The sequence below is a fragment of the Solea senegalensis genome, linkage group LG10, assembly GCF_019176455.1.
Source record: "Solea senegalensis isolate Sse05_10M linkage group LG10, IFAPA_SoseM_1, whole genome shotgun sequence".
Lineage (NCBI taxonomy): Eukaryota > Metazoa > Chordata > Actinopteri > Pleuronectiformes > Soleidae > Solea > Solea senegalensis.
In genome coordinates, this window is record NC_058030.1 from 3,337,390 (window position 1) to 3,398,337 (window position 60,948).

The 60,948-nt window shown below is 39.9% G+C and overlaps 2 protein-coding genes and 1 long non-coding RNA gene across 4 annotated transcripts; all 3 read left to right on the forward strand.

Annotated features, from left to right (window-relative positions):
• Nucleotides 1-24,645: 24,645 nt before the first annotated feature.
• On the forward strand, nt 24,646-36,146 carry det1 (DET1 partner of COP1 E3 ubiquitin ligase). 2 transcript variants are annotated; one of them, XM_044037107.1, is made up of 9 exons: nt 24,646-24,980; nt 26,169-26,500; nt 26,635-26,901; nt 27,005-27,217; nt 28,542-28,765; nt 30,746-30,875; nt 31,785-31,975; nt 33,983-34,174; nt 35,353-36,146. In XM_044037107.1, the coding sequence occupies exons 2-9, from the start codon at nt 26,252-26,254 to the stop codon at nt 35,540-35,542; spliced, it is 1,656 nt and encodes a 551-aa protein (XP_043893042.1). In that variant the 5' UTR covers nt 24,646-24,980; nt 26,169-26,251; the 3' UTR covers nt 35,543-36,146. The 2 variants fall into 2 exon arrangements, with proteins under 2 accessions (XP_043893042.1, XP_043893043.1); XM_044037108.1 differs by having other exon boundaries at nt 24,646-24,881.
• An 11,386-nt stretch (nt 36,147-47,532) lies between these two features.
• map1lc3b (microtubule-associated protein 1 light chain 3 beta) lies at nt 47,533-56,051 on the forward strand. Its single transcript, XM_044036850.1, has 4 exons — nt 47,533-47,838; nt 50,938-50,993; nt 53,643-53,749; nt 54,548-56,051. Exons 1-4 carry the CDS (start codon nt 47,799-47,801, stop codon nt 54,723-54,725), a joined length of 381 nt encoding a protein of 126 aa, XP_043892785.1. The 5' UTR covers nt 47,533-47,798; the 3' UTR covers nt 54,726-56,051.
• On the forward strand, nt 49,398-50,745 carry LOC122776358. Its single transcript, XR_006361209.1, has 2 exons — nt 49,398-49,816; nt 49,931-50,745. It is a non-coding gene; the product is annotated as an uncharacterized LOC122776358 (long non-coding RNA).
• Nucleotides 56,052-60,948: the final 4,897 nt, after the last annotated feature.

Consider the following 60,948-nt stretch of genomic DNA (forward strand, 5'->3'; position numbering starts at 1 on the left):
AGTCCTTTGTTAGCGCTGTTGGAATAAATGATTTGGTATCATTGTGCCGGGAGAGCGGGCCGAGCCTGACAGCTCAGATGTTACGGACTGTCTGTCAGCAATCACACAGACAGTCACATCTTTTATTATTCCAGCAGCCAATAATGACTCACAACCTGCATGTTCTCCCCGAGCAAAAAAACCATGCTCGAGCTAAACGGCGTCGCTGTTTTCTTTTCTTCTTTTTTTTTGCCTTTCATAGCACACATTTTCTGAGGATGGAGTGTGACTCCGACCATCAATCAGTCAGTCAACACCAATATTCACTTTACTGTGCTCTTGTAGAGTTACAGTAAATGTGTCAGATCTATCGATCGGTCTATCGATCGGTCTATCTATCTATCTATCTATCTATCTGTCAATCATCAATCTACGACTGTCTCACTCCGAACAGACGACGGATGATGAGTTTCCAGTCCAGTGTTGAAAGCTGTTGTTTTGTTCCTTTTATACCTGTCATAATTAGGATGGTCTACCATCTGTCAGTGTTTTTTTTTTTCCTTCTCCCAAATATCTTCTTCACCTTACAGTTGAGTTCAGTTAAAAACTTTTTTTCTCTTTTGTAAAGTCAGATCCTTGCCAAGAAAATATTTTCTACCTAACAATCTGTCGATTTTGCCGTGTAATGACTCAAAAAAAAAAGAGAAGACATTTCCACTTATTTGTAAGGCTAAAATTCACAGTGGAGAACAAAATTGCAGCGTTTTAAAGGATAATCAATGGCGCTAACCTCTGTTTTCTTCTCCCAGTCGCTGAAACAATACTGTGACAAGATAATGATTCATCCTGTCAACACTTCATTAAAGTGTCTACATTTGTGTCTCAGAGCAGCTGGCCTGGCAGTGTTTTAAGGCCTTTCTTTATGCTTAAGTTGTTTAGGTTACACTTGCATACGAGAATCGTTCCCTTCGAATGAGGCGGTGTCACTATATGAGAACTTTACAAACACCAGCAGCACAAACGCTGGCTAAATCTAATCGTGTTTGAGCTGAAACGGTACACTGTTCAAAGCTGTTACAAAGCTGGTGGTGTTTTTGTCAGTCAGAGTTTACTCAATGTAATTAGACATCATTTCACCATAGTTACATTCAGAACATTTGCTATGAAGTAGGTCAAACACTAGCCTTAAAAAGCAAAAGTAGTCCATTTAGTTTTAGCAGGTAGCCTAAAAGACTAAGCAAAAGTAGAGTGTATTTAGGTTTAGGAGCTAGTTTAAATGACAAAGCAAAAGTAGAGTGTATTTAGCTTTACAAGCTAGCTTGAATGACTAAGTAAAACTAGAGTCTATTTAGGTTTAGGAGCTAGTTTAAATGACAAAGCAAAAGTAGAGTGTATTTAGCTTTACAAGCTAGCTTAAATGACTAAGTAAACTAGAGTCTATTTAGGTTTAGGAGCTAGTTTAAATGAGAAAGCTAAAGTAGAGTGTATTTAACGAGCTAGCTTAAATGACTAGGTAAAACTAAAGTCTATTTAGGTTTAGGAGCTAGTTTAAATGACAAAACAAAAGTAGAGTGTATTTAGCTTTAGGAGCTAGCTTAAATGACTAAGTAAAAGTAGAGTCTATTTAGGTTTAGGAGCTAGTTTAAATGACAAAGCAAAAGTAGAGTGTATTTAGCTTTACGAGCTAGTTTAAATGACTAAGTAAAACTAGAGTCTATTTAGGTTTAGGAGCTAGTTTAAATGACAAAGCAAAATTAGAGTCTATTTAGCTTTACAAGCTAGCTTAAATGACTAAGTAAAAGTAGAGTCTATTTAGGTTTAGGCGCTATCTTAAATGACAAAGCAAAAGTAGAGTGTATTTAGCTTTAGAAGCTAGTTTAAATGACTAAGTAAAAGTAGAGTCTATTAAGGTTTAGGAGCTAGTTTAAATGACAAAGCAAAAGTAGAGTGTATTTAGCTTTACAAGCTCGCTTAAATGACTAAGCAAAAGTAGAGTCTATTTAGCTTTACAAGCTAGCTTAAATGACTGAGTTAAAGTAGAGTCTATTTAGGTTTAGGAGCTAGCTTAAATGACAAAGCAAAAGTAGAGTGTATTTAGCTTTACGAGCTAGTTTAAATGACTAAGTAAAACTAGAGTCTATTTAGGTTTAGGAGCTAGTTTAAATGACAAAACAAAAGTAGAGTGTATTTAGCTTTAGGAGCTAGCTTAAATGACTTAGTAAAACTAGAGTCTATTTAGGTTTAGGCGCTAGCTTAAATGAGAAAGCAAAAGCAGAGTGTATTTAGCTTTAGGAGCTAGTTTAAATGACTAAGCTCAAACATTACACAGTTGTAAATGGTGCTCTTTCTGAGTTAAGACCCCACTGATGATGTTTTTGTCAGTCCGCTCAACAAAGTTAGACACCATTTCACCATAGTTGCATTCACAACTTTTGCTATGAAGTTGGACAAACACTGCTCTGGTAGCATTAAGAGCAATGTGAGCAATGCTGTGGTTTGATTCGAGGCACGTTGTCAAAAGCTGCAGCGGACATACGGATCAATCTTTCATCTGCAACACCAATGAGTAATATTCCCCGTTAATGGGACGCCTTACATTCAGTACTCTTACATTCTATCACCACGAAATCCGCGTTTCAGATCGAGCACAATAAAAATAACGCTCCCAAGAGCTGAGGTGAATCTAATTATTATTATTTTTATTTTTTCATTTTCTATACACTCTGATTAAAATTCCTGAAGCTCCACTCACCTCACATACCCTAGCATATACAATAGAACTGACTTTCTACCACCAGAGGAAGCTTGCATACCACTGATGGTACACGTACCACAGTTTGAGAACCATGGCTCTACTGTGTTGCTTAATCTGTTGGTTATTATATTCACATTGTTTTACAATCTTAGACTCATAGCAATACTTGAGTATGAAAAGAATTGGCCATTAATATAGAAATCAATTAATCACGACAGACCTATTGTGGTCTAAGGGGAAAATAAACCTTAAATCTTCAAAAAACAAGAGAAAATCTGACTTTCTGTGTAAATGATGTACATTCTATTTGATATTTAAGTCCTTGTTCGGTGTGAACTGTGACGGCGATGCCAGTGAAAACGACAGTGGAAGAAAATGGCCCCAAAATACTGTGTCAGTGAATCACCACAAACCTTAACAAGCCTGTTGCTCTCACTTCACCCTCCAACCCCCAGTAATTTTTCTCTTTTCTCTGTCATCCTCAAGTGACCCCCTCCACCTCCACCACCTCCACCTCTCCATTCTTTCCCCCCGCCTCGCCTCTCCACTCCACTCCTCTCCACTTCTGTGCCTTCCTCCATTGAATGAAAAAGGCCACATCAAACAATGGATTAAGCCTGCTGCCCCCTAAGTACAGGGGAAAGGAAACAACAGAGGCGGAGACAGAAAAATGAAGCCGGCATGCAAGAGTGTGGAGGTTAAAGGTGAGGGATGGAGGACAAGAACCTTTTTGTTAATGCTTGATTATTTGCACTATTGTCCATAGTCACAGTGTGTGATATGATAAATGCTTCACATTGTGTGCTTTTGTATTTCAGTTGTTCCACTTTGGTCTATTTTGTTGTTGTTGTTGTTGTTGTTGTTGTTGTTTTTTAGCTCAAACCAAGAGATTTACCCTCAAAGAAGCACCGAAATTGAATCGCATTGTGTGTCACTGTCATCATCAGGTGAAGCAGCAGTCGCTCAGAGTAATGTTTTTTTCAGCCTGTGTTGGAGAAGATCTACACAAGGCCACCGTGGAGGAACAAGGACACACTGGTTTCAGCGCTTTACAAAGAACCTTTTCTCTTCTCTTTTTATTTCTTCTTTTTTTTTGAAGTTGCCTTAAAAGAGATCAGAGGCTATAAAAACAAACTGCCTTATGCAACGCCAGGGATGATGTGAAGAAGTATTATAGTGTAGCATGCTTTAATATATATTTAAATTAGCCCAAAAACATTACCCATCAGAAATGACCATGGAATTTGGAAAATGTCACAAAATACATGAATCAATATGTGCGCGCATCCATGAGATCATTTTGTGCAGTTACGGATATTTCCACAATAGACACAGAAGTAACTAATATCACGATAAAAGCTACAGAATTATGTTTTGTTGCAACGTCTTTGTTTTGTGACAAAAACAAACAAACAATCCTTTTGTAACAGTTTTCGGTAACATCGGGACTGTTTTGTCTTTGTGCACGTGTCCTGAAAGCTGACCGAAAAATGTTACAACAAATGTGCTGTTATGTCACAATAACGTTGTGTTTTTGTTGCGTTATGGCGTCACAAGACATTGTTTCGTTACACAAACATTAAGAACATGCGCACTAATGTGCACTAATATTACAAAAAAAACATTTTGGATGTTCCCAAAAAAAAAAGATACAAAATGTTGTTTTGTTGCAAAGTCATTGTTCTGTTCAACATCTGTAATGTTCTTTCAAGAGAAACAAGACAAACTAATGTTGCCAAAAACATTACGGATGTTACCAAAAATGATGTCTCTGAGTATATTGTTTGCTGAAAACCCCGAATCTTCAGAATAAATCACATGGACTGTACGCTGGCAAACAAAACAACAGTCTCCAGTCACTCGCACTAAAAAACAAAAAAGTGTATTTTTACACGCACGATTATCACAAACATGGAAACTGGGAGCGCTTTTTATCGCGATGCGCAATAATGTTGTGCATTGTCACGTCGACGAGAGCAGGAGGCAGACAGGAAGTGTGGGAGGAAGGGTCGAGGGAGGAGGAGGAGAAGGAGGAGGAGGAGGAGGAGAGGCAGAAAGTGCAAGGCGGAGAGTGGGGGAGCAAAAAGCAGCGCTGTCACAACCACACACTCAGCTGCTGTCGCCACTGATTGTGATTGCTGTTCAAACAAGGCCGACAGCTGCCACAAACATCTCCTGCTTAATATGACACACATGAACGCTCACCTATGGACACACACACACACACACACACACAGACAGACACACACAGACAGACAGATATTGCTCAGATGTCACTCTTTGCTGTCCTGTTTTATGGCACCCTGTTATCTTTCCTTCTCGTTGTTGCTCTGTGATAAGAGTGCGGCCGCTGTGATTGCCCTCTGCTCCCTGTAAAGTCTGACAGCTCAGTCACTCATCACGCCGAGATGTCTCCTTCTCGCGGGGCTGATGGAAAAAGACGGAGCCCTTTCCTCCTCTTTTTAATTTTTTTTTTTTTCTTCTCGCGGAATGACATAATCAAAGCCTCCTTCTCGAGCCACGAGGCCAGCGAAGCTTCTCAGAGATGTGACAATTTGAGCTTACAATCAAGAAAATATAGTGTTTTACCCCCCCTACACGCAAATGACTGTCATCCAGAATATGAAAAAAAATGATGTGGTGTGAAAACACGTGTTTAAATTTGTCTCCATATGAAAAAGTGTATGTTTAAATGTTTAATGATGCCACTTTGCGTTATAAGCGCTGTTCCGTTTTAAAGGTTTGAGCACATGTTTGATGCCAGAATGTAAATACGTCGACTTTAATTCTACAAAAAACAACAACATTTACTGCTTTGTATAATGAAAACTAAAAAAAAAGGAGAAGACATTGTTGCATTTTAATCATTTCAATGGATTTTTTTTAAAGAAATCACCTCCAATAAAAACCCCCCAATCCTAATAATTGAAAGAAACTTTACATTCAAGTGCCTCTACACGCACAACACACACAGCCAGTGATAGTGAAATCAGTCTACTGTACCCAGGGATTCAAACACCTGCAAAAAAAAAAAAACGCCTTCAGTTTGCAGACAATCTGCTAAAGCTGATAATGACTCGGGGCAAAAATAAAAAAGAAGAAGGGGGGGATTAGTTATGCATTCATAGCGCGTTCACTCAATGGTATCTAATTCATATTTCTTGCTTGTTTTCATTCTCCACAGATAGCAACGAACACGACACCATTTCTGTCCCTCTGTCTCTCTGTCTCTCTGTCTGTGTGTCTCCCTGTCTCTTCCACACACACACACACACAGCAGCAGTTGTACATTATGGAGTGGTAACCAGGCAGCATCTAATTGCAATAATTGGAAGGACGTACCGAGCGGCCTGTTTGAACACCTGTTAGCACTGAATTTCTCTCATGGCTACAGATTGTATGTGCTGTGTAACACCATTTGCTCTGTGCGTGTAAATGTGGGTGTATGTATCCCGTGTAAGCCTCAGATTGTGAAGGGGTGAGGTGGTGGTGGTGGTGGTGTGGGGGGGGGAGGGTTTATGTAAATAGTGAATCCTGGCTGCGCTCCAGTTTCTCATTTTGACACCTCAGACCGTGCCAGAAGGAGGCTGCCTGTCACCGACACGTCCCAGGGCAATTCACCCGGAATAATTTGGGAATTTTGACAAAAATGAATCATATGCATGATGAGTCTTGGCTGTCACATTCCTCATGCTGTCATCACTGCTCTCCTCTTTTCCCTTTTTTTTTTTTTTGAGTCTTTAATCTTTAAACTGAAGTATTTTTTTTTATCTGAGGCTGAGTTTGTTTGAGAGAATTCGAAATAAAAATGTGTTAAATATCCAATTCGCCTCAAGATCCTGTGAGCTTTGTGAGGTGAGAGCAGAGCTATAATTGTGTCCCTTTTTTTTTTTTTTCCATTTTAGATTCAGAGCTGGTGGGCGGCATCAGGCCAGATGTGTGGAGCTGTCCACGGCTCTGGTGCTGAAATCATCGCCCCTGCCTCAGTTTAGAACACACACACACACACACACACACTTTCACACTCATAATAAAGCTATGATTGCACCACAGCGTTTTAGTAGAGAAATGTGTCTGCACACAGGAAATGACTGAGTGTACAGGAACTTTTCAGACCCGGTGTCTTTAAGCAGAGGACCCACTCATCGATTCAGTCAAAGGGCTCTAACATTGAGCTGTTGTTATTTGACCCCAGGAGGCGCAGGTGGATTCTTTATCTACTTTCTTTTTTGCCATTTGTTCTGTGATTAAATCATTCTGATTATACTGAGCAGAAATAATTGTGATTCTTAATATAATTGTGATAAGTGTGGAAATGGACTTCTCTTTCAAACATATAAGCTTACAGACGCAGGGGAATCAGGTGACATGAAAAGAAACATGATAAGATATGAAATTATCTTAAAAATGACTTATGTTGCCTCACTGTGTTGTAAAAGTTAATTTTTCACAATTTTCAATTGGTGAACACATGAGTTGAATGATATGAATTTTTTTCCTCCTCAATAACGGAAATCCACCATTTAAACATTTTTTTTTTATCGCGATGTGCGATGACATCCTACACCTGTTACCGATAATGACACGGTCTTCACATCGACACAAGGCTGTTAACGGTGGAATGTGGCGCGAGACTCTCACTTTCTTTGAAGTCATGCAGGTCAACTGTCAGTGTTGAACAGAGACAGGTGGGTTCACATACCTGTTGATTTGGAGCGGGTCGGGTGGCACCGTGGATGCTGCTGCTGCTGCTGCTGCTGCTGCGTCTTGACGTCTGAACCACGAAGGAGGGAAAAAAAGGAGGGAAAAATGAGTTTAATTCATTTAATACATTCAAAGTTACCTAACGTGACTGTTTTCCTCTCTCCTTTCTTCTTCTTCTTCTCCTCTGCGTATTTTTATCCAAAGCGCACGGACAGTGCGCTCCTTTCCTACAGCCTTCACTCTATTTCTAGTTCTGTTTCTTTTCTTTTCTTTTCTTTTCTTTTCCTAACACGCAACACGCTCTCAGGTCTCACCTGGATGCTGCTCCGCGCGCTGCCGTCGCTTCAGGACGGAGAGATGGAGACAGAGATGGAGAAAGATGGAGGGCGGCTGCTGCTGCGCGTCATGGAGAGAGGGAACGAGTCTCCGATGAGCCGCTGTCTCCTCGTTTAAAAAGCCTCCACTCGTCCAATAGGAGGTCTGTACGCCTGATGAGACCTGACGTCACCCACCATCCCCCCACCCCCTCCCTCCCACCCTCCATTTGAACTATAGGAGAAATTATATCAGCGTTATTTCCTCGACGAGAGACGCGGATGGCGTTTAGTCTCCGTGCTGCCTCGCTCTCCACTCAACACTGTTCACTTTTCTATTTCTCATCTGCATCTGCTATAAAACTGTATTTTTTATATATTTGATGAACACAAAGTTGTGAGCTGTGTGATTTTATATTTTATTGCATTTACACACATTATTAGGTTGAAGCAACAATGAGACACGGGAGACGAAGAGAAACAGGTCAGTGCCAAATTCAGCAGACTGTGCAACAGGCGTCAGCTATCTATCTATCTATCTATCCATCTATCCATCTATCTATCTATCTATCTATCTATCTATCTATCTATCTATCTATCTATCCATCTATCCATCTATCTATCTATCTATCTATCTATCCATCTATCCATCTATCTCTCTATCTATCTATCTATCTATCTCTCTTTTTTCTTTTTTTGTGCCACTTTCCTGTTTCCTGTGTCATTTTGCTTCAAATTAATTTAAGGAAATATACATATATCTGTGGAATGATTGTGTTTTACTCCATTACAAACACCTATAGTCATTATTGCTACACAGAATAGTGAAACATGATGTGATATTAATGACAGACACATGCACAGATTTGACTCCATGTAAAAAAAAGGGCAAAAATGCTGCAGTTCATGTCACATCAGCAGCATAATAATACATAATGTGCTGTATACGATGGATGAGGCACCTTTAATTGTATATACATATTTTTTTGCACATTTGATGCTAAAATGTAAAATGTTAATATAGCTTTTTTCTGTACAGTGGTGTAAAAAACAACAGCCCCATTGACTTCAACGAGACAAAGATCTACAGTTGTATTTTTTTATCCTTTTAATCATATTTTATATTTCTGTCCTGCAGGTCACGTCAATGCAATGGTCAACATACGCTCTATAACCACATCGCGTGATTTGCGAGCACTTTTTTAGTATGAAGGAAAAACCTGAGGGGGAAAAAAACAGAACGTTTGCTTGTTGTCCAGGCCTGCGTCCTGTGTCCTGCATCCTCCGTCCTTGTGTCCTGCGTCCTGTGTCCTGCAGTCTTACTCACTGGAGCTGAAGCTGATAAAAAGCCTGCGCACTCTGCAAAGCTATTCGACCCGTGAGTGAATGATGATTCTCAGTGGTGAAAGAATAATTAAAACCTGGGGTTTCAACAAGTTCTTTGAACACTGGGAATGAGCGATAAGTGTATGAACTTAAAAAGAAGAACTTTTTGGGGTTTGTAGTCTTCAATAGGTACAGCACTTTAGGCGACAGTTGGCTTTACAGACGCTGCCATGCTGCAATGTTTTTACAGAATTCCAAACAAAAAAAACAGTGTGTGTGTTTTGAAGTGGATCTGGTCTCACAAATCAGGTCCACTGGAACTTTCCATGAAAATGGAAAGGTGAGCGGCAGAGTCTTCGTTCTGATTTTACTTATCATAATTGCTTTTTTATTATAATTGAATATTTAAAGCTCCGGTGTGTAATTTGTGTCGCCAAAAACACTAGTGTCACAGAACGCGTAGAGCAGGCAATTAAAGCGACACGTTTCTCATCTGAGAGCGTCGTATACGGCCGTGCTCTGTCCAAACGGCATGAGTAAAATTCCACTTTTGGCTGGACTCGTTCACGCCAATGTCAAGACACACGATCATGCAAATTCTAATGATTCACTTACACTGAAAACAACTGCTTTACAAGTCACTAGTCACTCGTTCGTGTGTGTGTGTGTGTGTGCCGTGTGTAAAAACAAAGTCCCGGCAGTTTCAAGTGATGACTCCACCCCCGTTGAGTAGGTACTATTTTTGTTGTGGAAAACCAACCTAAAATGTGCCGAGTTGAGTTGGGACCATCGTCTTTATACCTGGACAAAACAAAAAGGACAGAGTGTGGCGACTGGTGAATTGCACAGCGGGAGTCAAAACGTGTGTTTGGTGTAAACGCGGCGCTACAGACGCACAAGGTGTCCTTCCACGTCAGAAAGAGACGCAAGTTTCAAATGACTCCAATATAAAAATCCACCGGCTGTGCATTTAGATGCTCGGAGCAGAGAAGGGGGTTAAATAAAAGTCAGAGATTAAGGTTCAGGGCCAGGATAAAACTGGGGTTCGGGTTACGATGAGTGAATGAGTGAAAAATAGCCAACTAGTCACTTACTCACTGTTTTATTATGTCACTATTTTACTTTTCTTTTTTTTTTAATTGATTTTATGTTGTATACCTTTTATGTTGCTGTGCCTTTAACTCTGTAAAGCAACCTGTCTGGGACAGTGACTCTCAGAATGAGAATGGGCTGATCAAAGACACTTTTTCTCATAGTTTCTTCATGTCATGATCTAACAAAACAAGCTGCTGGAAGTTAGAAAAAGAGACATGAAGTGTTGGAAGACACGTCGTCTTCTCTTGTTCCAGCTCTGTGAGAAGCTGAGGCAAAGGCGGAGGCGGGACTAAGGAAGCGGGCGGTGACATCAGGCTTTCTCCGCCCCTCTACAGGGAAGTATGTAGAACTCTCAGAAAGGATGATTCTACATCCATGTTCCGACTGCGGTGAGGGAATGTCTCCACGGACATGGAAACAAAACACTGCTTTAACACCATTATCACCATTTAAATACAGTGGCAATTTCTCTCTCTCATCATCCTCCTCTTCTTCACATATACTTAATTCATATTTTTTGGTTATTTGCTTCATTTTCTACACACACCTCGATCACATATACACAGTAGAGCTCGCGTACCACCGGTGGTACACGTACCACAGTTTGAGAACCATGTTGTATAGCTATATATACAAAACTGAAGTGGGTTTATCCGACATTGTTATGTTCCCACTGATGATTTTACCAAAAAAAAAAATCAAATTTTCAGAATTCTCTATTTCTGGTTTAATAAGCAAAGATGCAATAGCTAATCAGAGTGAAATTGTGTGAATCAGACTAAGTTTAAGTTCAACCCTTTAACACCGACGACACATTTGCGCACTTTACATCACTGTAATTACGTGACGGTTTCTGAAAGCTGAGAAGGTGTGGTTATTACGGTAATTTCACTCGCGCTGTTTCAGGAAGCCAGAGGAGAGAGTTGGAAAAACTGCCTGTAAATAGTTTAAAAAAAAATTGGCCCTGTTTTTGGACATTGAGACAAAAAAGACTTGAATATGTTTTTTACTGTTCAAATATCAAAATTAACACGCAAAATATGGTGTTCATGTATAACTACAGTGGTTTTCCTTATTTTAAATTGTTAATACACTATTTTAACGTGCAGTAAATTGTAAATAACTGCCAAATATTGAAAGTTATTTTGGAAAAATGGGCAAAAGCGCTTACTCACGGGATCATTTTCCGGTAACTCCTTTAAACCAGCTGATTCTGCACAAATCAGCTCTGTTTTTGCACATATTGTACTAAAACTGCACGTTTTCTCAGCACTGAGATGTATTTGTATGAAGCTCGCAGAAATATAAACTTGTCTCCTGCTCTCCGGCTTCAAACAGCAGCCTCTAAAGTGAGTAAAAGAAGAAGAAGAAGAAGGGGAAAAAAAAGATGTCACATTTCACATGAGCTCTACTCGCTCGACAGATGACAGCTATATGCACAGTCTGTCAGCGCGTGTCTCCCTGGTGAAGGAGAGGAGTATTTTCAGACACAAATGAGTGATTTGTAAGGCCATTGTGAGCGGTGTGCAACATTGTACTTTCTAATTTCACAGACTCAGAAACCATTGTGGCGAAACGCTATTATGTTGTCGAGTGCTTGTTTTTGTGTGTGCGCTTCCCCCCCCCCGTTGGGTTTTGTATTTGCGTGTATTTTGAAATGGGTCTGCACTCACACACACATTTACACAGACGTTTGTGAGTAGTTGTGGTTTTTGTTATTCAGTTTTTTCCTTTCACATACATCCAGGTCAAGTCTGAACCCTTTTCAGTTTGGATTGTAGTAGTTTAACCAGCGAGGGCAGAGAACAGCGAGGTTCACGGCAGATGGCGTGCTATATGTTGACAGTGAGGTAATAAAACGAGGCAGAGGATGACAAAGCAAACACGTGTGCGCATTGAAATAGTAAAAAAGTAAAGAAAGCTCAGTTTGAATACGCAAAACACTTACAGACGTTACGGAAAAGTGGTAAAAATGATGTAGTGCAGGCCTCTCAGAGTATCTCGTCTGGCCAGTAGGGGGCCGGTCATGTGATGAAAACATCGAACTTTTTAGGCAAAAGCAACTGTTCAGTAGTGTTAATCGAAATCGCAATATAGCCTACTGCAATTTTCAAATCACAGGAGGTGCAAAATGTCAAAAAATATCATTTTAGATGAATTATTGTCTCGATCTGTACACTACTACTATCTTTTTCTACAGTCTGAAGAGAACGTGTTTGTTTCTCACAGATCTGCACAAATATCACACAATAATCATTTTGAACACATTTTTTTCTAATGAAAATGAGAAGAATCATGTGAAAATGACCATTCCCTCTGATATCGCCAATCATATCACAATCGGAATTAGATATTTATTCAAAATTGTGGTGTGTTTTTTTCAAAATATTAAGATTAATGATTAGTTTTTTACTGAAAACAAAACATCTTATTAAGCAGTGGGCCGCATATGGCCCTGGAGCCACGAGTTTGACACCTCTCGTGTAGTGCATCACACAGTGTTATTGTATCTATTACAATGACATCCAGTGCTGCAGAGAAGAGAAGACAGGAACATTAAAAGTGTGCAAAGTGTTTTCAGTGATGTGGACGCAGAGTTGGTTCAAGGCATAATATGAGAACCAAGTTCCCCCAGTAGTATGTGGAGAACATATTAAAGAAGTCTAGATGTCTTTAGACAGAGTTTATTAAGATATCTAAGTGTTGAGCTTACTCACATTATTTGGTTTACAGTTTGCTCATTCAGTGCACATTTATTTTTTTAAAGTTTTAAAAACCAAAGCCATTAAACTTCAAATAAATACTTGGACACTGGCGTGACAGTGGTTTTGTGTAAAAAAAAACAAAGATCTAATTAATGCAATTTAAAGTTTGTGTCAATAAGAGTCAAGCACCGGCTACAATGAGGTGGTGGGAGGGCCCCCGTAGAGGCTTGGAGCAGCCCTGTGTGGAGGAAATGTTGTTTTTGGCTTGTGAATGAATCCTATGAGTTTACTTTAGTAATGTCAATTTTAGTTTCATAAACCTGCTTCATACTCATGACAGTGCAGTTTATCCATCCATCCATTTCCTACCACTTTATCCTCGGGATGCTGTGCCAACTCAGCTGACTTAGGGCGATACACCCTGACAGTTTGCCAGTCCACCACATAGAGACAATCAACCACCACAAACACTCTCACATTCACACCTACGGTCACTTTAGAGTGTCCAATTTACATAATCCCCATATTGCATGTTTTTGGACTGTGGGAGGAACCGGAGAACCTGGAGAAAACCCACGCACACACATGCAAAAACGCCCTTGTTCCAACCGCGGCCTCAAACCTGGGTCTTTTTGCTGCAGAGGCAAAAGTGAGAGTGCTAACCGCTACACCAACCGTGTGGCCCACAGTGCAGATTATATGAAGTAAATCCAGACAGCACTGCAGAGAGAGAGAGAGAGAGAAACCTTCCAAATCTATAACTCTGTCTCTACCATTTATAGAGCGGGACCTGTAAGCATAGCAACCACTTCAAATATCTCACACACACACACACACACATTCACATACCAGACCATCAGGTGCATATTGTACACCTACGCTCGCAGGCGCACACACACACAGACTTCACCCACACACATGCAAAATACAACTTTGTGAAATCCTTCAGGAGATAACAGAAACTAAACTGAGAAACAATAAGCTATCGTTTACAATAGGATCCTAATTAACCGTTTACAGGCATCATTTTCAATGCTTTACTGCACTTTTTCTTTCTTTTAAAAACAAAAACGAAGCGTTGTTATGAGTCGGTGTCACATGCGACACCGACTCATAACAACGCACCCCTGTTTAACTCGCTGTGTGCCCCTCCCCCCCACACACACACTCTCTCACCTGTCTCTCCAAACACAAAGGCAAAAAAACAGAAAAGAATTCATCCTGAAAACATGTTTATTTTTATCGAATAGTGTTCTAAAACACCATATGAATTTGTAATTCTTTCTCATTATTATTAACGTCTTAATTCTACTACAGACTTTGTTGAGACTGATTTTGATTTAAAAGAAAATTTAACAGTGAATGGTTTAGGCCAAGTATATGACTCACTATGAACCATCCAGACCACTTCTGTCCCCAGAACCAGGACTAAACATGGGTAAGGTACTTTCAGTTTTTCATCGTAATTCTCGCCTGAAAACCCACCTGTTTGCCACCACATTTGAACAAAAATAGAAATATTATCACTTTTTCTTTATTTTTTACAGTCAGTGTTAATTTCCATGTTGATCCTGCGCCTGCGTGTGAGGGCACATTTGAGGATCCTCGTTCTGGTCAGCCCGTTTTGTGCTTATCGTTGTCGTTAAAGACTTTTTACTCGCCACGTCCTGCATCTGGGTCCAGTTCAGTGCTCTACACTGCTGCTGCTGCTTTGTTTCTCTTTCTTGTGATTACAGAGCACTTTTGAAATGCCTTGTTGTGAAAATGTGCGATATAAATAAACTTGCCTAGACCCTTTTATTTTAGGCAACAGGAAAAATGGCCAGACAAAACTGCAGATTTTACCTCACCGGACTCAGGAGTTGCTGGTTTACTGCAGTGGCCTCGATCAGTCTAAAGCCTTTGTTTACATTTACCTCAGTGACACAGGCAACACCAAACCAGGAGCTCCCTTTTCCTGTGAACTAAAATTGCAGGGTTTTTTTGCCTCTCAAATCTTGGAATCTATTTTTTTTGCTGTTGTTTCACTGAGGTCGCACATGTCCGCCCACTGTCATCTCTATGTAAAACACTTACTATGTGTCAGCATCTCTTACAATGCCACTTCAGTGTTGGAGCTTGGTTAAACGAGTTAAAACATTACATTGTTGGTGCATAACTCTTACGGTCAGATGGTTCGTGCTGTGGTCCTGTAACTTTCATACCTGCTATACTTATTAATCGTGATACAAATTAGATGGCACATGATTCTTGTGGTTGCTGTGTCAGCGCCAGCGCTGCCACAGTTTATCTATCGTCTTCTTATTTCTGGGTCAAAGACCTCCGAGGACATGTTGGTGAATGCACAGAACACCAAGTCCGACTCCAGTCCGACTAAGCGTGTACATGCAGGAGTAATCATACTATGAATTACATTATCCAGTTATGTTAGTCCGACTAAGCGTATACATGCAGGAGTAATCATACTATGAATTACATTATCCAGGTATGTTAGTCCGACTAAGCGTGTACATGCAGGGTAATCAGACTATGAATTACATTATCCAGGTATGTTAGTCCGACTAAGCGTATACATGCAGGAGTAATCATACTATGAATTACATTATCCAGGTATGTTAGTCCACTAAGCACATGCAGGGTAATCAGACTATGAATTACATTATCCAGGTATGTTAGTCCACTAAGCGATACATGCAGGAGTAATCATACTATGAATTACATTATCCAGTTATGTTAGTCCGACTAAGTGTATACATGCAGGGTAATCAGATTATGAATTACATTATCCAGGTATGTTAGTCCGACTAAGCGTATACATGCAGGAGTAATCATACTATGAATTACATTATCCAGTTATGTTAGTCCGACTAAGTGTATACATGCAGGGTAATCAGACTATGAATTACATTATCCAGGTATGTTAGTCTGACTAAGTGTATACATGCAGGAGTAATCATACTATGAATTACATTATCCAGGTATGTTAGTCCGACTAAGCGTATACATGCAGGAGTAATCATACTATGAATTACATTATCCAGGTATGTTAGTCCGACTAAGTGTATACATGCATGGTAATCAGACTATGAATTACATTATCCAGGTATGTTAGTCCGACTAAGCGTATACATGCAGGGTAATCAGACTATGAATTACATTATCCAGGTATGTTAGTCCGACTAAGACTCAATTCTAGTCAGACAAACGTCATTAAGAAATTTCATCTTATTACAATTAATTATCAATTATCTAAAATTTGACTTTTAACATGCATGTAATGACTTATATTGTTGGACTGTGGCTGAAAGCAGCCATGAAACATTTTCAAAGGTGGATTTGACTGCTAAAGATAAATCTGGACGTTTAGAAGAACGCATTTACAATCACAATCCCGATTTTGGCTTCTCGGATCTTGTTTTCCTACATATGTTTTCTCATCCGTTCTTTCTTCTTCTTTATACAAAGAACAAACTCAGATAAATAATCACAAAACAGACATAATCAAAGAGCTGAGAGCTGTGAACAACTTACAATACAATAATTCACACACACACACATACACAGACACACAAACCCCTCACATTTTTATTGTCTTCTTTCTTCATAAACAGGCATGGAGGTTCTACACACCTGCACACACACCTGAACAAATCCACACAGACAATTGTAGAAGTTCTGATGTTTTTAATCAGCAGTGTGGGCCCCACCCCCACCTGGCAGATAAGCGTCTGGTTACGTGTCTGTAAAGAGCAGCGAGGAAGCCACAGTCTCTTTGGCAGATGGTCCTATCAGTGTTGGGTAAACCAGCAGCCACAGCGGCCGTGTTTGGCTTAACGACCTTTAAGTAATTCATTGTGTTCACTGAGAAGCAGCATCTGTCGACCCCTCGGCCCTGGAGACACACACACACACACAGAGTTAGACACATAGATAAACATACTTACATGAACATTTAGTCACATGCACAAATGCAGGTATCACACACACACACACACATGCTCGCAGCTATTCTTCTTAGGACTCTGCATTGACTTTGATTCATTTGGAAGTCACTAGTCAATGTCTAACCCTAACTTTAACCATAACCACAACCACAATTATTCAAATTTTAGGCTTAAACTTGGGTTCTGCTACATTAGAACCAGGTTTTTTGGTCTCCATGAGGACAACTGGTCCTAACAAGGGCAGTGTTAATGCCAGAAACAGTCCTAAAGAGGGCCAACACATACACACACACGTCACACATCCACTCTCCAGAGACTAATCATACACACTTCCTGCCTAATCCTCATCCCAATCTCACCTAAACCTAACCATAAACTTCACCTCGAAACGTCATACATTACTTAAAGGTACTTAAAAAAAGGTAATTGTCCTAATAAAGAGGTAAAGAGGTGAGTCTCCACATGATGAACACATGAATCACACACACACACTCATGTGCTCATGTACTCAGAGGTCTCTGGGTCTCTGTAGTGGTCAGTGCAGGTGGCTGCAGGAACAGGAGAGGTCTTTGTTCCATGTGACCTGCTCTGATTAGATAGCCAACGCTGATCTTAGTTAATACTCACCAGAACTCGTTTACCTGCAAATGTGAAACCAGAAGTGAGAGATGATATGAAGAGGAGGAGGAGGAGGAGGAAGAAGGCAGGTGGAGCCATGCAGCTGAAGCTCAACAGGAGGTACCACACTCATAATGACAACATCCAAATGACACACTGTATATTTTTACACCTCATCACCAGAGGTGGCAAAAGTACCTATAGATTCCACATGAGTAATTATATACACCCATGGTTCTCAAGATGTGGTACGTGTACCACCAGTGGTACGCAAGCTTCCTCTGGTGGAAAATCAGAAATGCTGTTCTACTCTGTATAACCTTCCATTTAATCTATCTATCTATCTATCTATCTATCTATCTTCCTGACTGCCCATCCATCCACCGTGTGTGTGTACTTTCATGTGGCTCGTGGCTCCAAATTATAGTTGAATATCAGTGAGTTTCAGTCTTTTCATGAAATGCAGTGAATTTCAAAAATAAAATTCAATATACAAGTGCCTCCACATTCAGAGACAAGACACCACAAAAGTTAATTATGGCATGAATTATAGAGAAATGCAGTGTGGAGTCCTGCTGTCATTTATTCTCAAATGTTTGTTTTGGCTAATACTGAAAACATGTTTGACAAATTACTTTCATATACTCCCACCGCTAGCACAAAATGTAATGTGACAAAAAATTGGATGGGGGTGTGTTTGGATTCGATTTTATTCACTATGTCTTAGTGCTGCGTGGTTGTTTCAGCAACAGACAAACTGGCCAGTGTTTTGGTCTCAAAGTGTATTAAAACCTGAAATTATGCTGTGGTGCTACAACAACATACGCTGCCGTATAACGCTGCTGTATAATCCGCTGTAACGTGCAACTGCAAATGCTTTTCAAACTTAACAATACGACATGGGAGAGTTACTTTTTTACAAATACCATTTCCAAATACTCCCAGCGACTGATGGACATGTTCTTAAAACGTGGTTGTTTCCTTCAGCCAGCACTCCGCCAAAGGAATAATCACAGAAAAGTGCCCATCACTCTGCTTTTCAGCTCACACACTCAAATGGCAGAAATTACAGGCCCAGCTGTTGAGACTTGTCTGTAATGTGTACAGCCGCTCAAACCCCCACCAAGGCCACTCGCCTCCGACTGAATCAAGAGCATGAGAGGGTAGTGAGGCAAGTTCAGGTGACCTCTTTTTTTTTGGGGGATATAATTGTCTCCCTGTCTTTTTTTTTTCTCTTGTGCTTCTGACCCAAGAGAGGGGAGTGTTTGTCCCTGTGGAGTGAATTGACCAGGTCCAGCTCATCATGATCAATACTGTTACACACACACACACAAATACGCTCACTAATTTTCCATCACATTAAAGGTACAGTGTGTACAATTTGGCAGCCTTTATCGGTAAAGTTCCATGTACCTCACCCTTTCCTTCCACGTGTTTTTGGAGAATCTATGTAGCCTTCAGTTAGCATTAATTGTGTTTTTGTGGTTGGGGGGGGGGTGTCTCAAGACATTCTCAGGCCACCCAAAATATAATCTCCCCAGCGTTTCCAGGGTCGGCCCTGAGGTCTCCTACCAGAAGAATATGCCCGAAACTCCTCTCCAGCCATTGCTCCTTCGAGGGAATCCAAAGGTGGTCCCAGGCCACTGAGAGAATCCCTCCATTGTGTCCTGGGTCGTCCCCGAGGTCTCAGCTGGCTCCTCCCGACGTGGCGGAGCAGCGGTTCTACTCTGAGCCCCTCCAGGATGTCCGAGCTCCTCGCCTTATCTTGGATAAGGATGAGCCCGGCGATTTGTGATCTTGTTCTTTCGATCATTACCCAAAACCCATGACCATTGGTGATAGTTGGAATGTAGATTGACCTGTATATCGAGGGCTTTGCCTTCCCGTTATATCCGTCCCTCACTCGGGAATAAAAGATTTTATGACTCAAACTTTATTGATTTTTAATTCTTAAGGGTACGGGCACTAAAATCAAACAATAAGGAAATTAATTATAAAATAGAATTATAAGGAGAAGGAAAAACTATATATGTATATATATACATATAAACACACATTATAGATCTCATTATATAATCTCATGAACCCTTTTCCAAAATGTATGAATCTTTGGGTATGACCATAACCATCTGCGAGGGTATCCAGCTCCCCTTCACACCTCCAACAGTCTGGTGTATCCTTTATACCTAGCCTGAATAGCCTACTTGGGTACCAATAGGAACGATGAAGGATTTTAAATTCAATCCTATTTTGATATCCCTAGAGACTTGCTCAGTGACCCCAACAATAACATCCCAATCGTTTTCTTCAATTGTTATGTTCAGGTCCCTCTCCCATAGGGTTTTCAGAGCTGTGTTGGATGGGTAATCAGTATGGTTCATTACTCATAAGCATAGAGTAATAATGGGAAGACCAATGTCCAATCTCTGAGATCCACAGTCCATGCCCTGAGGTGGTGTGTGAGTAGAGTCCAACGTAGTAATAAGGAAGTGTCTCAGCTGAAGATGTCTCCAGAATTGATTGTTGGGTAGCTTGAATTGTCCAACCAAATTGTCAAATGACTTGAGGACACCATCTTTAAAGATCACCCAGAGTATGAACCCCCTTAATTACCCACTCCCTCCATATAGGTGGTAATTTATTAATAGGGAGTTTGGGGTTGTCCCATAAACCAGAGGATAAACTTAGAAAGGGGTTGATTTTAAATATACGAGACAGTTTTTTTCCATAGTCCCTGAAAGATGAGAGACAACAGGGTGGGATCGAACAATAGATTTGGGAGTCCCTGGCCACCTTTCGCTACCGGATTTTGCAATTTACACAGATGAATTCTTGGTCTTTTACCATTTCAAAAAAACTTGTTACAGAGTGAATCAAATTCTTTGAAGTATTTTACGGGGATATTCAGTGGGAGAGACTGAGCTAGATAATTGACTCTGGCAGAACAGTTCATTTTTATAATATTAACTTTTCCCCATAATGAGAGGTAAAGTGGAGACCATCTTTCCAGATCTGTGCTCACTTGAGGAACATTGAAATAAAAAAAAATGGGACATTTAGCCGGAGGGTTCCCTACCAATTACACTGAAGAACCCCTGAATCTACGTCTTCCCCGAGGCTGAGGAACCATTTTCGTCTGAAGTAAACAAGAGGAGGCTGGAGAAAAGGACAGAGAAGTTAAGTTTTTGCCCGTCTGTCCATTTGTCTGTCTGTTTGTGAGCAGCATAACTAAAGAAATGGCACTTTTCCACAGTTTAAAGCACGACTCGGCTCTGCATAGTTCGTCCTCGGCATGGGCGGGGTCGCAATAGCACGGCTGCGCGAAACTGCCGTGACGTTGTTTTATACGCGACACAGACACACAAACTAGTGATGGACAAAGCAGTTGTTTTTGGTGTAACTGAATCATTAGAATCAGTTCATTAAAAATACTCACTGAATTGTTCAATACTTCCTGCATGACCGGAATCACTGAACTGAAAATACAACTGAACGGGTCGTGAATCAGCTCACAATCGGCAGCTTTCACCAGACTCCTCTGCTACATATAGAGATTTTAGACATTTCCTTTGCTAAATGTTGGAGATTAACACAAGTTTTCAGGATTTTTAAGTCTTTTTTAACCGATCTACACTTCGGCATTGTTCTCTTTGATTCTTGTGTCGGACGTCACACTCATGACTCTTCCAGTGACGACACGCTCTGACCAATCAGTGGCCGGCAGTCTGTTGATGTCACATTTTAGTATCAGTGTCAAGGAAGCCCCAGGTATCAGGTACTATCCTTCATGGAGAAGAGTCAAGCCGAGTAGTGCTAGCACTGTATCGTGGAAAAGTGCCAAAAGTGAAGGACCGGAGGTTTTGACCAAGTTGTCCAACCAGTCTTTGGTCTCCTGTTTTAAAACCTCCACAATCGTGACATTTTTCCCTTGCCATAGTGACGTCCTGGAAACACTTTGCTGATGATACCAGCTCTCAGTCACAATTGACAACATTTTTTAAAGAAGAGGTACATTTTAATACTTGAACATGTGACGTTTCCGAGCAGAGCATACTTTCGGTGTATTTATCTTCAGATTTTTTGTCATTGGTTTTGTAACTTCCTTATTTATGTCGAATTCCAGGATTAAATTCACATGTTTCCTCTGCACATAAAACACAAGTTCAAAATAGAAAGACAACTGTGGGATCTCCTGATCCCCCGCTGGTCCATCATTAATCCGTCCGTGCAGGAGAAAAGACAAAGCTGCAACTTCCACTCAAGCCATTTCTTCCCCTCGTCTTTCTCTCCTCTTTCTCCACACTTCACAGTCCGCGGTGCAGCACTGGTCTACAATAATGCACCTGTGATCACTGTAATTTCCCTGAATAATAGAGGGTGGGGGGGGGGAATTCCAAATCATTCACTGTGACAAAACACAAGAGAAGTTCAGGTGCATAAGGACGGCAAAGTTACAGTGTTAAAACATCCTGTTGTGCTCTGAAATTAGGCCGCATAGAAAACTTAAAAAGCTTTTTATTAAATGCCAAACACAAATGTCTGTGCAGGGGAAGAAATAAGATGGAGGAAATGTTAAAAACAATGTATTTCTATTCACTCTCCACTCTTTGAATAACCTTTTTCTAAGTGGCTTTTACATAGGAGTTATATCGTGTCAGTGAATTTGCTTTATGCTTTTCATCCATGACGTCCCTTAATGCAAATGCTCTTTTAGAACATTCTGTTCATTATAATGACGATAATAACTGCAATTGCAGACTTTGTACTCAGTTCAGCTCCGTTTGTTTCGGAGACTGGAGGTTTTCTTCTTTCTTTTCTCTTAAACCACCCTTTTCACTCCTGGATGTTAAAAGTAGGAGACACTGAAGATATAATTTTGTAGCAGAAAAAAAATAAAACTTAAAGTCAAGATGGTAAATGTCTCCACTGTTTCACTCGGACACAAGTTGATGTGAAGTAGAGGAGGAAGAATAGAAACTGTCCACTTTGGGCTGCAAAAAGCCCAAAAAGGATGAGAAGGAAGAAAAAGAGAGATTCGTAAATAAACACTGTGTAAAAACACTCAGATGGACACTCCATCACTCCTCTACTTCATGGGCTGATGCTAAAAGCTGAGGCGAGGGTCCTGTGCACTGAGCGCTTTATTAGTGGGGAAAATAACAGAACAGCCAGAAGATAGTTAGAGTTTCTGTTCCGAATTACTCCTGTGTGGGTTTATTGTTGTTGTACACAAGCACGTCGACACAAAAAACACACAATTCTGGAGGCACAAGATGGCAGCCAGCGCTGGAACATGTGCAGTCATACACACACATACACTCACACACACATGTCATGAGGCACAGGTTTAATCAGACATAGTTGAAAAGGAAAATGCCATTAGATTTTTAAGTGGATAATTTCACATCCTTCCTTCCATTCATTTCTTCTTTTCAAACTGGCCTTTTATGCCCACTACATGTGCTTTTATGGAAAATTACAACATTTGAATGAGACTCTTTGGTCAGGGATAATTGCACAAAGAGCCATTAGCAGTCTTCCAAAACCAATGTACTGCGAGCGTTATTGTTTTTTCTTTTCTTTTTTCCCCTCTTTTCTTTTTATAATGCCATTGTCAATCTATAAGAACATGTCTCCTAAGAAAGAGGATAATCATAATTTAATTATCCGTCATTAGTGGGAGCAAAGAGCCAGTCACCTAGGGTTCGGAGATTTTTTTTCAAGCACGCCGTCATAAACAAATCAATTAGCCGAAATTGGCTAAACAAACAATACAGCCAAATACACTGTGGGTAAAGTGGTGGCCAAAAGGTCTCTGGGATATTTTTTCCCCTCTGCCAATTGAGTGAAAGCAATTATAATCATGTTCAAAGTTTGCCGCAGCACCTGCAAACCCACCTACTGATCAGTAAATTGGCACTTGACTGAGATCAGCAGGTGGACTTTTGTTTAATGTGTGGCCACCAAGCAAGTTTCCTCCGTCCATGGCAATTATCCAAAAAACTGTATCCAGTAAATTGGCACATGGGGTACACAGAACTGTATTTATAGTGCAGTGGGGTCCTTGTGACATTATTCCTCTCTCTCTCTCCAGAAAATGTAAAATGTGAACTTCAATCTGGGATAGCAACTTCCAAGAATACAACTTCACATGGAATGATTTGTTTCTGTTGCGTTTTATGTTTTTTTTTTTTGTTTTTTTTTACTGATTCAAAATGCAGTTTAAACTCATTCATCTTTGACCAGTGCTCTCAATGTTCAGTCGGAGTGAAAGATAACAAAATTCATGACAATATTCCACACAATTTCACAATAAGAGTGTTTGATTTAGTTGGGAACTGCATATACGGTTTTCTCCCACAATCTAAAAACATGCAATATAAAAAAAAAATCTTGATTCTTGATATGGGGATTAGGTAAATTGGACACTCTAAATTGACCATACGTGGAAGAGTTTGAAAGGTCGTTCTTTTCCACTAATGTTGTCTCTTTGTCGAGCTCCGGGCACTGTCATGTGACACGGCTCATTCACTCCACCATGTTGGCAGGAAAAGCTTCTGCAAAATAATGAATGGCAGCAGTTCTTGTTTCAAGTTGTCAGAGGAAATCCACGGAGATGGAGCTTGACAAATGTTTTAAATCCAGATCTTTATTCATCCTTTCTTTTTCTTCTGCTACTTTGTAAGGTTGTGCTGTCAAGTCCGATTGATGGATTCATGGCACTCTATATAAAGATGCTAATCACGGTAACTACAATACCTTCCATCCGTCTCCTACTGCTTTATCCTCCACATGAGGGTTGCAGGTGCACTGGTGCCAGTGTCAGCTGGCAGGTAATAGGCTTTGAAAGGCGGGGTACATCCAGCACAGGTCACACAGGAGAACACAGAGAGATGTTGCTGAACACAGGTCTTCTTGCAGCAAAGGTAAGAGTGATAATTACAACTGTGCGTCCCATCCCCAGAAATTTGAAAACAAAATGTGTCCTTTAATTTTTGATATAATGCTGCTGACAGACAGTTCTTACTTTTGATTTATTTTCATGTATTTATTGTTTTATTTGATTTAATTGATAACAATGATGTAGAAGGGTGACTGTATGTAAGTCTTTTCCACTTCCTTTCATTTTCAGGTGTTGTAAGATGCAGTACCGCTTTTCACCTGAGGAAGCTGTGGTGGCGCTGTTTAAAAACATACGCCCTCTGTGCTTTACTTCCCGCCGCTGTCTTCTTCTTCTTCTCCGTCTTCTTCGTTTTCTCCATGACCGGCTGCCGCTGACAAAAACAAACTGCTGCTGCCTGTGTCGAGGAACGAGGTTTAGAGAAATGCGACAGGTCACAGTGAATGTCGCACTCTACGAAACAGGACAAGCAGCGGGACGTGTAACGGCAGCTGCTAAGTGCTAGCTGCTAACAGACGAGCTCCTCACACAAACTTAAAGGTCTGTCGCTGCTAACGCGAGAATCTGAGCGTGGAGGGACGAGACTCATACTGTTGTTGTGGGACAGTTCTGTGTCTGACAAACACACACAGCGAGAGTGTGAGTTTCAGCTTGTTGTGTTATAAATGTTGTACAAATGTGACTGTTTTCGCGTGTGTAAAAGTCTATGGTCCAAACACCACAGCCTCAGTTTAGACGTTAGGTTCAATCAGACTCTTGTGAACAGAGTAAAAAGTCTCACTTTTTTGTACTTTTCATCGTGTGTATGTGTATAAACTTGTATTTGGTAGCTCTTAATGACCTTCTCTGGCTTAATTACAGACCTGGTTAGGACCAGTAGTCCCCATTGGTAACCAAAACCTGGTCCTAGTTAGTGGGCGTGATGCACCAGCGTAGTCAGACCAGCAGCCAAGAACATCCGTATGGTTATGTTACCACATTACATTATTGTAATGCCATTTTATGTCTAAACGTTGCCTGTGTTTTGAACCTAAGCTATTATAAATGCTCACACATACACTCCAATATTTAACTGTGTTCCTCCTGTTAATTTAAATATGTACTTGTTTTTCCTGTTCAACAAATCTGAGTGAGTAAACAATAACACTTATTGCAGAAGTAGTCGTAAATATATACGTTAGGGCTGCAACTAGTATTCGATTAATTGATTACTAAATTAATAGTCAACTGTTTTGATAATCGGTTTGAGTGTTTTTTTTAAAGAATTTAAACAAGCTTTGATTTATCATCTTCTTCAATGTGAATATTTTTCTTTGATTCAAAAAACAACAACATCATTAAAGCTGAATTGCTTTGGTTTGTGGACAAGACGAGACATTCATGTCCAGGTTTGGGAAAACACACATTTTCTGACATTTTCTGCACCAAATAAGTAGTTGATTAGTTTCGGAAATAATCAACAGATTAATCGGTTATGAAAATAATCGTTAGTTGCAGCCCTAATATACATCATATTAATGTTTATGATATTGCACACTGTAAGATCCGTTTACATATGAATGTTTGAAATACTTTACCTGAGTTGTGTAAAATGTTTCACTGTTTAAGTTATTTGACATTTATTTTAATAATCAACAATATGGATTGATCTGAAAATATTGATCATGTCTAATTAATTTGCCTTTAGTCAAGTAATTGATTTCATTACTAATTGTTTTGGCAAAGTGATCAATCTCATCTTTTACTTGATCTATAACATTTGCCCAGTTCCAAAGTTCTAGCAACAGAGTCTTTATTTGTTCTTCTCACTTCCCCCTGAAACCACAGGTACTGAGACTCCTCTTGTGATGTAGTCATTTCATCATACCTGCCTGACTGCCTCCTGAGGAGGTCATTCTCTGATCACAGCGATGGATGAGGACACTCCAACCCTGAAACCCAGGCGGATCCAGAATCAGAATGTGGTTCATCGTCTGGAGAGGCGGAGGATTTGCTCCGGTCAACCGGGAGCTCACTGGTACAGAGTGCGCTGCTTCCATCAGAACCTGTTCCCCAACTTCACTGTGGTCAACGTGGAGAAGCCCCCCTGCTTCCTCAGGAAGTTTTCACCCGATGGACGCTGTTTCATCGCCTTCTCCTCAGACCAGACTTCTCTGGAGGTAAGAGGAGACTAACCTCACTGCTGTGTGTCTTTGTGTCCTTTTTTACAGTTTCTCTGAAGATTTGGACAGATTTAGTCAGTTTTACCAACAAGAAAATATTGTAATATGTAATATTAATTTTCCTGTTCCAGATATATGAATACCAAGGCTGTCAGGCAGCTCAAGACTTACTCAGAGGCCAAGAGGGAGAAACTCTTCTTACAGCCAATGACCAGCGCTCTCTCAACATCCGTGGCCGTCTGTTTGAGCGCTTCTTCTCTTTGCTCCATGTTACTAATGTGGCCTCAAATGGAGAGCACCTGAACCGGGAGTGTAGCCTTTTTACAGATGACTGCAGATATGTAATTGTTGGCTCGGCTGTGTACGTCCCAGAGGAGCCGCCACCATATTTCTTTGAGGTAACAACACCGTCAGTCTGAAAGAGTCAACTCAAAAGACATTAAAACTGAGCTTTCTGGGTCAGACTGCTTCTTTCATGTCATGTTTCCTTTCTCTCATTAGGTGTATCGTAACAACGAGTCTGTGACTCCAAATCCTCGGTCCCCTCTCGAAGATTACTCACTCCACATTATTGACCTGCACACTGGCAGGCTATGTGACACCAGGTCCTTCAAGTGTGACAAGATAATTCTGTCCCACAACCAGGGCCTCTACCTCTACAGGAACATCCTGGCTGTGCTGTCAGTCCAACAGCAGACCATACACGTCTTTCAGGTGAGCAGTGTGTTGTAGTGTCTCTGCACTCTCTCTGTTTCTTAATATAGCTGTGTTCAGATCTCGTGACTTTGGATATTACCGTACTGCACACAGGAAGTGATTTCTTTTATGTCTGCACAGTCGGAGGCAACATTGCACAAATAATACAAATAATGGCCCTGTGGCTGATGATGAGTTGAGTGATTGTTTCTTCTGTGATTATATGTGATTTCATTGACTGGGTTTCTACCTGATGTTTTTGTGTTGTTTTGGAAAATCAAATAGGATTTTACTGTTTTTACTATGTGATGTCTTTATGTTGAATGTAATTCGGCATTTGGCACCTTGAAAAAGAAAAGTGGCCTCTCCTCGTTTTAAGTAAATGATGATGTCAATTATGATCAAGCGTAATGTCTTCAGACAGGTTGCAGTGTGACTGAAAACACAAAGAACTGTTCACACAAGGTTTCAGAAATTATTCCTATTCAAAAAAACAAATTGAGAGCGGATCTTTGCAAGTCTGGCCGCTTTTTCACCTTTTCACCTTTTTCCTTATAGAGCGTCGCTTACTGTTTTGGAGTACATATTTTATTAACACCACAGTAAACATGCATCCATTATCGACCACTTTATCCTCACTGTTGTAAATTCTCTCCGCTCTCCTGACCATGTGCATTTGTTTTCAATGGCAAACCCAAGCCATGCCGGTCGGCATGCATTTTGCAAGCTTCTGTGTTTTTCAATTCTCGCCAATTGAAAAAAGCCGATCCAACGTTCACTTGTGTGTGGTCTCCCGCTCAGTCAGACAGTTTCCTCTTCCTACAACAGTTTTCTCTTCTTCTTTTTTTGCATGATGAATTGAACACTGCTGACTGCTCACTGGCTGGATCTTAAAGCTGATACCTGTCTAGGGAAGCAATTTGTTTATTTCGCGAGACTTTCTAATTCCGAGGACTCCTTGCAAGACTGGTTTCCCTCTAACAGACAGTAGGGGGAGTGGGGACAGCGATTTAACCATGGCAATGACCCCGAAGCTGTTAAATTAGGGTAAAAATCCTGCATCTTTTAATATTTTCATGGGATAAATGCTTCTTGCTCCCCTACATCCCTGTGCTGCCTCTGTATACACACCTAACTCCCTCAGTTAGGTGTGATAGTACTGTTGACGGGGTGTCTTTTCAGATGAATGATGCAGAATAGAAACATTAAAAACAAAAATCACACTGTAGCTTTAACATATAAATCTGCCTTAAAAAATCTTTTGGTGTTAAATGTGAGCCGCTGCATCTCTGAATCTCTTTAAATTCAGAATTGAAATTCTTCACGCTCTGCTTTCAACCAGGTGACTCCAGAGGGAACGTTCCTGGATGTGAGGACTATCGGGCGGTTCTGTTATGAGGACGACCTCCTCACTCTCTCAGCAGTTTACACGGAGGCCCAGGCTGAGAGCCAGCCGGGCTTCCCCCGCCTGTACACAGACAAAACCATCAACTCCCTGAAGCACCGGCTGCTCGTCTACCTGTGGAGGAGAGCCGAGCAGGACGGCAGCGCCACCGCCAAGAGGAGGTATGAAAAATGACGCAAAATTACACTCCTCTTTTCAATCCTATTTATTTATTTATTTATGTATTTATTTATTTATTTATTCCTCATGTATTCAGTTATTTTCTTCTTGAATCTTCTTAGTGTAGAACAAATAGCTGATACAATAAGTTGTGGTGAAGATGACCCTAAAATGAATTAGGACCATTTTGCACTTAATTTCGACCTCTATTGAGCCACTCTATATGGGAATATGTATCTACAATATATACACTATGTGCTACATTAGAATTATAGAATGGCTTGTATAGATAATAAATCACATAATGTGTTCACACTGAAAAAAAAGTCCTCACCACTGTCCCCCTCCAACCCACTGTCTGACTGTGTTTAGTCTGAGTTTTATTGACAGCAGCCCCAAGAAAGACCTCATAAAAGGTAGCTAACGCATCAAAGTTTCAGATAAAATGAATCGGCTCCAAGGAAAAAAAGAATAATAATAAGCACATCACCGCAGTAGGAACACATTTGTCAGGAGCAGGGGCCAGACAGTAAATGTGCACTTGACCGCTGAACTCAAAATTGTCACCTAAATGATGTGGATGTTGTGTTTGGTCCGTGCCTGAGAATGACTGCAGTATTTACGCATCCCCGAACGAATCAAACTGCCGTGGAAAACAACCAGCGGCAGATTTACACCCGAGGAAATCATATCAACCTGTGTCCGTGTCTCCTTCAGGCTCATTTAATGCCGGGCTGTCAGTGCATCAGCAGAGCAGAGCTGCTTTTTTTTTTACAGTGTTATAAATGTGAGGAGACGTTTTACTGCCATGCAGAGAAAATGCATTAAGACTTCCCTTGTCCTCCGCCTGTAAAGCAGCCTTGAAAAACCCATTAACAAAGACACTGTAAAGTGAGAGAGTTTTATAAATGAGCTTGGCTGTTACCTGCTGGTGTATTGCTGCTCATTAGATCATATTCACAACTGCATTTGATTTCCATATGCCTTTTTTCTTTATAAATATATATATATTTTTATGTCGTTTCCAATTTAAATAAATAATGCAATTTCCCTAATGGTCTTTTAACTGCCACCTGCACCTCTTAATCCTTCTCTCTGCAAAACTATAGCCAATAGGTTTTTTTGGTTGGATTTAAAAATCAGAAAGGAAAAAAAAATTCTGTTAACTGACAAATCATGTTTTTTCATTTCCATTTTTTATATTTATAAACTTGTCAATATTTAATGTAGACTCTTCACATGTAGACAAACATTTTTTTTAACCTACTTGTCTAAATAATTGATTTTTGTATTTGTTTTTTTGTCTTTTTGTTTATACACTTTCCTTAGTGATTATTTTTTACAACGTTCATAAAATAGAGCATCTTATAACAGCATATGCAATATAAACCCATGTCTATGTGCATCTCTATGATCATGTCAATCAGCTGTAATAAAAAAATACTTGTTGTAATAGAGATGAATACAGAAAAATAGACGGATATGAGAACAGAGCCGAGATTTAAAAGTAGTCACATTTGGTGCTGATTTCACTTCTACTGGTAGCTTGTTCATAGAGTAACTGGACATATGTCTTTTTTTGAAGGCCTCATGTGTAAGAATTAACGACGCCTACTGGTGAGTCTGTAGAAAAGCTGGACACTCCTCTCTTTCTGCTTTGTGTCGGTGAAACTACGGTGGCCTTCACATACCAGAAAGTATGTCGTCGTCCTTTGTTTGCGTAGAAAGCTTTTCGCTTCAAAAATGCATAAGCCTCTGTCCACCTGCTTTTTTTTTTCTGTTCAGCAAAGCTGTAGAAATATGTTGGCTCAAAAAACCAGAACCTTGCTCTGAAAAGACTTGTTATTCCTCAAGCTACCAACATATGCACTACAAACATAAACTGCAGGGGTAGTAAGTTCGCGAGTACGTTCACGCACCGATGAGTTCAGTTCACACGCGTTCTTCATCTTTCGCTCGTGTTTCTCTGTGTTCTTCATCAGATTCTTCCAGTTTTTTGATCAGCTGAGGAGGCTGAGGATGTGGAAGATGCAGCTGCTGGATGAGCATCACCTCTTCATTAAATACACCAGCGAGGACGTGGTCACGCTCAGAGTCACCGACCCCTCGCAGGTAGGAACACGCACACGCACACGCACACGCACACGCCTGCGCACAAGCACACACACACCGCACACGCACACCGCACACCGCACACACACATGCACACGTGCACTGAATTCCTCCCCCTGCTCTCTTAGTTGCCTTCCCCTGCCGTCTCTCGTGTCTTTTGTCGTTCACGTTGCATGAAAGAGATTCTTTCTTCAGGTTTCCACGGACACGTCTCTTCTAAGGACTCTCTTCAGTCCTGCGTCTCATTCCCGGTGACGGGAAAATAGATCTAATTAATCCTCGTTTTATTTAGATAAGATCTTAGCTTTTTAGACGCCCTCACAAATGATGAATAATAAATACATGATATTTTTCTTATAGTTTTTTAGTTGTAATGTCTCCGGACTGACTGTGTGTGTGTGTGTGTGTGTGTGTGTTTGTTTTCATTTTTTATTTTAGAGTATCTTCGAAAAAATCGTTCAGTCCATAAAATGTCAACAAAATCTCTGTAAAATGTTGATCAGTGTTTTTCAAACCTGGGAAATGACAATGTTCTCAAATGTCTTGTTTTGTCCACAAGCTGATAATATTCACTTTTAATGATTTCTTTGTAATATGGAGCAAAGAAACCAGGACAATATTCACCTTTAAGAAGCTGAAAAATCAGAAAACTTTGTTTAATTATGGAACAAATTCTCAAATCGAGTAATCGTTTCCTCATTCATCTGCATGTTCTTTCCCTTTTTGTTTGTTTTTTAGTGTTGAATATATAAATAGATATTTTTGTGCTCATGGTTGGAGATAATTTATCTACAGGATGGAAAAAAACAAGCACCAACAAAATATTTATTCTTTGTGTCCCTCTCCACACCTCCTCCTCCTCCTCCTCCTCCTCCTCCTCCTCCTCCCTGTCCCACTTTTCTCCCTCAGCCGTCGTTCTTTGTCGTGTACAACATGGTGTCCACAGAGGTGCTGGCCGTCTTTGAGAACACCTCCGACCAGCTGCTGGAGCTGTTTGAAAACTTCTGCGACCTTTTCAGAAACGCCACGCTGCACAGCCAGGCCGTGCAGTTCCCCTGCTCGGCCTCGTCCAACAACTACGCTCGGCAGGTCCAGAGAAGGTACGGACGGGAGAGGAGAACGCACAGGAGCGTTGTGCTATAGAATCACATTATTGTTGCAGACAAAACCAACATACTGAAAACGTCCCAGTTTGACTTTAATTCTGATGACAAACCACCCAAGTCAGGTGGTTTTTTTTCTGTATGAAAGGGAGGGGAGAAAAAAAAAGCCTGATGTTGTGCAGCTAAATGTCAGGAAGGATTTGAAGTCGTCTGGTTAGAAAGGGGAAGTAGATCAGCGGTGATCGCCTGCAGGAGAAGGAAGGAGTTTAAGGACTTAATCTGGATATAGAAGTGAGATTTTGAGGTGGTCAGTGTGGCAGCAGCAGAGCTGTGATTGAATTGTGCGGACTCACCAGCGCATGTGACACTATCCTCAGCGGAAGGCGAAGAGAGAGGAGCACAGAGTATGAGGCAGTGAGCTGAGGGAGGAGGAGGAGGAGGAGGAGAAAGGTTCGACTGAGGAAAAAGAGCTCAGAATTGGATTTGAGCGTTCAAATTGATGCTGGAAGGAGGAGCTGGAGGAAGGGAAAGCCGGCAGTTACTTTGAGAAAACCATGTTTGTGTCACTTACAACTTTGCAGAGAGCGAAGCTCAGTTCCCAGGCAGGAAAGAGGCAAAGCCTTAGGACTGAAGATATTATAGCACAAAACAAGGTGAGAGGAAAACTATGGACGTATCTAGCACTGACGAGTAAAAGGAAACTTGGCTGGGTGATAAAGTTTATACATAATATCTGGATACAGCAGATATATTTGGATAAATCTCAATATAAAGACAGACACAGGCTGACTCACTGAGCTCAAGGCCACTGAAAAGACATCCTTAATACAGCAGTGTAGTCTAAAATAAAATATCCACAGTCTGTATTACGTATTTCAAATACAGTTGTTACTTTAACTTTAGGTGATATCTGGTGTGTTTCACTGTATTCAGTTTTTAACCTTTAGTTAAGGATCTTTACTTTAACATTGCCTATAAATGTGGTCACATTCTGCTTTTTAAATCATTGCTGACTAAGATTTCCTCATATAATATTTGTGTTTATTGATATTTAATTAAATATCATAAATATCTGGACTGGGCCACACGGTGGTGTAGTGGTTAGCACTCTCGCCTTGCAGCGAGAAGACCCGGGTTCGAGCCCCGGTTGGAACAAGGGCCTTTCTGCATGGAGTTTGCATGTTCTCCCCGTGTGTGCGTGGGTTCTCTCCGGGTTCTCCGGCTTCCTCCCACAGTCCAAAAAAAACATGCAATGTGGGGATTAGGCGAATTGGACACTCTAAATTGACCGTAGGAGTGAGTGTGAGAGTGAATGGTTGTTTGTCTCTAGTTGTGTGTGGCCCTGCGATGGACTGGCGAACTGTCCAGGGTGTACCCCGCCTATCGCCCGATGTAGCTGAGATTGGCACAGCACCCCCCGCGACCCTCTGGTGGAGGATAAAGCAGGTAGATGATGACTGAAATATCTGGACTACGGCAGCTTTTAAAAACCAGGAAAACCACGTCATCGATGCCACGATGTCCAACATTTACGATTATACCTTGTCCTGTGTCACAATGTTGATACCTTATTAATTTATTGCCCAGCCCAAAACAGAAAACAGAGTGTTTTGTAAATGCTAGTGCCGTGTCTGTGGGTATTGAAATACTGATATAATAACAATGTAATGACATCATTCAGTCGTTTCTGTGGGTGGAATCGGCCTTTTTAGCGATATATCTCTCTCTCTCTCTCTCATTATTTCTCGTCCAAACACAGTCAAAGTTGTCACTGCACACACGGGTGTCCTGAGTAAGTCACCTGCCATGTTTGAAGCTTATCACGTTTTAAATACGAAGCAAAAAATGTTGAATAAAAGAAGAAAATCTCCGACCTCAGTCAAACATCAGGAGCTCGAGCTTTGACTAGAGGCAAAAACCTGATGATTATCAACTTTTTTTTAATTTTACTTGATGTCCCTCCCTCCCACACCCCTCCCCCCCATCACCTGTCTGTGCCTTCAGATTTAAGGACACCATAGTGAACGCCAAATACGGCGGCCACACGGAGGCGGTGCGGCGGCTGCTGGGTCAGCTGCCCATCAGCGCGCAGTCGTACAGCAGCAGCCCTTACCTCGACCTCTCCCTCTTCAGCTACGACGACAAGTGGGTGTCAGTGATGGAGAGACCCAAGACCTGCGGAGACCACCCCATCAGGTACTAACTCATCCTGGAAATGTCTCGAATCAGGGTTCCCACTGGTCCTTGAAAGTGCTTGAGTTTTGTGCAAGGAAGAAGTTGATATTTAGGTAAATGTCTCCCTTGTTTGTTACGACGCCACCTACTGTTCCATGCCCTGCATTGCTTGCTGTACATAAACTAGGCCTACGCGGAACAAACATGGAGTTATAATTAGTGTTGTGGACACTGACCACTGTCCCTCTCTCCGCCGCTGACGTGAGATTCCGTTCAGAACAATAAGCGAGTGAAGTAAAGCAGGAGAGAGCAAATGACGACGTGATGCCTGGGAAATGAAAATCCCACGATCTCTGTCTCACCAAATAAAATGACAAACGCTGAATTTGTCCCAACATCCCAAAAAGGACAGTCACTTGTCCAGATGCAGGGCGTGCTGCAAGTCAAAAGTGGACTCCGTCATGGGGCAAAGCGGCTCTTCTTAAGTTGCCCTGCCAATTTAAGCCGTGTCGGCACATCCGGCCTATGAATTAAGGCAATATGGTCCTGGAAAGTGCTTGAATTTAACGTCAACCAATGATAACTCATGTTGTGTGTCCTCCTGGATGTCAACAATGATCCTGTCTCGTAACCACAAATAAAGGTTAGAACCCACCTGTGCGACAGATGAAAATAATCCAGGACCTGTGACGGGCTCGGTCAGAAAAATGTGGCCCAAGGAGTCGATGACAAATGCTTTTAAATGAACAAACCAAGATGTGTTGTTATTTGTTATTGACAGATGAATCAACATTATAATCTTTTGCTCACTTTAATTTGTAGATAGATTTTTAGCATCCACACTTTTGCCCCTGTTTTAAAACAAACGTTTGCAGCGATTCATCCGTTTTAAATGAATTGCCACTTTTTTTTAAAATATTTAATACAAATTTGCAGATTTTTCAGCAACATAACTGTGAGTATTTTCTGTTTTCATATGAAAACATCAGTATTTTGAGCTTTTAGCAACAGTTTTCAAATTCTTCTGACATTTTGTGGATCAAAAACAACCACTCCATTAATCCAGAAAATTACCGACAGATTAATCGATTGTACGACAGATATTTCTAAGCATTCGTAGTCTTGTTCCTGTGATTAAAAGAAGAGCAGCACAGCAGTTACTCCAAATGGAAACCAGCTCTCCCTCTCTCTTCCACCAGGTTCTACGCACGTGACTCCGGCCTCCTGAAGTTCAAGATCCAGGCGGGTTTGCTGGGCCGGCCCGTGAATCACGCCGTGCGGCGCCTGGTCGCCTTCACCTTCCACCCCTTTGAGCCCTTTGCCATCTCTGTGCAGCGCACCAACGCCGAGTACGTGGTCAACTTCCACATGAGGCATGTTTGCGCGTGAGGAGCCACTTTGTGTGAGTGTGTGTGTCTGGTTTCCATACTTCAAAAAAAAAAAAAAATCAAAATTTCACATTGTTACTGGTGACAATACAACAAACATGTCCTCCATCAGGAGGCACAAAACAGTGTTGTGGCCCCTCTTCCTCCTCCTCCATAGAAAAACAGCAGTCATTCTCTGTTTAATAGGAGCCACAGTTTCTCTTCTCTTTCCTCCTTCCATCACGCAGTGGTCACTCCGCTTCCGCCCCTCCTCCCCATCTGCAAGGAGGCAGCAATTCTGCCTTTTCCTTTCTCCTCCTCTTCCCCACTTCCTCCGCAGAACAAAGAGGGACCTGTGGGGAGGAGAAGCTGGAATAAGTGTAAATGGAGATGTAGAGAGGGTGATTGATGTGCAACGGAGGAGGGAGCTGTAGGTAGCCAGACTTCTTAGATGAAACCAAAGGTGTGTTTTTTTTCTTCCGAGCTCTGAAACTGTGCATTCATTTCAGGATTTCTTTTCCCGGAACCAAGGAACGTGTAATTTTATACTGTTGTTCTGCTTTCTTTTTTTTCTTACATTTTACTGTCTGTATATATTTTACGCCAATAAAATTGTTGAAATTGTACTCGCCAATTTTGTTTTTAATCGGCCAATAAGAACAGGGAGAATCCTGGTGTTTTCTGCCTCCCACCTCCAAATATTCAACAGTGCTTTCATGCTCACAAAAATGTGTTTTATTGTGTCTTATTTTGCACACTCAAATTTAGAAAATCAAGCTTCCATCACAGCCAACTATTGCCTCTGTGTCCACACTGGCTGTACAGACACCAGACAGCAGTCATGTGCCTTTATAATGAACTTTAAATGTGAAGGTGTCATCGTGTTTAATTTGAACGCAGCGTTACACATTTTTAACACAAAATTGTGGCAAGAGCAAATTTAAAAGAACGTTTTGGACTATTTTTTCACTGCCGTTTATGAACCAGGAAAGCATTATTACGAGGTAAAATCTCTTTTTTTTGAGCAAAACAAAGAATATAATAGAATATTAATAACATACAGAATGATTAACATATCAAAATACAAACATCTCTTTAAGATTCTGCTCTTTTTGTAAATCATTCCAAGCTGCACAGCGTTCTGTCCACACCTTTGGGACATGTAATAAAGAGATAAAGAAATAAAGAAATAAAATAAGTCCCCGTGAGTGTAGGCTATAATTTTGACCACTTTTAAAAATAAGAGCGGGAGCACAAATCATTTCGACCAGATTGTGAATAGTTCACATACAGTGTTCAAGAGATCTGGGTCTGATGAATTAATCACAGCTTCTTTTTGTGCATGTGTTATTTCATAAATCTTTTTTTTTTTGTTAATGGAGGACTCCTTTTTCCGTAACACCTAATTTAGCTTTAAATAGATTATGAATAATTCACCTATTTTCAAGAGAAGTAAGTTTGGTAAAAATAATTAGGACTTCATTGGCTGCCAGCCATTTTCAATACAGTGGCCGTATTAAGTATTGCGATAATATTGTATTGTGACTTAAATATCATGATGATATAATATCATGACTTTAATATCGTGATGATGTCGTATTGTGTCTTAAATATTGTGATAATGTCGTATAGTGACTTAAATACTGTGATGATATTGTATCATGACTTAAATATCGTGATGATATTGTATCGTGACTTAAATATCATGATGATATCGTATTGTGTCTTAAATATTGTGATAATGTTGTATAGTGACTTAAATACCGTGATGATATCGTATCATGACTTAAATATCGTGACGATATATTGTGTATTGTGATAATGTCGTATAGTGACTTAAATATCGTGATGATATTGTATTGTGACTTAAATATCGTGATGATATTGTATCGTGACTTAAATATCGTGATGATATTGTATCGTGACTAAATATTGATGATATTGTATAAACTAAATCGTGATGATATCGTATCATGACTTAAATACCGTGACGATATCGTATTGTGACTTAAATATCGTGATGATATCGTATTGTGACTTAAATATCATGATGATATCGTATTGTGACTTAAATTTCGTGATGATATCGTACTGTGACTTGAATATCGTGACGATATCGTATTGTGACTTAAATATCGTGGCGTTATCGTATTGTGACTTGAATATCGTGATGATATCGTATTGTAAATATCGTGATGATATTGTATCCGATCGTTCCGATACTGGTCTGATATTGGACAGATCAAAACGTAAAATCTGATACAATCCAAAATAATCCTTTATATCACATGCTTCACTATTCACTGCGACTGTAAAATGTAAATACAAATTTTAGCTGAGTCATGTTTCGGCTGTATGTTTCTTCTTTTTTGGGAGAACAATATTTGTTACACAGTTGGAGAATTATGTCTTTAAAAATGACTCACACACAAATGTGTTGTTAACAGCTTCATACGTTCATAAATGTTCAAAAATGACTGTATCGCAATAATATCATTATCGGTAGATACTCAAGATTTTGAAATCGGTGTCAGACACACAAAAAAATGGTATTGGTCAAGTCCAAGTTCACAAGTAATAAACCATCTTGTCCATAATCGAGCGGCTGTAGTCTTAACCCAATCTGTGGGATTAATTTGATGTCAACACCAAACACACACACATGAAGTGTCCAAATTGACCATAATCCCCCTTGCGAACTGATATAAACGCACAATTATGAATACATGAACATGTTTACATGTGTAATAAACCGATTTAAAGACACATAAAAGCACACACACACACAGGCAGCTGCAGAGAGGTCATGGAGGTATGGACGGACCGACAGACGGCAGGTGCTGAGGGATTAAGTGTCCTCCTAGCTTCTGGTTACACACCTGAGTGGACGGCGTGTGTGTGTGTTAAAGAGACAGATAAACTGGTATTTACAAATGAAAGATGAAAAAAGGAGTGGACAGTTGGTGAGAAACAGGACAGAGGGAGGTGGAGGAGGTCTTCAGGGGGATTGGACGTGTGTGTGTGTGTGTGTGTGTGTGAGACGCCGCTGCTGCTGCTCCGTCTTACATAAGCACAGTGAATACTATCTGCGAGATCGAGGCTTAAGGAGGGCCATTGTGTGTCATTGTTGTTTGTGTAAGCTGCTGAGTGACAACACGCTGTGATAATCAGCTAATTACAGGAAGGTGCACACGACAGGGGACGTACAGTCCTACATACTGTACTGGACGACGCGCCGCTGTGTCCTCATGTGCACACACAGACATACACACAGCAGTTTGTTTCATACGTCATATTCTGTGATTGTTTCGTGACATATTTTCCAGAACATGTGTTTCTTAGATCAGCTTTAGATGAAGCACGGTTCTCAAGGTGGGGGCACATGTATCACCAGTGGTACGCGGGCTTCCTCTGCTGGCACTACTTTTAAATGTCATATACTTTAAGACTTTTATATAAATAATATTATATTAAAAAAAGTGACTTCAATATAAGTTTGGTAAAAGTAATTAGGATATATATATATATATATATATATATATATATATATATATATATATATATATATATATATATATATATATATATATATATATATATATATATATATATATATACATATTTAGATACTTTATACAAGACTGCAAAACCTTACACCACATACTTGGTATAACAGGTTTGAGAACCACTGAGAGAGAGGAAGAAATGTATGTGTGCGCGCGTGTTTAAGCAGAGTAGAACAAACAATAAACAAGCAAATTATTGTGTTTCTGTCAAACCATTTTACATTTGCATCAAATATGAAGAGAAAAAAACAGTGTGAGTCGATTTACAAGTGTTAAATATTTCTATACATGAAGGTAGACATTTGGAGAAAGTTCTCTCCCCAGTACTAATATTGTGTTTGGAGATGCCAGAAATGTAGTTTTTGATTATCTCAGAGGCTACAACGTCTATTAACCTTTAGAACATAGAGAATTGAGGCTGCTTTTTTCTTCCATTACTATGTTAAAACGTGTATATATATATACAGAGGCTATATATATTATATGGGAGTGTCTTATCCCCTCAATCTTAAACAAAAAAAAGAGCTGTGCCGCAGACACACCCTTGATATATTGTCACTTTATCCATATTTTTTTTTCCAGTAGCATGCATGAGAGTCTTTTGCAGAATGGCTTTGAGACCTGGTGTTTAGACGCCATAATGATATTTTTCTTCAGGTTTTCAGTGACAGAATGAATGTTTTTAACAATTTCAAGCTTTGGAAACTGTTCAAGACTAAATCAAAAAAATCGTGTTTGGTGAAAAGATTATTTCATCAGATCGCCTATAGGTTGTGCTGGAAAAATGAATATAAGACACTCTCCATTGCACATTCTTATAGCCTATGTATATACGTTTTAACATAGTAATGGGAAAAAAAGCAGCCTAAAGCCTGTGTTCTAAAGATTAATAAAAAAAGATTATAAAACAATAAATTAAAGTAAAACAGTGGCAGGTAAAGAGAAGGAAGTTGAGAGCAATAGATTTCCACTGTCTGTCATTTAATCTTCAAATTAAATTAAATACGTTTCTCTAATATAATATGATGTTGTATTTTCTTTTCTTTCTATTCTCACATCTATTTCTATCGATTTTATTTCCTACTTCACTACATTTGCTGCAGCACTGCTCTTTTTTCAGACTCCTATGTATAAAAAAAATCCTTTTCAAAAAGCGTCTTTTTGCCCCTCGTCAATTATCAGCTCCAGAACTGAGAGAATTGGTGTAAGGTGCAGGTTGGATCGTTGTGCTGTGAATCCACAACCAGAGAATGAAAAGCAGAGAACATTCATGTGTTCATGTTCTCTTCTCCATTCAGACTGTTTACACAAGCTTAGGGTTTGTTTCTGGGGTTTTGTGGTAACTGAACTGGGACGAGAAAGACGCGGGACTCTGAATATAAGCAGTTTATATTTACATACGTGTGTGATAGAGGATTATGTTACATGTCCCTTTATGTTACATGTCTCTCTTTATACTATATGTCTCTTTATGTTACATGTCTCTCTTTATACTATATATCTCTTTATGTTACATGTCTCTTTATGTTATATGTCTCTTTATGTTATATGTGTCTCTTTATACTATATGTCTCTTTATGTTATATGTGTCTCTTTTATGTTATGTTATGTGTCTCTTTTCTATATGTCTCTTTATGGTATATGTCTCTTTATGTTATGTGTCTCATTATGTTATATGTCCCTTTTTGTTACATGTCTCTTTATGTTATGTGTCTCTTTTATACTATATGTCTCTTTATGTGTCTCTTTTATATATATCTCTTTATTATGTTATGTTATGTGTCTCTTTATGTTATATGTCTCTTTATGTTATATGTCTCTTTATGTTATATGTCTCTTTATTTATCTTTGTTATGTCTCTTTATGTTATATGTCTCTTTATGTTATGTGTCTCTTTATACTATATGTCTCTTTATGTTATGTGTCTCTTTATGTTACATGTCTCTTTATATTTACATGTCTCTTATGTGTTATTCTTTATGTTATATGTCTCTTTTATGTTATATGTCTATATTATATTTTATATTTATATTATGTTATATGTCTCTTTATGTTATATTATGTTATGTGTCTCTTTATGTTATATTATGTCATATGTCTCTTTATGTTATATTATGTCATATGTCTCTTTATGTTATATGTCTCTTTATGTTATATTATGTCATATCTTTATGTTTTTCTCTTTATGTTATATTATGTATTATGTCATATGTCTCTTTATGTATTATGTCATATGTCTTTATGTTATGTGTCTCTTTATGTTATATGTCTCTTTATGTTATATGTCTCTTTATGTTATATGTCTCTTTATGTTATATTATGTCATATGTCTCTTTATGTTATATGTCTCTTTATGTTATATTATGTCCTATGTCCCTTTATGGACATGTGTAACCTACAGAAGTGTGTAACCTAAAGAAGCAAAAGCAGTAACTGTTATGGCCTTTTCTTTTGTCTTCTTTTTGATCGGCAAACGGAAAATCACGTGGCTATGAATAGAATAAGCTATTTTAAAGTAAAACTTAATAATACAAAACATACAAATTCATTAAACATTAAAAAATACAGAAAAAAAGAAGAAGCCAGAAACAAGATTATAGAATAAAATACTGTGAAAAATATGATCTAGATAATTAGACAATGACGAGGCATGAAAGAGTAATATACAGTGACAATGAGTAGATAAAGTGTTTTGACGACGTTACAGTGTTTCCTCCACTGTAAATACATTCAACAGGAACCTGATGTCATTACAAAGTACAATAACGCACACACACACACACACACACACACACACACACAAAGAAAAAAGAAAAATGCTGCATCTGTCTTATTCCTAAGATTCGCGTCAACCTAGAGCCTTCTCCCTGACCTTGGTTGCTACGGAAACATAACCGCTCTCTGCTTGGTAACCTAGTCTTTTCTAATTGCTGTCGTCTTGGCAACAGCGCAACCAATGTAATCTAGAAAAGGCCACAGTCCTAAGTGTTTTGTGTTGCAGTGGCTCGGCTTCTGCACACACACACACACACACACACACACACACACACACACATTTAATCATGTAGGTAAAATATGAAAAAAAAAGTGGACACACGCTGAGCTTGAGGTCATTGCACTTTTTGTTGTTGGAGGACACTAATGGCAGGGTCGACACTGACATACGCAGACGTAGTAACAGCACACGTGGCCCTGCACTGTAAAAATGTTGTTTTAACATTGAAATGAAAACAACATAAAAGAACATCAGGCTTGTGTTGTTTTCTCTGTTTTCTTGTGATATTTACGGTCAAATAAAAACTGAAGAAAAGTAGAGAAAGTTGTCCCACAGAAGGGGCCCTGTGAATATTTGTCACTCATTATATGACAGACCTTTAAAGGGATAGTTAAGGGTTTTCTTTTCCATTATACATTTCTAGCACTCAAATTGGTTTATAATAATAATGATAATAACTAGGACTGCATGCAGTCATGATAGGGCCCTCGCATCCAGATACAAGTGTCCCTGAGCAAGTCGGAGGGTACAGCAGTTCCCTAATCTCACTTTTGAATCGGCAAGTTTTCGCCTCTGATGTGTGTAGCTCATTTACGTAGGTTGCAAGTGGCCGACTTCCTGAGTTGTTGAGGCCATTGAGGTTATAAAGCACTTCCTGTTTTGTGGTGAATGTTCAAAATTCGCCAAAATGCCCAGGGTTTCCGTGGCCACGCAGTTTTGAATCCGCAAAACCTTTCAACAACTTTTTACCTTCGATGTGTCGAGTACAAATTGGCACGTTTTTTTTTTATTTTGGTACAAATCGCCAAAATGGACACCAAAATTAAAAATGGCCGACTTCCTGTTGAGTTAATGCCATGGGTAGGGTCGACGTAATCGACGTATAACACTTTCCCACCAAGTTTCAGGAAATTCAGTGGAACTCAATGTATGCCGAATTTATATGGCACTTCCTGTTTCATGGCGAATGGTTGAAATTCGCTAAAACGCCAAGGGTTGCCGTGGCCACGCCTTTTTGAATCCTCAAAACCTTTCAATAACTTTTCACCTTTGAGTACAAATTGGAGTGTTTTTATGTAGGTACAACAAACATGCTCGGACGAGTTCGCTCATTTACGTAGGGTGCAAATGGCCGACTCGGTGGTTATGGTGGACTTTCTTGTTCTTCATGGTCTAGAACAGCGAGCTGTAGCATTGTTCTCTTCTTCTTTGGTAGGAATACGTCCTATTTCCCTGCGTCCAGACTTGTACCGCCCCTCGAAGTCAGATGCGACAGGACCCTGATGTGCGTTACACACTTCAGCGTGTACGGCATGTGCGCAGACGTATACCAAGGCCGTAAAGCCACGGAACAATAACTTCAATGTGTTCAGAGTTGGTTTCTTGTGTCACATGTGAAGTTTGGAGGCAGAGTTACAGACCACTTCCTTTTTTTTTCGTGGTGAATGCTTGCCAAATGGATAAAATTTTTGTCCTTGCCCTTGTTGTGTAATGTAAAGTGTTACCCTTAATGCCTTATCTTAGGAAAACCTCCCTTACTCTCATGCACCAAAGTCCATAGAGAAAATCTGTGATTTTATATCGCAGCACGCAGGAGCCGATGATCCACTGCTGCCTCCATCACAGAGTTCAAATGTGTTATCTATGTGACGATGGCATTTAAAATTTTATATTCGTTTTATCCGAGTGACTTAAACTTAACCACACGAGGCAGCAGTGAGACAGCAGCGTCTGTGTCCCTGTGAACTAAAAACGCTGATTTTTTTCTGTGGAGTTTGGTGCAGGAGAGTGAGACGGTTACAAAATTCACTTTTGTGTCCTTGAAGCATTTGTTCTGGGGTGTGAGGGGTTGATCTAAATGAAAAGATACACATAGAATAATCTTATAATCTCATTTTAATATGTATGATATGTATTTGTAAACATGGACACAGGATCTCTCTCTGTTTTTGTTTAAAATTTTAATTCTTTTTGATGAATATTGCTATTGTTTGTGAGGACAAATACTTTCATTGCAATTTCGTTCTTTTTAACCTTTTTCAGGAGCCTCAACCTCCTGATGTTTGGGATTATAAAACATATTCCCATCATGAAATTCACCGCATTTGTCGTCGGTCGTAGCGAGAAACAAAACATTCCGGATGTTCTGAGATATCTGAGGTAAATGGACTTTTGTTTTGTGCTCCTCGCAGGACTAAAACTTTCTGTCAGCTGCTGTTTGCTGATAATCCACAGACCTTTCTAATCTCACTGGGAATATACGGATTCATTATCAGGCGATAACAGTAAATTTATATAAATTAATTCCACAGATATTGATAGTAATTACATCCACAAATGCGGGGGTGGGTAAATCGGTGCTATGTTTGTGATTAGTGTGAACGTTGTATAATCAATAATTAATTTAAATGTACTGAATAAGCAGTGCACAGTGGTGTATGTGCAGGATGCATTATTTCACACACACACACACACACACACACACACACTGAGAGACTTCACCTTTGGCCCCTTCATATCCCTCACTTGTTATTGTTATCGACCGCACTTCCCGTAACATATCACACTGTAACAGTGTCAACATTTCATATCACATGGATTAGCACTCGAGGCGTCTGCACAGACACACACGCGGGCCACGTCGGCTCTCGAGGAGCCTCCCGGTGCGAGCCCAGGAATCACACCGCTGCCACCTAATGAGTGGAGGGAGCAGGCGGAGGCTCGGGGAGGAGGAACAGGAGAGAGGGGCCAAATATTGACGGCAAATATTTGATTCAGTGGGGAGGGTATACACACACACATACACACATTCTTGTGTTTTATCTGTAACTACAGTGATGATCAAACTGGAAAGAAATGAAGCTTCATACACACATACACACATAGTCCCTATGGCCTGCATCACAGTGTGTGTGTGTGTGTGTGTGTGTGTTTGGCTTTGTGAGGTCTAAAAAAACATTCAAACCTGTGAGGACTTTTTGTCTGGTCCTCACACCTTTAAAGGGCTTTTTCAGTGTTCAGGGTTAAGACCTGGTTCTAAGGTTAGGGTGAGGGTAAGGGTTACGTGTAGGCACTTAGGTGTAATGGTTAAGGTTCGGGTAAAAACGCACGTTTGCTGCCTTAAACTAACAATAATGTGGACGTTGTTTTTAATCAGCAGCTCGTTACAAAGAAACTGGTACTGTTGATATTTATTGTGCATCATTTCAATTTTAAGAATTACTGCTTCTTCTCCTTTAAGCCATAACAAGTGCAGTCCCCGAACCTGGCTGTCACCATGACAACAGCAGTGTTTTCAAACCAAACGTTTAGTTTAGGTGAACTGTCCATTCTAGCAATTTCAATCAGTTCATATTTTTTCAGAAGAAAAGCTATGAAATCAGAATAATTTAACATCAGATTTGTAAAATCATCTGCCGGGGCCATGATACTGATGTTGGCGGGCCAGTTTTGGCCCACAGGCCACCAGTTGCTGACCACTGGGGTAAGGAGTTAGGGAATGCATTATGTCAATGATGTGTCCTCACTAAGATATAAAAACAGTGTGTGTATGTGTGTATTCTTTTTTGGGTATTTTGTGAGGACATTTTGACTGGTCCTCATGTTCTGTCAGGGTTAAGACCTGGTTTTAGGGTTAGAATTGGGTTGAGGTTAGAGCTAATGTAAGGGTTAAGTTAAGTCACTTAGTTGTAATGGTTAATGTTAGGATAAGGGTTTATTACAAACTTGGAGAGCAGCACACTGACAGCAACATATGATCAAAGCACTCCACCTGCTGGACAAGAATAAGAACTGCACCCTCCATTTCTGTATTTCTGAATTAATGTACTATTTTATTCATTCATTCATTATTTTATTTATGCATTTATTTATTTGTATACATTTTTTTCATTTTGCATATGTGTATTCATTCATTCATTCATTCATTTTTTTTCCCTGTATACATTAATTAATAATTATATTTTATTTATAATCATTTATCCTCCTCCGTACAGGCTCAGATATGACAGTGTCTGCAAACGCAGACACAGATATTGTGTTGGTCACTTCCACTTATTGCCTTGTGTGAGATTGTATGTCCTTTATTTATTCTAGAGCAAAGAATAATATAAAGACAGTAAAAAGAAGGTTGGATTGGAGCATTTAAAAATAAAAGCTTGTTTAATATGCAACAATAATCAAAAAAAAATATTTATGATGCAAATGATCTATTAATTAAAGAAATTACAGAAATGGCTGATTATTATATCTTGATATATATGTGTGGCCCACGGGCCATGAGTTTGAAACCACTGAAATCTTGAAATTGCATACTTATATTGTCGTGTGGTATTGTGTGTATTTCTATCCTATCTTGTTGTTTCTTCTATGTTAAATGTAGGTCACAGTGAGAGTCACCATTGGACCTAAATCACCAATATACAGGTATACAGGTCTCTCATGTGGGTTAAATAAAGGTGAGATGAAAGAAATGTAATAATCAGGTTTATTCATTTAATTCAATTGTAGGTCAAAGTATTTTTACTTTACATTGACACTTCTCAATGTTGTATTTTAGTTTTGAATTATTTTGCACTAAAGTACTGTAACTTCTTGTCATAATCTTTAGTATTTCACTACATTTGGACTGAAAAATGCACTTTTCCTCTTAATTTCTTCTTTTTACTTTAGTTTTTCATTGATTTGGACTGAAGTAGGTATTCTTACTCAAGAGTGTAACAACTTCTTATCATAATCTTATTTAATTTAATGCTAGTATTTCAGTTAATTTGAATTGGAATGGATTTCTTCTATTATTTCCTTTCTTTTCTTTATTTTTTAATAGATTTAATAGATAATAGAAGTAGACACTTTTACTCAGATGTGCCACAACTTACCATATCATAATCTCTTATTTAATTGTAGTATTTCAGTTTATTTGGACTAAACAGTGCACGTTTCCTTATTTTTCTTCTTGATTTATTTGAGCTCTCAGCAGTAGTAGCAGTGCTCAAAGTTGTTTTGTTTCTGTTCAGATGATTTTTATCCTCATACTTTCAAAGTTGGAAAGTCTGAGGCGGCATATTTGTTTAATTGCTATATCCTCCTACATTTTCCAGTGGGGATAGTGACTTAGCAGTTCCCAACAAGTGTTTTACTTTAATAAAATAAATAAATAAATAAATAAATAAATAAATAAATAAATAAATAAATAAATAAATAAAGCCTCTGACTCACAGCCAGTCTGGTGACGTCACACGCATTATCAAAGGGCGACATCACACACAGAAAAAAAAGATGAGTCTTACATCTCTATGATACATTCTTACACTTACGGCGTCGTTTAATTTTCAGTCTTTTAATTTAAAAAAAGTCCCTCTTATTTATTTATTATTAATGTCCCTCTGTGGAGTCTTTGGTTCACAGGGTGACGTCACAGGTCAGCTGACCTGGTTTGTTTTGCTCGCTCGAGATAAAAACACAGGCAAAGGAAGGAAGCGACATTAAAACACCCGTCTCCTGACGAGCTGTCCTCGGCTTGTCTTTCGCCCTCCACGGCAACGTCTTTAACCCCGGATCTCCTCCTCTTCTTCGAATTATTTTAGCGTTTTATATAATACGTTTATTTTATTTTTAGTTTTTGTGTCCCAGCCGTCAAGAAGAAGAAGAAGAAGAACAACAACAACAACAACAGCAGCAGCAGCAGCAGCAGCAGCAGCCTCTGACTTTGACGCAGGATGCCTTCAGAGAAAAGCTTCAAACAAAGACGGACATACGGTGAGGTGTCACCTAATATCACACTCAAAAACATTTGGGTTTTTATGACAGTTGACGTCTTTCGTCACGCTGGGGGTTTATTTTTAATCGCCGAGTCACGGCTGATAGCTGCCTTTGTCCCGGAGGAGAGAAGCGATGTTAGCTCTGAGTGCTAATGCTAATTCGGTAAACATCACACTGTAGGTTGGTGTGTGTCTCTATACAGAAGACGGTCTGTGTTGACAGGCCAGAACAACACTACATAACATGACTGCACACACACTCAGATTTCAGACTAGAATGTTTGAATAGAAGTGTCCCAGACTGAGTGTGTTTATGATGTTTTTATCAGCTGTGGTAGAGAAAAAAAAAGTGTTGGTGTCGAAATGCAGGAGGTGCAGGATTGGGGGATGGGAACGAGTATCTGTGTGGACACAGCCATTAGACTCCTTTTTAAATCTAAAGTTTAAACACATTTAAAGTTAAACTCGAGTCTGTGGTTTCATAATAAATGCGCCACATGCTTCCGTAGTGTAGCACTGTTTCTGAAACGTCTACCTCGTAGTACACAGCAAGACCATAAATGTGTCACTAATTTAGTTTTGTTTATAAAGGTGTCCATTTTCTTAGCGTGACTTTCAAAAAAAAAACCCTTCCGTTTTCTCACGTTATGGGTCCGAATTTACACGAGCAGTGCACGTGAGGGCTGGAGAAACATGTGTCACGTGCGTTACGTAAGTTGCTGTAACGGACCCATGATCCATGAGGAGGTGTTTAAAAACTAAACGGTGACTGAGCGACTTCCCCTTCCACTAAATACCTCACTTAGTCAAAAATAAAACACACAATTAAAGTTGTAACTCCTAAAGACTGGATCTAGCGACCCGATCCATACCTGAAATGTGGCTACTTCCTGTCGTAACAGGCTACTTCCTGTCGAAAAATAATTTATGACAGTTGTGGAGTTTTTAAACAGAATTATGTTGTTTTCGTTTTAGCAGTTGGATAATAAATACACACAATGGGTTGGGTTTAGATTTAGGGCTGTAACCTATGATCATTTTTATAATCGATCGTTTATAATTCTCTCGATTAATGGAGTACTTGTTTGTTCATAAAATGTGGATAGTGTTTACCAGAACTGGAAATGATTATGTTCTCAAATGTCTTGTTTTGTCCACAAACCAAAAAATGAGTTAATATTCAATTAATCAAGTCGTTGTTTGAGCCCCAGTTAGGTTTCTTCTTTCCTTGGCGATAACAATGGCAGTAATGGGGGGGAAGTAGCAGCACTTTTGCACATGCGTTGAACAAATTGGGTTATAGTGAAGGATCAGGTTGTCTATTCTGCTACAGAGTGACTGTGTACTTGGACTCAATGTGTACTGATCAGACAGAAGATGTGAGGAGTTTTCTGATATTAGTCACATTATGACGTCCTTATTGGTTGATTTATTTGTGAAGAGAATTAGCTCTTACTTACTTCTAGCTCTTATTTGTACCCAAATGTTTAAATGCACTTTTGTAAGTCGCTTTGGATAAAAGCGTCTGCTAAATGACATGTAATGTAATGTAATTAGGAAGACAATATTTTACTAGTGACCCATGTCAGAAATTGGATTATTGTTGTCCAGTTATTAAAACATTATTTTTATGCTATTGTGTGCTGTGCTATAGGGTAAAAGAACACAAACAAACACACGATAACATCTGTTTTTTGTCGAGACACACTTGGCTCCTGGGTCACATGTTTGCAAAAGAGCCAGGTTTTTACAGCTGTGACCGACGCCCAGATTACCGCGGTCGTTTTGCCACTCTTGTCACGGAGTCTGCATCTTCTCCACTGTGACGTCTCGATGTGCATCGTCCAGCCGACTACATTTGTTCAGTTGAACTGATGTGAAAGTGGAACCACCATCATGCTCTCTACGTGATGTTAGACATGAGTCACTGGAGGAGAAACAAAAAAAGCAGAAAGACAAACTCCTGTACTGGAAATGTGAGATGCGTTGATGGCTTTTTTGTGGTCTTGTGTTTTTAAAAAATCCTGTTGATTTTATGTCCTAAAAGAGATATTAATCAGGTTAATACAGGATTATTGTTGTCCGTGTAGATGTCGTCCGTGTCAGCAGGGCCTCAGTTAACAGTTCCACCCCTAAATCGGTTCAAGTCGCATATTTTCATGACCAAGGAAAGAGCAAGGCCTCTTCCAGCTGTGTCAGGTGATTCTGATTAATTTCCAGATTGTGACAGAACAGAAATTTGTGTGTCTCTGTGTGTGTGTGTGTGCGTGGCACAGACTTTCAGCTCAACTGCTTCCCATTTCAGCATTTTCCTTTTTTTCTACCCTTCTTGACTCAAAGGCTGTTTGTTGCTGAGACTGTTCCTCAAGTAAAGCATGAAAATGGCCGCCTATGGAAAGATAAACATTTGTAATGAGTAGATTAAATCAGACATGCCAACAGTGGTCACATTGACTGTCCTCTTTGCAAACACACAGAACACAATACTGGTCACTGAAAGCTGCAGCTGTCTGACAGATGACAGGGGCCTGTGTTAAAATCAGCTTTATTTACTGATCTCTTTTAGTTTGCCTTAAAACACAGTTACTTGATTCATCGGTGTGGGTGTTTTCTGATTTAGTGGTTTCTTTTCACCATATGACAAAGAAAGGTTTGATGTTGACTTGCTGATGTTTTTTTTGACTGGTCTCTTTTGGTTCCAGGAAACACTGTTACAGTTGATGTTGTCCGTTCAAAGTGCAGAGAGCACGTGTTGTGTTATCTGTTGTTTATTTTTGCTCTGGTTACAAAGCACTTAAATACAGTTAAACCTCAGTTTGCTTTGCCCCAGGTCACCGACGAACAAGTTAACCTTCCCATTAACACCTGTTGTTAAAATGGATGCGATTATTTCTTCTTCTTTTTTTCATGTTTGTTCTGGTTTCCTGTCGCAATTTTTCTTTTTGTGTGTGTGTGTCTGCATCTTCTGTGCAAACGTTGACCTGATTTTGTGTTTTATCAGCTGATGCTCTTGACGTCCTTATCTCTCTGTTGTCTGTGTCAGTGTGTCTCAGGACAAATAACCTTACTTGTTTATTTTTCCTCTTTTTCTCTGCAGAACAAAGAGCCGAGGATGTGCGTCTGATCCGAGAGCAGCACCCTAACAAGATACCTGTGAGTTTAAACACACACACACACACGCACTGACACTGATGATTAATCCCCCTGTGATCACCAAAGGAAATTTATCTTCACGATGTGCATCACTTAGGGACACTACACATTTGCTCAATGGTTCTCAAACTGTGGTACACGGGCTTCCTCTGGCTGTACTCTGATTCTCGTCCTATATAAATATGTGATCAAAGTTGAGCTGAGGAATTTTGACTGTAGGAAATTTAACAAATAACCAAAAAATTATAATAATTAGAGTCACATTATCTCTCGCTCCATCTTAATCTCATTTCACAAGTATATGTGAGGAGGAGGAGGAGGAGGAAGCAAATTATCTAATTGGGAATAAATCTGCCTCCTGTGAAAAGTCTGTAGCTGATTTTGCTCGACCTATTTACACCACTGTATTAGAGCTTAAATAATTAATCGGTTATTAATCGAGTACTAAATTAATTGACAACAATTTTGATCATCGATTAATCAGTCAAAAGCTTTTTTTTTCATGATTAAAAAAAGATTTCTGATTGTTTAAGCTTCTTAAATGTGAGTATTTTCTTAATTTCTTTGCTCTGGATAATAAAGAAATCATTAAAAGTGAATCATTTTGGTTTGTGGACAAAACAAGACAATTGAGAACATCATCATTTCCCACCGATCAACATTTTTTAAGGTTTTCTGATATTTTATGGACCAAACGATTAATCGATTAGAAAGTAATCGACAGATTAATTTATTATAATCGTTCGTTGCAGCTTTACACTGTATTTTAACATCAGTGGTGTTACTTGGTTTAAAAGTGGTTTGAGAACCACTGATTTAGTGAACATTCACATGTAAATGTACCACAGTGGAGCCATAGGCTGGTTCCCATCTGTAGTCCCGAGGTTGGTTAATGTTACATTAACATATAAATACACATGTATAAAGTTCTGCCACAAATAGACATAAAACACACACAACAAAAAATAAAGTGCCATCTAGTGCTGGGCAATGTGGCAAAAAAAAAACAACACACATTATCAGGCTTTCAAATCAGTCAATGTTGATAATTATTTTCTTAAAAAGTTAGATAAACCAGTTAGCAGACAGAGAAGTACTTGCTTACTGAACACAAATTAAAGACAGAACATTCATTGCAATGATGCGTTGTGTCACAGAGGCTGTTTGCACAACACATGAAGCCTTTTTGTTCCTAAAAGGCACTAAAACTTTATTCTTTCATCCAAAAGGTTCTCTATGATGACCTGCATGTGTATGATATTTTGTTTATATGGTGATTATAATTGATATAATGATAATTAAGAGAGTTATTACATGTTTATGGATTAAATGATGAGTTGTTCGGTTCACCAAGAGTTAGACAAGTGTTGAAAAATTATTGTTTTCAAAGTCTCAAGCAAAGAAATGAGAAAATATTCACATCTAAGAAGCTGAAAAATCAGGAAAGCAAACTGTTGGCAATTCACTTTTATTGCTGATGAATTGTTGCAGCTCTACATTATTGTATCATTTTAGAAACGGGTGTAACTGGGTCTAACATGTCAGATGTCATGCGGCTCTCAGCAACAACCGCTCATTAACAAACACACCTCAAGTGTCACCTGACACTTTTGTCATTTTGTGATACGAGTGTCGCAGCAGCAGCAGCAGCCGCAGCCTTCCATCTGCTGCCCCATGTTAGGCCTCTTCTCATCTTTAAAGAGTGTGTGTGTGTGTGTTTCCTGTTCCCCCTCCTGGGGTTATAAATTGCCATGTCATGGTGAGGAGTTAAGACCAGAGGCAGATGCGCTGTGTCACTGTAACATAACTCCATCCAGACAGGAGTGTGGGGGAGGGAGGAGCAGAGGACTCCAACAAGACAGGCTGATTACAGTCCACGCTCAAACTGTATCTGCTTTGGTTTATGCAGCGCACACAGGGCGCAGCGTTCCTCCACACAACCGCAGCCTTTCACTTTCACTCCACCTCTGCTGTTAGTTAACCCTCTTATGACCTGATCATGATAATCAGGCCGCCTGGATTTATTTACATTTTATGGCTGTAGAATTGTCAAAAAATACCCTTTTTCTGCAGCGGTGAGGAGACAAGGTAGTGACGCCCGGCGAGTGAAACTTTAGAGCAGGGGTCTCAAACTCAAATGACCTAGGGGTCACCGACAAATAATAATATTTCACATCATTTCAAAATAAAAGTGTTCTGTTTTGATATGGAATGATTAATACTTCACAATATAAATGAATTTATGATGCAAAAAACATACAGAATTAACGCATGACTTGATATTAAGTGGCGGGGCCGCGAGTTTGAGACCTCTGCTTTTAGAGCGTCTATCCTGTCGCATTGTGCGAGGAAGGACAACGATTTATGACCAAATCAATAGTTTGCCTTTGACCCGCCCCTGTTGTCCACAAACTAAAAAGGATTGATGATAATGATGTCTTTGTTGTTGACGAATCGGTTAATAATCGATTTAATCGCGGCAGAGATTAGGAACAGTCTATGGTTTCTGAAGTTTAAGGTTTTGATTTAAACGTCCTGCTGACTGAACGATTCTGTTATAACATCAGGTTTTTAATAACATGAATAAAAAAGTTGACTGATGATGATGATGATGATGATGATGATGATGATGATGTTTCTCTCCTGCAGGTGATCATTGAGAGATATAAGGGAGAGAAACAGCTTCCCATCCTGGACAAGACCAAGTTCCTGGTGCCGGACCATGTCAACATGAGTGAGCTCATCAAGATCATCAGGTCAACTCCTCTCACCTCGTCACCTTGTCACCTTGTCACCTTTCCTCTGCACTTTCTTCATTTGATTTTTCCATCACTTTCTGTTGCTTCCTTTGTTTTCTTCCTCCTCTTACACTTTCATAACCCTCCCTTGTTCATCATTACCACCATATTCTGGCAGGCTGTGCACTGAGAGGTGTAATGCTGCCCTCTACTGTTCAAAGTTCTTAATCACAGTTCTTTTCTTTTATGCAATCTCCTTGAACTCTTTTCTTTTTTCTCTTCTCATAATCTCTACTCCTTGGTCTAAATTTCCTTTCCTCTTTTCTTGTCTCCTCCCCTCTTTTATATTTTTGTCTTTACCTTGTCTTTTATACCAGCTCCTTTAGCTCTTATTGTCTTCCTTTCCCTCCTTACTTTTCTTCCCCTTTTCCTCTTTCATTTCCTTCCATCATCCCGCCTTCTTTGTCTAAATTTCCTTTCCTCTTTTCCTCCCTTTCTTTATACTGTATTACTTCATTTCGTTTACTTCCCCTCTTCCCTCTTTCCTCTTATAATTTAATTTCCTTCCACCATCTCCTCTTTGTCTAAAGTTCCTTTCCTCTTTTCTCCTCTCCCTTTCTTTATACTGTATTTCTTCTTTTCTTTTCTGTTGCCTCTTTGCTTTTCATCCCTTTTTCCTCTTATAATTTGAATTTCCTTTCACCATCTCCTCCAGTTAAATTCCCTTTCCTTTTTTTTCTCATTTCCTTCATTTATATCTTTCCTTTTTTAACTTTTTACATTTTATTGACCTTTCATTTGGTTTTCCCCCACCAGGAGGCGCCTCCAGCTGAACTCAAACCAGGCGTTCTTCCTGCTGGTGAACGGCCACAGCATGGTGTCCGTGTCGGCCGCCATCTCAGAGGTGTACGAGCGAGAGCGGGACCAGGACGGCTTCCTCTACATGGTTTACGCCTCCCAGGAAACCTTCGGCTCGGCCACAACCGTCCAGTGAACCCACGTCCTTCTCCTTCTTCTCCTTCTCCTTCTTCTCCTTTGTCTTCGTCTTCTTCCACCAGGCCGGCGATTGGACAATTGTAGTTTTAAGCCCCGCCCACACCTCCAGGATTCTTGCTACGAGTCTTTAACGGTAAACGATAATTTCTGCAATGAGAGAAAACCCCCCCTCAAATCAGACCATGACTCGGGCCAACAGTCTCTAACTGTGTGTCTCTGCTTCTGTGTCGTCGTCGTCCTCTTCTGCTGAGTCGGTGGCAGCGCCACCTGCTGGTGGTGTCAGTTATTTTCTTCAGTGTTATGGTTACGTGTCTCCGAGGCTGTAATGTAAACTTGCCGTCTATAGATCCACAGTATACACAGAGATGCAGTGGACGCGTTGCTTTTTGAGACGAGCGCCACAGAATTAAGGGTTCAAAGATTCAGTTGTTTTTAAATGAAGCTTTTTATCACAGGTTCAAGTTTGTTTTTTTCTTTATTTTTATTATTATTATTATTGTTGTTATTATTATTACAGTAACTTGTCAGAGAAATGTAAACACGACCCACGTAAATCCGCGTGTCCCTGCTGTGTGTCTGTGTGTGTCCTGCCTTGTAGCCTATAAAGCGTCTTCTTTAACTGTAAACGGGGGACAAAAAAAAAAGAGTTATTAGGAAACTGCTTTGCTCTTGAAACACATGATTGTAGGTTTGTAAGAAGAAGAAGAGAATGCTGTACAGATAGTGTGGATTTTATGGCTTTGAATACAGTGAGAGTGGAACCAAGTCGATGTTTGGAGGCGAGTGACTGCATGTGTGATGGTTAATGCTGATTGGGGGGGGGGCACGGTTGCGTCTCCTTTTTTATTTTTTAGCAGGTAAACAAAAGTGTGAGCTGTAAATGGATGAAGGCTTCCCGGCTTGCACTTCCCCAGTGTGTTTCTAAAGGAGTGCACTCTAAAAAAACAATTTTCAGTGTCCTGTTAGTCAATAGTTGTGTGCTGCTGTTTTACTCCTTCATCCTCATCATCATCATCACCTCTTTAACAGACATGACGTTTAGCTGTTTTTATATCGCAGTCATTTTATCATCTTGTTTTTATTTAATATCATTTCCATGTTCTGGTTTGTCACCGTCTACCGTATGTATAGCGTTTTTCACCACTGTGTATTTGTGACAGAGGGGTGGAGCCTTTGCTACAGTGCCCTCCTCCTCCTCTGCCTGCTCCTCTGTTCTCACTCGCAAACCCACATGCAAATAGCAATATCACTCAGCCTCCTCTTATGTATTTATGTTGGTATTTTGTAAACAACAGGAATAAACAATAAAGTATGGGAAATAAAAGTGTCTTGTGTCATTACAATCATACACATACTGTACATATGTGTACATATATGTCTATGTATATACGTCCAAAATTGTCATCGACATACTAAACTATGACATTTTTGTCAAATTTTGGACGACATACTAAACTGACATTTTTGTCAAATTTTGGACGACATACTAAACTATGACATTTTTGTCAAATTTTGGACGACATACTAAACTATTTTGTACTACATACTATGACTTTTTTCAGTGATTTTGGAAGACATACTATACTATCACTTTTTTGAGTGATTTTGGAAGACATACTATACTATGACTTATTTGAGTGATTTTTGATGACATACTATACTATGACTTTTTTGAGTGATTTTGGAAGACATACTATACTATGACATTTTTGACTGATTTTGGACGACATACTATACTATGACTTTTTTGACTGATTTTGGACAATATGCTATACTATGACTTTTTTGACTTGGTGACATTGTATACTATGACTTTTTTGAGTTATTTTTGACGACATACTAAACTATGACTTTTTTGAGTGATTTTGGACGACATACTATACTATGACTTTTTTGGGTCATTTTGGACGACAATGTATACTATGACTTTGAAAAAAAAAGTTTGGACACCCCCAGTCAAAAAGCTTAATCGTTTAATCCACCCAACATTTGCAGCAAGAAGCAGGCATGTCCGAAATTTTGCCACAGAATTTCTAGTTCCTCTTTGTTTGCGTCATAATCTTCAGCATCAGACTGTGTAACACATCCTCTGGATGGTTTAGAAACATGGCAGCACAACATGGTGAAAACATGCATTTTTGTAGGGCCACAAAACTCAAAACAATCTTATTTTACAGTGATTATGTACTTATAAAAACATACATTATGGGCAATACAGCATCACATTCCGACCGGGTAAACCCCCCGAACTGTTACACACTGGACACAAAATCAAAACACAGAATGATCCAAAGGGAAAGATAAAAGTGAACAGCAATCTACACTATCAGGTGTAGATGTTGCCATTTCTCCCTCACTACAACTCACTACAAGTCTTGAAAGTCTTGAAAAGTGAGCAACGGCAAGCTACGCTACGAATAAATCTGATAAGACTGCCAATCTATTAAGATGCAAGGTCCTCACCGTGAACCAAAATGTGTTATTTAAATGATTCACAAAGAGCACATGCGGTACAAATCATCCAGAGAGGCAGCAAGAGAGGCAGTGGTGAAAAGTCAAGAAGAAAAATTAACAGATGCTTGATGGAGAAAATGCAGCAGCGTTAGAGTAGAGCACATGAATATGCTGCTGTACTCAACCATCCATCCATCTGAAAAGACTTATTTCTAAGACTACAAAAAACAAATTTATTTTGATGAATAAATTAAGTCAGTCCCTGGCACTTTCATTCACAGAGCGTCAATACTTCAAATGATTGAGAGAAACTTTGGCGGAAGTTACCTGGCTGAAGGAGAGGGAGTTTACGGCGGGATAATGAAAACTACATTAAGAGATGCTCCATCCTTAGTTAGACAGATATCGTGATTATCGATTATCACAGAAACGCATCGTAATATTATTGGTATCGTGGACCGTATGTCTTGTATGGTATCGTGATCCCTATTTTACAGTAATTATACGCTCATACAAACATACATTATAGGTAAAAGAGCATTGAATTTCTCCCAATAAACCCAGCAAAATGTTACACCCTGGTACTTTAATGTACACATTATAATGAAAATACAGAACGGTCCAAACCAAGTATGATAGTGTGAATTGGAACATACTCCAGGACTCCAGGGTTTTCATTTCTCTCACCATGCAAATCAGCTTGCAGTGACTTGAAAGTATAGCTCGAGACAGGTGATCCATCACAGAAGAACTTTTCATCGGCTTTATTATTTCCCCCACTTTATTTCATCATTCCATGGAAATGCAAATCGACTAATCTTTCTGATGGCATGCGGTGTCAGAGTGTGACCCCGGAGTAATTGTATAGTGTGAAAGGTGTCAGTTTCTGCGCGGAGGTTTCCATGCGGTGAGTCTTTATTTTTATCTGCCCGCTGCTTTTATCTGCCCCCAAAAGCTACCACTGTCACCATCTCCATCCAACCTCCTAAAGACACAGCAAGCCCAATTAACCTTCGTCATTACCGCTGCAATAGGCCTTCCGCTCTATCGGAGAGAAGTAGATGGGAAACAGGATGGGGGGGGGAGGGGCGAGGGTGGTGGCGGGAATTGGGCGTAGCTGGGTGGCAGTGCATTAGAGGGAAGGAATAAATCAGAGGAATGAAAAATAACAAAACGCAATTTGTCACAGACATCGTCGGCTTCCGCTCTCCCCTATGAGGAGCGCGGATCCGCGAGGTGAGGCTGGCGTGTCAGCCCAGCTGCTGCGTTTATTTAAATGAGACCCACAGCCTCGTGAAGTGGGACCACGAATGCGTTCAATATGCAGCTCTGCAACCCGCGTGCAAGTCTGGATGAGAGGAGACGCATAGACAAGGCACAGAGAGAGAGAGATGGAGGGATAGTGCGGTGCGAACTGAGGGGGAAAAGAAAGAGAATGAACTGATTTTGGAGTCAACTCCAAAATCGAGGATGTGTATGAGAGGGAGTGGAAGTGAGTGTGGAGGAGGTCTATCGTATTAACGGATCAGTGAGATGCACACAGTGACTGTAAAAGACCAAGAACTTGACAGGAAAAGGGATTTGCTTCATTATTCAGTTTGTCTGTGAATGGAATAAAAGGAGGTCGCTTACAGTTGCCGCATGTGTTTCATCACACGTTAGTGTCTCTTTTTTTTTCTTTGAAGAGACATGCTAAGATTCGCGTCGCTCTTGTGCTATTAGGAGCTTTAGATTGAGGATAAATAACACATCTGTGAGCTTTTAATCAAATATTAATAAGCAGAACGGCTCCATACATGATCCTGATGTATTCCTTTGTAACTATGAACAAGGAAAATAAAGATTTTTCTCCATTTATAGCCTTCAAAAAAGCTTCTTTCATCGCTCGCTCTTTTGTCTTTTTTTTTGCACCAAGGCTTTGGAAAGTCACACTGTGGTAAATCTATTAGCCGCATCACAAATTGAGGCGTACGGTTTTGAAAGCATTAACCATGTAGCTACATGATCTGCTTGCTGTAATGTGTTGAATCTTAGGGGTTTTTTTTGTTTTCATCCATCATTATCCTTTGAGGGTCAAAGGGGGAGCTGGAAGCCATCCCAGTCGACATTGGGTGCGAGGGTGAGAGGCAGTTTATGGCCTGGGCTGGTCGCCAGCCAATCACAGAGACTAACAACCACTCACACTCACAGCCCCATCATTCTTTGTTGTTTTGTATCAATATTTCATCGAGGATCCTTTAACCTTCTCTTTTATCTGCTGTTATTTTAGTCTTGCGCTGAGCGATAGAAACTGTTAGTCTGTTTTTAAAAACAACGCTGGGGTAAAGCAAAGCGATCGGAGCAACAAGTGATTAGAAAGTCAATGAGCATTGTAAGCTCGTCTGAGCAAATACTGGCAGGTGACTTTGCTCCGCTTCAATCCTGGCAACTCCGAGTATTTCATTCCCACAGCAATTTGCTTACTCAGCTCACGGTAATGAACTTGAAGGAACTTGGTGATGTGTCCATCCCTGTTGTGGTTTCTTTTTATGGTATCTATACCATCTGTCTTTGTTTAACATTCATAAAGAACGTTATGTGGATATGGATGTCGCACCAAAATGTCCCACTGGGGCCAAATTAACTTGTAGTGTGTTGTATTCACAGTCTCCAATAAACTTCGCTGCCAATCCTTAATTCTGTGGAATGTGAGTTGAACCATGCAAACCCCCACACAGATAAACCCCGGTCAAGACAGGATTTGAACAAACTCTGAGGTATCAGGAGTGTTCCAGCAAACTAAGGTCTCAATGACATCGACTTTTTGTTGTGTTTTTGTGTTTCTCTAACCCTTGAAAGCAGAACTGTGCAGGATTGTTACCCTAATTTAACAGCTTTAGAGTCATTGTGATGATTAAATGTCTTGTCCTGGGGGAGATTGGCGGCTGTCTCCACTCCCCCTTTTGTCTGTCAGTGGAAAACCAGCTTTGCCAGATCAGGGCTGCCGCCAACCTTGAGTCCTCAGAATCAGGAGGTCTTGCGAGAAACAGCTAGGTACCGGCTATAAGATCAAGGCGGTGATAGCATTATTTTAGGAGGAAGCGAGGAAGAGGAAATGGCTGTCTGTCTGACTGGGGGAGGGGCCACACATGAGTGAACCTCTGACAGGTTTTTTTATTTAATTTTTTTTATTTAAATGGCAAGAATTCAAAAACCACAGAAGCATGTTCACCGGCTTTGTTGGAATCAAATGCACATGGCCAGGAGAGGAGAAGGAAGGGGGAGCGTCAGGGGTGGATGTTTACGGCATTGTCATAAAAATATGTACTCCAAAACTGTAGGGGGAGCTGTGGGCAAAAAAAGAGCACCTCTTTAATCTGGATCAAGTTGATTCTTGTAATAGTTTCTGCATTTGTTATGATGTGGGCCTCTGTAATGCAGAGTGGAGCAAACATGTCACTTTCTAACCTCAGTTCAGTATTACTGTGCCTGACTCTGGCGGTTTGGGTCACTGACTGCAGTGCAAGGGCGGACGTCGAGGTGCGGAGCGGGGAACGAGAGCTGCCCCGTTCTCCCAAGTCCGTGACACGTCAGCTACTTTCTGAGTCGCTGCTATTTTTAAGTGGAGAAAAAAGAAAAAGTTACGACGCAACAATGATTATGCACAACCTAAAAAATGCAAGAGATCATGCATAAACAGTGTGTGTCAGAACATCTGTGTTGTTAAACTTCCCGACATCTGGTCGGTTTCACAAGTGTCAAGCACTTGGGAAATTTGCGTCACACAC

What these genes read in the sequence shown, in the direction of transcription:
- det1 (XM_044037107.1), top strand. Translation starts at nt 26,252, where the DNA reads ATGGATGAGGACACTCCAACCCTGAAACCCAGGCGGATCCAGAATCAG. An exon ending in CGCCACCATATTTCTTTGAG is followed by an intron (nt 26,902 to 27,004) that starts GTAACAACACCG and finishes TTCTCTCATTAG; the next exon opens with GTGTATCGTAACAACGAGTC. An exon ending in GCTCGGCAGGTCCAGAGAAG is followed by an intron (nt 31,976 to 33,982) that starts GTACGGACGGGA and finishes CTGTGCCTTCAG; the next exon opens with ATTTAAGGACACCATAGTGA.
- map1lc3b (XM_044036850.1), top strand. Translation starts at nt 47,799, where the DNA reads ATGCCTTCAGAGAAAAGCTTCAAACAAAGACGGACATACG. An exon ending in CAAACAAAGACGGACATACG is followed by an intron (nt 47,839 to 50,937) that starts GTGAGGTGTCAC and finishes TTTTCTCTGCAG; the next exon opens with AACAAAGAGCCGAGGATGTG. An exon ending in AGCACCCTAACAAGATACCT is followed by an intron (nt 50,994 to 53,642) that starts GTGAGTTTAAAC and finishes TCTCTCCTGCAG; the next exon opens with GTGATCATTGAGAGATATAA.